This window comes from Schistocerca serialis, chromosome 6 (assembly GCF_023864345.2).
Source record: "Schistocerca serialis cubense isolate TAMUIC-IGC-003099 chromosome 6, iqSchSeri2.2, whole genome shotgun sequence".
NCBI classification, from domain to species: Eukaryota; Metazoa; Arthropoda; class Insecta; order Orthoptera; family Acrididae; genus Schistocerca; species Schistocerca serialis.
The window spans coordinates 129732181-129804269 of NC_064643.1; the positions used below are offsets into that span (position 1 = coordinate 129732181).

Genomic DNA, 72089 nt, shown 5'->3' on the forward strand with positions numbered 1-72089 from the left:
TCCTTCTCCACTTCCATCCGCTCTGGTCACCTCTCAGAGTCAAAGTCCCACACCTGCCCCCTTGATGGTGGGGGGCACTAAACCTCCTGTTGCTCCTGCTCCATCTACTTCAGGAGCAACACCCCCCCAACCATCGGGGACATCAGTCCCCCCTTCCCAGCCGGAGAAGCGTAAGACTTCTTCGGCTCCTCTCGTAAGGAAGGGGTCCCTTGGGGACCTTCCTTCGCACGCTCCAACAGGTTCCAAAACCGACGGCCGCAAGTGGCTCAAACAACCGCCAGTCCCTGGTCGTCGGGACACACGATCATCGTCTGTCCCTGAGACTGACCCAGTGACGCCCTCCAAGCCTGAACCACCAAAGGCACAGCGCGCGAAGCAGCAGAAGAAGAAACTCCCCAAGGCTACCGACGTTGCGGTGGCACCCATTCCACCGCTGCCTACAAGCTCTGCGTCTGAGGACGAGGTGGAGATCCTGGCGTCCGCTGAGGACCTCGATCTCGCCAGTCCCTCTGACGCCATGGAAAGCACTGGCACAGGTGCTCACTTGGAGGCAGCGGGTGACCCAGTGGCGTAATCTGCCTTCCCTGTCCCGTCACGCCTTTCCCAGCAATGGCCAGTACCATCCTCCAGTGGAACTGCAGCGGTTTCTTCCACCATTTAGCTGAGCTCCGCCAACTTATCAGCCGTCATCCTTTCCTTTGCATTGCTCTGCAGGAAACTTGGTTTCCAGCAATGCGAACCCCCGCCCTCCGTGGCTATCGGGGTTATTTTAAGAACCGGGCAACTTACGAAAGGGTGTCTGGTGGCGTCTGCATATATGTCCTGAACTCTCTTCACAGCGAGTTTGTACCTCTACAAACAGCTTTAGAGGCTGTCGCTGTTCGGGTGTGGACGCCACAGGCTATCACCGTCTGCAGTATTTACCTTCCACCTGATGGTACTGTCGCGCAGCATGTCCTGGCTGCTCTGATAGCACAACTGCCGCCACCTTTTTTGCTGCTGGGCGATTTCAATGCCCACAACCCTCTATGGGGTGGGACTGTCTCCGATGATCGTGGTCGGGCCGTGGAGCATGTGTTGGCTCAGCTCGACCTTAGCCTCTTAAACACCGGTGCTCCCACGCATTTCAGTGTGGCCCATGGCTCGTTCTCGGCCATCGATCTCTCTATTTGCAGCCCTGGACTTGTCCCATCCCTCCACTGGAGAGTGCATCCTGACCTGTGTGGTAGTGACCATTTTCCCATCTATTTGTCACTGCCACAGTGTCATTCTTCTGGGCGCTTGCCCCGCTGGGCTTTCCACAGGGCTGACTGGCCAGCTTTTACTTCCGCTGTAACCATTGCGTCTCCCCCACAGGGTGACATTGACGAGGTGGTCCGTGTTTTAACCACGTCCATCGTTTCAGCGGCCGAGGCTACCATCCCCCGTTCCTCTGGCCTCCCTCGGCGGAAGGCTGTCCCCTGGTGGTCGCCGGAGATTGCTGAGGCTATTCGCGACCGTAGGCGGGCTCTCCAGCGTCATAGGCGGCACCCGTCTCTGGAGACCCTCATCGCCTTTAAGAGGCTCCGTGCCTTCGCCCGTCGACTTATTGCACGGCGTAAGCAGGAGTGCTGGGAGAGGTACGTCTCCTCCCTGGGCTCCCGTGTCTCGTCCTCGCACGTGTGGTCCCGTATCCGGCGGATTTATGGCTCCCAGACCCCTGTGGGTGTCCCTGGGCTCTCCTTGGACGGCGCTGTCTGCACGGACGCTGCCGCCATTGCTGAACGGCTAGCCGCGCACTTTGCTCAGAGCTCTGCGACTGCATCCTATCCCCCCGCCTTTCGCTCTCTAAAGGAGCGAGCCGAGCGGACGCCGTTCTCATTCCACACGCGTCATTATGAAACATACAATGCTCCTTTCAGCGAGAGGGAACTCCTCGCTGCCCTCGCCGATTGCCCTGATACAGCACCAGGACCGGACTGCATCCATGCGCAGATGCTGAAGCATCTCTCCAGGGACTGCCAGACACACATCCTCGCCATCTTTAACCGCATTTGGAACGAGGGCGTGTTCCCGTCGCAATGGCGAGAGGGTCTTATTGTCCCCATCGTGAAGCCCGGTGCGGACCCACTGGCGGTGGACAGCTATCGTCCCATTACCCTCACCAACGTTTTGTGCAAATTGCTCGAACGTATGGTGGGGCGGCGTTTGTGTTGGGTCCTTGAGTCGCGCGGTCTCCTCGCTCCATCCCAGGGTGGCTTCCGTCGGGGCCGGTCTGCAGTGGACAATTTGGTGCGGCTGGAATCTGCTGTCCGTACGGCTTTTGCCCGACGTCAGCACCTTGTTGCTGTATTTTTCGATCTGCGGAAGGCGTATGACACCACATGGAGGCATCACATCCTCGCCACGTTGCATGGGTGGGGTCTTCGTGGTCGGCTCCCGGCTTTTCTTCAAAGCTTTTTATTGCGCCGCTCTTTCCGGGTGCAAGTCGGTGCCACCTCTAGTTCCTCTTATATACAGGAAAATGGGGTCCCGCAGGGCTCGGTGTTGAGCGTCTCGTTATTTCTAGTGGCCATTAATGGTCTGGCTGCAGCAGTGGGGTCGTCGGTGTCTCCTTCTTTGTATGCCGACGACTTCTGCATCTCATTTAGCTCCACGACTACGGGAGTCGCCGAACGCAGGTTGCAAGTCGCCGTTCGCAAGGCAGCATCATGGGCTCTGGCTCATGGTTTTCAGTTCTCTGCTGCCAAGACTCGGGTTATGCACTTCTGCAGGCGTCGGACGGTCCACCCTCATCCTGAACTTTACCTCGACGGCCACCTGCTTGACGTGGTGGACACTTGCCGCTTCTTGGGACTCGTGTTTGATGCCCGGCTCACATGGGTTCCTCATGTTACTCAGCTGAAGCAAAAATGCTGGCGGCACCTCAACGCCCTCCGCTGCCTTAGCCACACGTCTTGGGGTGCAGATCGCTGCACGCTACTGCAATTGTACAGAGCCCTTGTGCAGTCCCGGCTTGATTATGGGAGCCTGGCCTATGGGTTTGCGTCACCCTCAGTGTTGAAGTTGTTAGACCCCATACACCACTGTGGGGTCCGGCTTGCAACTGGCGCTTTTCGTACGAGCCCCGTGGATAGTTTACTGGTGGAGGCCGGGGTTCCCCCGCTGCGGTTTCGCCGCCATCGACTGCTCGCCGACTATGCTGTCCACGTGCATTGCTCGCCAGGCCATCCCAATCGTCGCCTGCTTTTCCCTGCCATGGTCCTCCATCTGCCCGAACGGCGACCTAGGTCTGGGCTTTCCGTCGCTGTCCGAGTTCAGTCCCTGCTGTCAGACTTGGGTTCATTCCCTCTTCCGCCTCCCTTCCGGGTCCATGCACCTACGCCTCCCTGGTGTTTGTCCCGGCCGTCCGTCCGTCTGGACTTGGCACAGGGACCCAAGGACTCGGTTCCGCCTGTGGCCCTCCGTCGCCGATTTCTTGCTCTCCTCGCCTCATTTTCGGACTGTGAGACTGTCTACACTGATGGTTCCCTGGTTGATGGTCGCACTGCCTACGCCTTTGCTCACTCTGACCATGTTGAGCAACGCTCCTTGCCGGCTGGCTGCAGTATTTTTACTGCAGAGCTGGTGGCCATCTTGCGCGCTCTTGAGCACATGCGTTTCTGCTCAGGTAGGTCCGTTGTCATCTGCAGTGACTCCCTGAGCAGCCTTCAGGCCATCGACCGCTGCTATCCCTCCTCTCCTCTGGTGTCCTCCATTCAGGAGGCTGTTTCCGCCATTGCCCGTTCTGGTGGTTCAGTGGTCCTGGTTTGGACGCCCGGTCATGTTGGCATCCCAGGGAACGAACGTGTAGACAGGCTGGCCAAAGGGGCGATAGACGCCCCAGCTTTGGATATCGGCCTTACGGCTCGCGACCAGCAGCTGGTGTTGCGCCGTAAGGTACTTGGGATGTGGGCTGCTGAGTGGCGTGGCATGACAGCCCTGAATAAACTACGGGCTGTCAAGGGGACGACCGATGTGTGGCGTTCCTCCCTGCGGGCTTCTCGCAGGGACTCTGTAGTCCTCTGTCGGCTGCGCATCGGCCATACCTACCTGACGCACGGCCATCTGTTGCGTCAGGAGGATCCCCCCTTGTGTCGGTGTGGGTCCCGGCTGACGGTCGGCCACATTTTACTGGAGTGTCCTCGACTGCGCACACTCCGGCAATCTTTTAATCTCCCGGGCACTTTGGCTTTGGTTTTATCCGACGATGCCTCCATGGCTGATACCGTTTTAAATTTTATCCGTGGTAGTCCGTTTTATGGTTCGATTTAGGGAGGTCCTGCGCCTTTCCCTTTCTGTGTCTCTTGTCCTTGTGTCTGTTGCTGTTCTGGTGTGCCGTGAGCTGGTTGACTCTTTCCCATTTTTGATCTCGTGGTCAGTCAACCAGTCTCCGGCCATCTTCCTTTCTTCTGTTTCTTTCTGTTTCTTTCTGTCTGGTGTTCCTATGTCCTGTTCTTGTCTGTAGTGTTTGTTGCTGGATTTGTGTGCTTTTAGCGCCTGGGGGGACGTCTCCTCCCCCTTTGGTTTTTATCTGCTTCGTCGATTTCCGGCTCGCCTGATTTTGGAATGGGGGACTGATGACCTTCGCTGTTTAGTCCCCCTTAAACATCCAACAACCACCACCACCATGTTCTGTGCATCGTGTCGCCCAGTGTTAGTGATGTTTCTCGTCCAGCGTTAACGGCTCCATGTTTTTTCGATTTTTAGTGTCTCCATTTTTTTGCCCCACCGTTTTTACTGTCTACTCTGTGCCACCTTTATGTACTACTTGTTGTAACACTCAAGGCTGAAGAGCGGCGTATTGTGCTGCTGCCAGCCCGCCTTTGTATAAGGTGTTAAAATCACAATAAAGAAAAAAAAAAAAAAGGTTTTTCCTTGATCAGAGGGTTGGATCCCTTCAGTCGACGACGTCAGTTTGCAACGCCTGGGCTACTCTTAGGTTGTAATCTCCGTCTTCGACGGTTGTGTCTGTCTGTCTGTCTGTCTGTCTGTCAGTCTTCTTGCTGTAGCTGTTCGTCTGTCCGCCTGCCTGCTCGCTGTCCGCCGCCGCCGCCGCCACTGGTGCCTGCTGTCTGCCTGTTCGCCGCCGCCGCCGCCGCCTGCTGTCTGTCTGCCCGTCCGTCTGTTCGCCGCCGCCGCCTACTGTCCGCCCGTTCGTCTGTTGCCGCCGTCCGTCTGTTCGTCGCCGCCGCCAGCCGGTGGCCGTCCGGCTGTTCGCCGCCGCCGCCGCCAACCGGTGCCCACCGCCGCCACCGCCGCCGCCGCCGCCAGCCGGTGCCCACCGCCGCCGCCGCCGCCGCCGCCGCCAGCCGGTGCCCACCGCCGCCGCCGCCGCCGCCGCCGCCAGCCGGTGCCCACCGCCGCCGCCGCCGCCAGCCGGTGCCCGCCGCCGTCCTGACCCTGGTCTACGGCCGTCTTTGTTTTTATCCGTCTTCGTCTTCATCCGTCTTCGTCTTTGTCTGTCCCCAGTTTCTGTCCTTTCCTCTTCGTTCTGTTCGTTATTGTTTCTCCCTACCGTCATGTCCGCCCCCACCACCACTGCCACCGCTACCACCACCGCCATAGTTTATTCTTCCCCTTCCGCCGCCTCCACCACTATCACCTGGTGTGCCCAATCCCACCCCCCTCCTTCCATCCCACCTCTTCTCACTCTCCCTTCGCCCTCACTCTTTGTCGCCGCCTCTCCAGCTTCTTCCTCTCGCTCTGATCCTTTCCCCCTACTCCCCCAGCCTGTCACTGCAGCTCCGGCTCGGGTGGTGGCCCGTCGGGCCACTATCCATGCCCAGCTCTCCCCGTCGCCTTCGCCATCGCCGCCGCCACCGCCACCGCCCTCGTCACCGTCACCGTCACCATCTCCGGCGCCGACTCCGGCCCCAGGACCTGCCCCTCCCCACACATTCCAGTTGTTCCCATCCCCCACACCTCCTCCACCGCCGTCAAGCGCCCCAGTGGCACCCCTGCCTCCTCTGCTTCCAAAAAGGCTCCGCCTCGTCCTCCTTCCCCCACCCATGATGCCATGGATGTCTCCCCGCCCGTCCCTACCCCCTCATCCTCCTCCTCTACCCCGTCCTCCTACCACTACCCCCTCTCCCGTCCTGATCCCTCTCTCCTTGAAGCCCGGAACCTCACCCTCTTCCTTCGCCAGCATTGTCCTGGTGCCCCCATCTCCCTCCTCACTCCTCGCCGTGATTCGGTCCTCATCTCCTCCCCCAGCCCAACCCTCCACACATACCTCCTTTCCCGCATCCCTGTCACCCGCTTGGGCCCTCATGCCTCTCTCACCCCTGCTCCTTCGCCACCTCCCTCCCACCAACCCCAACCTCCGCGTCGCCCGCCGACTCTCACCGCCGTGATCACTCGGCTTAGTCCAGTGATCACGGAGGAGGAGGTGTTGGCGGAGCTTCAGGCCCATCCCCATTTGGAGGTGCGTGCGGTTCGCCGAATCCATAACGCTGCCGGCCCCACCCGCCTTATGCAGGTTTTTTCTGAGCACGCTCCCTCCAGCGACCGTCTCCTGAAGGAGTGTGCCCTCCTTTTTAACCAGCGTTATAAGGTAGACCCCTCCCATTCCCCTCCTCAATCCCTGTGCTGCCAGAGGTGTCTGCGCTGTAACGCGCACCCCACAGCTGAGTGCCGCAAGGCCCCCACCTGCCCGCATTGTTGGCAAGCGCACTTCCTCAGGCAGTGCCCAAACCTCCAATACCCTCCTTCCTGCAATACCTGCAATCTCCCCCAACCTACCTACTCCCAAAAGTGTAAAGCCCGACCCCCTCCTACCACTCCTGAACTCACCGTCCCTGTCCGTCTCCTGGACGCCCCCACCCCTCCTGGCAATTCCCTCCGTCCCCCCCCCCCCCACCGCTGAGGACATCATCAGGTTCCTTACCATCGTCCTCCAGAATGTTCATCCCTTTCAGCGCCCCCACACCCTCCAGCAGATCTCCCTTGCCGCCCGTTCCATATTCCAACTTAAGATGTACGCCACCTACTCCAACAAGCAGGCCCATTTCACCTTCTCCCGCCTTGACACCCTCGTCTTAATACCTATCATGGCGCGACAGCAACGTATCCTTTTCAACAACATCCGCTCCCTCCCCGCCAACAGGAACCTCTTCCTGCACACCCTTGCCACCCACCGCGTGGATGCCTTCCTCCTTAATGAAACCTTCCTCCAACCCCACCACACCATCCACACTTCGCCCTATCTCCTCCACCGCTTCGATAATCCCCTCCCAATTGCGCGTGGCAGAGTTGCCATTGGTCACCACCGCCAGATCCCCGTTCAGCTCCAACCACTCCTTCCCGACCCCAACGAACACCTGATCCTTAGTCTCTTCTTCCCCGGCCTTACCGTTACCTGCGCCACCATCTATGTCCGCCCCAACGCTCCTATTCCCTTCGAATTCCTCTCCCACGTCGATCGTACCTTCTCCTCCTACGTGATCGCCGCCGACCTCAACATCCATAGTCGTTCCGCTGCCCAGTTACGGCGGTGGCATCGGTTCCTCTCCACCCTTCAAGGCGACCTCGTCCCCATCCCCCAGCACACCCGTCCCGAATCCAACTCCACTCCCGATGTTATTCTCTCCTCCCCCAACCTCCTTGGTCCCCCCCTGCGGGTTCGGGGGTAAGAATAGGCCCGCGGTATTCCTGCCTGTCGTAAGAGGCGACTAAAAGGAGTCTCAAACGTTTTGGCCTTAATGTGATGGTCCCCATTAGGGTTTGACCTCCATTTTTCCAAATTCCACAGAAGTACGAGCCTTTTGGGGAAGGACACCTTACGTGGTGCACCATCAGTCCTCTGTGCCCTACGACCTTGGCACTCTTGATCGTCTTTGCGTCGTACCTGCACCCTCCATCCCTCATTTTGGGCATAGACACCTGATGTATTGTGTAAGTACCGCCCTTAGTGCGTCACCACCAGCACCTACGATCACTATGGACTACCCATGGCACCCAAAATCCAGCACGGTAGCCAGCCCGTTGTGGTGGGGTCGTCATGTACCCTCTAGGTTGTAGCCCCCTGACAACACAGGGATCGTACTGCCGATGCCTGAGCTGACACCTCCCCACGTAAGCCAAGGAGTAGATGCTCGTCTCTCTGGGGCATCGGGACTCCCGGCAACGGCCATCCTGCCAGGTGGCCTTTGCTGTGGCTGGGTGGCGCCCGTGGGGAGAGCCCCTGGTCGGAGTGGGTGGCATCGGGGCGGATGCCCCGCAATGAAGCGGGTGAAATCTCAATCTGGTGGTCGTCCGACCGCCAATGTCTCTAAGCGTGGTAAGGTGGAATTTAACGCTGTGACATATAACCCGAAGTCGTTCCCTTCCCTAGCCACACCATGGGAGGAACGTAGGGCTGCAGACAGACAGGAGCCGTATTCGCCACGATACCTTGTATGCAGCAGAACTGATGGGGATTCGTTTTTGGGGACTAAGCCTCTTTTCTTCGTGCACAATCTCGAAGATAAGTTTGGGGAAGTGGCATCTCTTTCCAAAATGAGGAGCGGGGCCATTTTGATACAAGCAGCTTCATCTGCGCAGTCCCAGGCATTACTCGCCTGTGAGAAGCTCGGTGACATCCCCGTCACTGTCACTCCCCATAAGTCCTTAAATTTGGTCCAGGGGATTATTTTTCATAAAGATCTTCTGCTACAGTCTGATGACGAGCTACGTGAGAACCTGGCACGACGAGGTGTACACTTTGTCCGTCGTGTCTTTCGGGGGCCGAAGGATAATAGGGTCGCTACCGGTGCTTTCATCCTGGCCTTTGAGGGCGACTGCTTGCCTGAGAAAGTCAAGGTCATGATATACCGGTGCGATGTCAAGCCCTATGTCCCGCCCCCTATGCGATGCTTCCAGTGCTGGAAATTCGGACACATGTCCTCCAGGTGCACTTCCAGCCCCACGTGTCGTGATTGTGGACGACCTCCACATCCTAATGCTCCATGTGCTCCGCCTCCCACCTGCGTTAACTGTGGGGAGCATCATTCTCCCTGCTCACCAGACTGTGCAGTCTATCAACGAGAGCGGAAGATACAAGAAATTAAGACCTTGGACCGTTTAAGTTACCAAGAGGCAAAGAAGAAATTAGAACGGCTCAACCCCACACCTATGTTGAGGAGTTATGCTACTGTCACACTGCCGCCACCAGCTCCTGCACAGACTCCCTTCTCTGTTGGCCCACAGAGAAATCAGGTAACGTCTGCCCCACCGCTGGGACAGGCCGCTCTCTCTTCCACTGCTCCCAAAACACCGAGTTTGGGAGCAGTGCGCCCCAAGCAACCGGGGACGTTGGTCCCCACCTCTCAGCCGGAGCGGCGACAGCCCTCTCCGGCTCCTCAGCCGGGGAAGCGACAGCTCCCTCCGGCTGCTCAGCCGGGGACGCAACAGCCTCCTCCGGCCTCACTTGTTCGGAAGGGATCCCTTGGGGGCGTCCCTTCCAAGGACTTCCCCAGTGTCTCACAAGACACTAGCCAGTGGCTGAAGAAGCCACCAGCTGCTGGTCGAAGGGCTTCACGCTCTTCCTCTGTTCCTGATGATGCGTCAGGAAAGCCCTCCCAGCATGACAACCCTCCTCCCAAAGACAAGAGAGAGAAAAGGAAGCTCTCCAAGAAGAATAAGGACCCAGTGGTTCCCGCACCAACGCTCCCTGTCAGCTCAGCCTCTGAGGACGAGGTCGAGCTCTTTGCGTCCCCTGATGACCTGGATCTCGCCGTCTCCTCAGAAACGATGGCCGTAGTGACGTCCGTCGCTCAGTCGGTGGCAGCATGTGACCCTGCCAAGTAATTTGCCCAGGACATAACCGTCTGCAGTGTCTATCTCCCTCCAGGTGGTACAGTCTCCCTGACCGAAATGGCTGCGCTTGTCGCCCAACTCCCCACGCCTTTTCTTCTCCTGGGGGATTTTAACGCCCACAATCCCCTGTGGGGTGGAACGAAGGTTACTGGCCGAGGCAGGGAGGTCGAGAATCTCATCTCCCAACTCGACCTCTGCCTCTTAAACTCTGGCGCCGCCACACATTTCAGTGTGGCGCATGGCACGTTCTCGGCCATCGATCTGTCGTTGTGCAGCCCAGGGCTTGTACCATCGGTCCACTGGAGAGTCCATGAGGACTTGTGTGGTAGTGACCATTTTCCGATCTTCCTTTCACTACCACAGCGTCACTCCTTTGCGCGCTCGCCTAGATGGGCATTTAGCAAGGCGAACTGGGACACGTTCTGCTCTGCTGCCACTGTTGACTCTCTCCCCCATGGTACCATCGATGTGGCGGTTGAGACACTGACTGCAGCGATTGTTTCCGCTGCGGAACGTACCATTCCTCGTTCGTTCGGGTGCCCCCGGCGAAAGTCGGTGCCTTGGTGGTCTCCAGAGGTCGCTGCCGCCATTAAAGAACGTCGGCGGGCTCTTCAGCGACATAAGCGGCACCCGTCTTTGGAGAACCTCATTTTATTCAAACGTCTCCGTGCTCAGGTACGGAGGCTTATCAAACGGCGGAAACAGGAGTGTTGGGAGAGGTACGTTTCCAAGATTGGTTCCCGTACTTCCCCCTCCCAGGTGTGGCTGAAGATTCGGCGCATCTTTGGATTTCAGTACTCTACAGGTGTCCCAGGGCTTACCATCAACGGGGCAGTATCCACCGATGCCGATGCAATCGCCGAGCATTTCGCTCAGCACTATGTCCGGGCCTCTGCGTCGGGGAATTACCCGCCTGCGTTTCGCGCGCTCAAACGCCGGGAGGAAGGCAAACGGCTTTCTTTCGCTTCTCGCCACCCTGAGGCGTATAACGCCCCATTTAGTTTGTGGGAACTCCAGAGCGCCCTGGCACAGTGCCCCGATACAGCCTCTGGGCCAGATGGCGTCCACAATCAGATGCTAACACACCTGTCCCCGGACTGTCAGCGATGTGTTCTTGCCATCTTCAACCGCCTATGGGGTGATGGTGTCTTTCCGTCGCAATGGCGAGAAAGTACCATCATTCCAGTGCTGAAGCCTGGTAAGGACCCGCTTACTGTGGATAGTTATCGGCCCATTAGCTTAACCAATACTCTGTGCAAGCTGCTGGAACGCATGGTGAGTCGACGGCTGTGTTGGCTGCTCGAGTCTCGGGGTCTCCTGGCTCCATGCCAGAGCGGCTTCCGTCAGGGCCGTTCCACCGCCGATACTTTGGTCCTCCTTGAGTCTGCAATCCGCACTGCTTTTTCCAGGCGCCAACACCTAGTCTCCGTCTTTTTTGACCTCTCCAGAGCATATGACACGACGTGGCGCCACCATATTCTCGCCACGTTGCACGGGTGGGGTCTCCGGGGCTCTCTCCCCATTTTTATTCAGAATTTTTTATCTGTTCGGACATTCCGCGTTTTAATTGGCACATCCCATAGTTCCCTTCATATCCAGGAGAACGGCGTTCCACAGGGCTCTGTATTGAGCGTTCCCCTTTTCCTTGTGGCCATTAATGGCCTTGCAGCAGCAGTAGGGTCCTCTGTCTCGCCCACGTTATATGCTGACGATTTCTGCATCTTTTTCAGCTCCTCCACCATTGGCGTTGCAGAACGTCGGTTGCAGGGAGCCATACGCAAGGCACAGGCGTGGGCCCTAGCCCATGGGTTTCAGTTTTCTCCTGCGAAGACTTGTGTTATGCACTTTTGTCGGCGTCGCACTGTCCATCCCCACCCTGAGCTTTATCTTCAGGATGCTAAGCTCAGGGTTGTTGACACTTACCGTTTTCTGGGATTGCTGTTCGATGCCCGGCTTACTTGGCTTCCACATATTCGTGAGCTCAAGCGTCAGTGCTGGCAGCATCTGAATGCCCTCCGCTGCCTCAGCAACACAACTTGGGGTGCCGACCGTAACACGCTGCTGCAGCTCTACAAAGCCCTTGTGCTGTCCCGACTGGATTATGGGAGTGTGGCGTATGGCTCAGCGTCGCACTCAGCGTTGCACCTGCTGGACCCCATTCACCACTGTGGGGTTCGACAGGCGACAGGAGCATTCCGCACCAGTCCTGTTAATAGCCTACTTGCTGAGGCTGGGGTTCCTCCGCTCTACATTCGGCGTCAACAACTCTTAGCCACCTATGCTGCCCACGTCCGTTGTTCTCCCCGTCACCCTAACTACCGTCTCCTTTTCACCGATGCGGCAGTCCATCTTCCACGCCGGCGGCCGCGATCAGGCCATGCAATTGGGATCCGTGTTCAGTCCCTGCTTAGTGAACTCGAGTCTTTGCCTCTTCCATCTGCTTTTCAGGTCCGCCCACATACACCACCTTGGTGTATCCGTCGGCCGCAGCTTCAGCTGGACCTCTCCCAATGGCAAAAGGATTCAGTTCCTCCTGCAGTCTTGCGCCGCCAATTTCTTGCTCTCCTCGACGAATCCCGTGACTCGGAGGTTATCTATACCGATGGCTCGATGGTTGATGGCCGTGTGGGGTACGCTTATGTTCATGCGGACTATGTCGACCAACGCTCCTTGCCGGACGGCTGCAGTGTTTACACTGCAGAGCTAACAGCTATTTTTCGTGCCCTTGAGCGTGTTCGTACCAGCACTGGCGAGTCTTTTGTCATTTGCAGTGACTCTCTCAGTAGTCTCCAGGCTCTTGACCAGTGCTACCCACGCCATCCCATTGTTGTTGCCATCCAGGAGTCCGTTCATGCTCTTGCACAACGTGGCCGTTCAGTGGTGTTCATATGGACCCCGGGACACGTTGGGATAGCGGGCAACGAACACGCCGACAAGTTAGCTAACGAAGCCACCCGCAAACTGCCGTTGGAGATCGGCCTCCCGGCCACTGATCTCCGATCGGTGTTACGCCGTCGGGTCTTTGGGATGTGGGCCGACGAATGGCGCACCCTGTCTGTGCCCAACAAGCTGCGGCGTGTAAAGGAGACAACGACTGTGTGGGGTTCCTCCATGCGGGCCTCTCGGAGGGACTCTGTGGTTCTCTGTAGGCTCCGCATTGGTCACTCTTGGCTGACGCATGGTCATCTGCTGCGTCGAGAGGACCCCCCTCATTGTCGCTGTGGTGTGCTTATGACGGTGGCCCATATATTGTTGGACTGTCCTCTTTTAACCGCCCTCAGGCGAACTTTTAATCTCCAGGGTGCTTTATCATCTCTCTTAGGTGACAATGTCTCTATGGCAGATCGGGTTTTAAGTTTTATTCGCGCAAGCGGCTTTTATAGGTCCATTTAAATTTTTTTTTAACATCACCCTCTTTTGAGCTCTCTCTTTTACTTAGTTTTGTGTTGTGATTCGACTCCGCCCTAAACGTTTAGGCTGGAGGTTTTAACGTGTTGCAGAGTGGCTGGCTCATCCTATTATTTTCGTGATCAGCCAGCCACAGTTCTCTGCTGTGCAGTTTTAATTCCATCTGCCTTTGTTCTCTATGTTGTTTTTGTTGCTGTGCTCTGTTTTCCATGTTGTCTTACAATGGACCATGGGGCTTTTCTTCCCCTGGAGTTTTTCTTTTAGTGCTTCGCTTGACTGGTGGATAGTTCCCCTGTGCTCTGTGTTTTTATGAAATAAGGGACCGATGACCTTTGTAGTTTGGTCCCTTTAATCTTTAACCCAACCAACCAACCAACCTCCTTGGTCGCATAACGGTGGATGTCCTGCAGCCTATTGGTAGTGACCATCTCCCTGTCCTCATCAACGTTTCAGACGGACGTCGCCCCTGACCCGACCCTCGTACTGACCCTCCCCCTAAGTATGTCCATGACTATTCCCGTGCCGACTGGAATGCCTACCGGGATACCCTTTCCACCCAGGTCGATAGCCACCCCTTCACCTACCGCCACCCTGACGATGTCACCCATGCCGCCTCCTTTCTCCAGCAGACCTTGTCTGAGGCCGTGGAGGCCCACGTCCCTACTGTCGCCATCCACCCCCACCGTCCTACCTTACCCCCACAGGCCTTCTTCTCCTCCGTGAATCCCGTTGTCTCTACCGTGCCTTCCTCCGCACGCATGACCCGGACACACTACGACGACACCGGGAACTCCAGCGACACATTCGTAATTTGCTCGCGGCTAAGAAACGCCGGGACTGGCGACAGACATGCACCCGTTTAAATGCTACCCTACCAATCAACTCGTCCAAGTTCTGGTCAGCCTTCCGTCGCCTTACCGGAACTAAGCCCTCCCCCTATTATCCTCTTCTCCATGATGATCACCCTTTCCCTGACACCCTTAGTAAGGCCAATCACTTTGCCTCCTACCTCTCCGATGTATTTTCCATCCTCGATGATCCCCAGTTCGATCACTCCCTCTTCCCAGATATCCGCGATCGAACTGACACCTCTGTCCCTACCCTCGCTCCTGGTTTCCAGTACTTGGACAACATTGCACACATGGAACTCAGTGCCCCTATCACTACACAGGATCTCATTGATACACTCCGCACAAAACGCAACACCGCTCCTGGTCATGATCGTGTCACCTACCATCACCTTCGTGAAGCTCCTGTCTCTGTCCTCTCCACCCTGGCCAGGCTCTAAGATGTAGTCCTGTCCACCGGTTACTACCCTGACCTGTGGAAAACCTCCCGTATCCTCATGTTCCTTAAACCTGGCAAACCGCCGTCTGCTGTCTCCTCCTACCGTCCCATCAGCCTTACCTCGGTCTTCAGCAAGGTCCTGGAATCTATCCTCACCCGCCGCATCCACCAGCATCTCCGCCAGCACCGCCTCCTTCCCGTTACCCAGTGTGGCTTTCGGCCGTCCTTCTCTTCCGACGACCTTCTCCTTCACCTCACTCATCTCCTTTCCGAACAGCTTAATTCCCGTCGCTCCGCAATCTTCCTCTCCCTGGACCTCGAACGTGCATATGACCGCGTATGGCATTCCGGTCTCCTCTGAAAGCTCCAAACCTTCGCTCTTCCCATTAACTTCGTCCGTCTGATTGGCTCCTTTCTCTCCCGCCGTCCTTCCTATGTCACCATCCATAACACAGATTCCTACACCTTTTTCCCCTCCGCCGGTGTGCCCCAAGGCTCCGTCCTCTCCCCCCTTCTGTACCTGTTGTACACGGAGGACATGCCGCCGCCGTCACCCCCCGTCCACCTTCTCCAGTTTGCCGATGACACCGCCTTCCTTGCCCTTGCCCCCACCCTGCAACGCTCCCAACGCCTTCTCCAATCCCATCTTGACCGGTTCACCGCTTGGTGCAACCAGTGGTTGCTCAATGTCAATCCTTCCAAAACCCAGGCGATCATTGTAGGCAAAACCACCCCTTCCTTCCGCCTCCTTGATTTCTATCTCACCGTCTATGGCCGTCCCATCGCCCTCACTCCCACCCTTAAGTACCTTGGCGTCACCCTCGACCGTCGCCTCTCCTGGACTCCCCATCTCCAGACAATCCAAGGCACGTTCCCGCCTCCGTCTCCTCAAGCTCCTTTCCGGCCGTACGTGGGGTCTGGACCCCTCCACCATCCTCAACACCTATAAATCCCTCATCCGCCCTATCCTTTGTTATGCCCATCCGGCTTGGATCTCCGCCCCCCCTCCCTTTTATAAATCCCTCCAAATCCTTGAACGTCATGCTCTCCGCCTCGCCTATCGCATCCGTCTCCCCTCCCCCACGTGGATCCTGTACGATCTCATCCCCTTCCCCCACCTCCTTCTTTTCCTTGAAAGGATACGGATCCTGTACACCTCCCGCAAACTCGATTCTCCCCACCCGCTCGTCTCCCCAATCCTATTCCACCCCCGCCCGCTGCCGCGCCTGTATCCCCATGTCCCGCCCGGTCTCCATCTCTCCACCCTCCTTACCCTCTCCCAAGGTGGCTTCCGCCAGCTCCCCCTCCCTGATGATGTCCTCCTCCCCTCCGTCTACCCCTCCTACCAACTTTAATCCTCCCTCCCTCTTCCTGTCATTGTTCCTTTGGGTACCCTTCATCCCTTCCCCCTTCTCCCCACTTCTCCCCAGGGCCTCCCCTCCCCTGTCCTTCTACTCCTCCTCCCCTCTCCTCAGCCATTGGCATCTCTGTTCTCCCCTCTCCACCCTTTCCACCTTTCTTCCCCTCTTGGCAGGTCCCCGGACTCGCACACACTACGTAGACTTTCGCGCGCCGGAGATCGTCGCCATTTGTGTCTCGTGTGTGTGACGTCGTTTAGTGTTTTAAGTGTCCGCCGTCACGCTCCTCCGTTCACTTGTGCCATCGGATTCATCAGTGTTATGTACGTCGTGTCAACGTGTTTTCAGTGTCTTTCTCGTCGAGTGTGAACGGCTCCGTGTTTTTTGTGTGTCTTTGACCACTATTTTTTGCCCGACACTACGTTCATTTTCATTCTCCATTCTTGTACTGTGATTGTCAACTCTATGGCTGAAGTGCGGCGTAGCATGCCGCTGCCAGCCTACCTGATTGTTCAGGTGTTAAAATAACAATAAAGTAAAAAAAAAAGGTTTTTCCTTATCGCTTCTCGGGCTTTTGGCTAAGAAACACCCCGCGGTCGGAGCGGTCCGTTGTGCTCTGTAGCGGGTCGCGGGTCGCGGGTCGCGGGTCGCGGGTCGTGGTCGTGGTCGTGGTCGCGGGTCGCGGTCGTGGTCGTGGTCGTTTGTTCTTGGTTTTTCCAGCGTTGATATTTTTGCGGTGAATATGTCGAACCGGTCGAACAGTATTCAATGCGTATTCGACAGAGCAGCGAGTCGGCCAATGGCCTTTGAAATACAGGAATGGATATTTGGTGATCTGAAAGTACCGGAAAATGACGTCGACACCTTTCAACTGGATTTTGTACTATTCTCGTTATTCGTGAAATTTCTCGACCAAGAGAAATACGAAAAGTATGCCTGGCACTCGCGGGCGAACATCCGTTCCGCTACTTCGATGGAACAGTCGGAACAGTGCATATAGTGCCATCTGGCTTTGGGATAAGGACTGTGCGGGTATTTAACGTACCCCCTGAGTGTCCCAATGAAGTAATCGGCCGTGTCCTGTCGCGGTATGGCAAGGTGCTTAGCATCACGAATGAAAAATGGGGCAGTGCCTACTGTTTCCAGGGCAGCAGCGGAGTCCGTAGTGTTCGTATGGACCTCCGCCAGGACATACCGTCATATTTAAATATTGCGAGTACAAGGGCACAGGTTACCTATATAGGGCAACCACAGACATGCTCCCTCTGTCAATCTACGGAGCATCTACGCGTGGAATGCCCGTGCAGGCGCCCTTTGCAACTGCCGCGGGAACGCACGGAAGGTGACAACCTTGTGCCTCTTCTCAGCGAGATAGTGGCGGGTGCTGCCCACCGAACCGCTGAGAGAACTGATGACTCGACTCCGGGTCCGTCAGGAGAGGTGAAAACGGTGCCTAGTGCAACTATTGACAGCCCTATTGAGATTGTATCGGACCAGACGCCCGTAGTGGCAGTACCGCCGGCGGCGCCTAGTGCGCCTGCTGTGGCCAGTGATGTTGTCACTGTAGAACAGATGGAGGTAGTTCTTCCTACCCCACCCCCACCGGCAGATGACGCTAAGTCCCCACGGCGTCGTCATAGGCGCAAGAAGGCGAGCCAGGAACAGCAGGCGGAGGAGGAGGGCGTCATGCGTCCCCCTCCTGAGAGCAGCAGTGAGGCTGAATCTCAGGCCGCATCAGTTACGCCCTCTGTTTCCGCTCACCGCACGGACGGTATGCGGAAAACTGCTCGCCAATTAGAAGCACTCATTAGTTCGTCACGAGATCGGGGAGCAGTCCCCGCAAAACGTAAAAATGAACAGGGTAGCGAACAGCCGCTGCAGCGCTCTCGCACCCTCTCACATACCGCTGCGACTGAGCCGTCTGCGCCGCCTGGTTCGGACTATCCCGCCGATGGGGGACGACTGAACTGGGCTGACGACGAAGACGACGAAATGCGAGATTGAGTGGGCTCGTTGCCACATGAGCTGTCTGGTATTGGTGTTTAACATCCGGGATGAAGTAGCAGGGTTACAGTTTCGATCTTTACGCACCTGCTTACATACAACCATGACCTCATCTGACGTTACATTCTCTGTGTTGTTTTCTCATGCCTGCAATTGACCGTCAGCCGGGAGCCCTCTCCCTTTTAACAGTAAATATCAACTCCAACTCCAACCCAGTAAAACTACGCTCTCTGAAGGACATTCTGCGCCTTGGTGCATTTGATGTGGTTTTTCTCTAGGAGGTTTGTGCCCCCTTTCTCTCTGACCTGGTTGGTTATGAGCCACTATATAACATCGATCCTGACGCCAGGCGGGGCACTGCTTTGCTATACAGATCAGAGTTAATTCCATCCGATGTTACAAAACTACCCAATGGTCGCGTTCTTGCGTGTATCATTCGGGATGTACTTTTTATTAACGTCTATGCTCCTTCAGGAGTCAATCACAGGCATGACAGAAGAACACTTTTTACGTCAGATATCACCCCTTTCTTGACAGCTCGTCCTCTTATCGTGTTTGGCGGAGATTTTAACTGTGTGGTAGCCGATGCTGATCAGGTCCCAACGCCTGTGAGATGTGAAACGCTCGCTTCACTCCTTCGGGCGGCTGACCTTAATGATACGTGGCGCCACTTTCATCCCGCCTACACACAATTTACTCACATGTACCCCACTGGAGCAGCCGTATTGACCGTGTTTATGTCTCTGCTGACTTGCTTCCTGCCCTTTGTGCCGTCCAAGTCATTCCTGTGGCCTTTAGTGACCACTGTGCGTACTCTTGCTCCCTGCATATCACGGGCCCAACCCCGGTTCCTCGGGGCACCTATTGGAAGATGAATACACTACATCTCCCAACGCCCGAACTACGCACTCTTGTCACGGAAACATGGCGGTATTGCATCGCTACTGCATCAATGTACCCTACCACTATAGTTTGATGGCTCCGCTGTGCGAAGCCGCGGCTGCGACGTGTTATCCAGCAACATAGTCGCGAAGTCACACACTGGAAGCGTAGCACATTAGACTTCTATCAACAATGTCTAAATGACGCACTAACCCTTCCTGCTGACAGGTATGATCAGCTACGCATGCGCCTCAACAAAATTAAAGCGACAATCCTTCGCTTCTCTCGGGAGATGGCCGAGGGGATGGTGGTGAGGTGCCGCTCCACATCCCTGATTGAGGGCGGGAGGCCATCCATCTATCACCTTGCCTCTGAAAAGAATCATGCAAAGAAGAACACCATCCTACGCCTTAAAACAGACATTGGTACGCGCCTCACAGACCACAGTGAAGTCCTCCAACACCTAACAGACCATTATACGCACCTCTTCCAGGATGTTGGGGTAGACGTCGCCGCCCAACGAGCACTTATCGGTGGGGTCCCAACTTCATTGGATCGTTGAGACCGCGACTGTTTAACCGAGCCACTCAGACTCGCTGACCTCACATATGTCCTCCGTGCCTGTCCGGGACAAAAATCACCTGGCCCCGACGGTCTCCCTTATGAATTCTACCAACAATTTTGGGACCTGTTAGGAGACCGATTCTGCAAAATGTGCGAGGAGATTTTTGCTGGTTGCGAACTACCCGCCGAGTTTCTAGCCGGACGTATTGCCCTTATTTCAAAGGTCACAGGTCACTGTCGAGCTAAAGACCTGCGTCCCATCACTGTTCTTAACACTGATTATAAGTTGGTGGCACGAAGCGTGGCCTCTCGTCTAAAACAGGTAATGAAGAAGGTACTTTGCCCCACTCAGTCATGTGGCGTTTCGAATCGAACCATCTTCACCGCCGCTTCTATATACCGTGATGCTGTCTTACTCACCGCTGACACTCTAACCCCGGCTGCAATTATTTCCCTAGATTTCGCCGGTGCCTTTGACAGGGTCTTCCACCCTTACCTGCTGGCCGTTATGTCGCGGATGGGTTTTGGCGAGCGCTTCATAAGAATCATCCGGCACTTCTTGGACGGAGCAAATTCCATAATCGTTGTGAACGGCTGCCGATCACGACCAATTCCCATCAGACGATCAGTTCGACAAGGGTGTCCCTTGTCAATGTATTTGTTCACTTTAGCGCTGGACCCCATGCTGCGTGACATCGGACGGATGGTCGATGGTGTCGCTCTCCCAGGCGGCACCTTCCGCAGTGCGGCATACGCGGATGATGTCGGTGTGTTTGTCGCAAACGCTAGGGACATCGATTCAGTTCGCCGAGTTCTCAACGTTTATGAACGAGCATCCGGTGCCATGTTAAATTCCAACAAAACGGTGCTGATCCCGCTAGGACCACGATCATTGACTATCGAACGCCCCTGGTACCGAGTTGTGGGGGAACAGCGTATGTTGGGCCTTGAGGTGACTGCCTGTCCGCAGCGCATGTTAACACTCACGTGGAGGCGGCTTCTCACGCGCATCAGAGGACTTTGCGTGAGTCACGCTGATCGACGACTCGACCTCCATCAACGAATCCAACAGATTAATACTTACATCCTATCACGGGCATGATATGTAGCACAACTGCTTACGCTACCGAAACAAACTGGCAGAGCCATCTCAAAAACCGTATATTGGCTTTTATGGCGGCATGCACTGTTCAAAGTTGATGCACAGACTTGTACACTGCCAAAGGTCGATGGTGGCCTTGGACTCATTGACTTTCCCCGCAAATGTGCGGCCCTCCTGATTCTTCGTATCGCCACTTTGCGTGAAACTGACCCAGGTGGGACAACAGCGGTTCTTTTCGACCGTTATTGCCCACAATCGGCGCGTGCACCAGTATGTTTGACACATATTCCGTTCCGGATGACGACAGTCAAGGATTATTACCTCAATCAAAGTTACGTCCTAAAAGTGGCCACTGACAAGGTACGCTCTTCGAAGCGCCTTTACCAGGCACTTCGAGGCCAGCCCACGCCACATAAGTTAGAGGACAGACGACCGTCGGTCATCTGGCACCAAGCTTGGGCTAATATCAACAACCCAGTCCTTCCCACGGAAGTTTCAGCGCTATGGTATCGTGTCGTAAACAATTTAATACTCACTATTCATCGCCTGGCGGCCATCCGCCTACGGCCCTCGGCTGTTTGCGGCCGATGTGGTGACGTAGACACCAGAGAGCACCTATAAAGGCACATTTGCATGCCGTGCGTGAGTTTCCTTGGAAACGCGAAATCTTAATTAAATAATTAATCTCTGACAAATAAATAAAGCCTATGGCACAGAACTGCAGCGCTATTTCGCTGATAAAACAAAATACTGTTAGGACACTCTTATGTTGGATTAAGAAGGGGGAGGTCTTGCAGAACAACTGGTGCGGGAATCACGTATATTTTATTAACTGGCACACCGCCATATTTGAAGTTATATAAGAACACTGCGAGTTGCAATCTTACCAGGCACTCGATTCTGTAAAGAATTTATATTTATGAAAGTAAGTAGAATTATTTAACTGTAGGTTTATTCGTTGAATATATCTGATTTAACTAACTGTGTAAACTTTTTATGTTTAGTAGACAGTCACCTCTGTAAGACGTATTGACATGGCTGGCAAATTATTCTAATATTGAGATTTAGACTTGAGTCCGCACCTACCGCAGCAGTGTTTGGAAATGATTTAAATACGAAGTCCGATTATTTGAGTCTTATTTCACGGTCAACTACGAATAACATTGCATTTACGAAAAAGCCATTGTCAAGCGTCTGATACTAAATAATTAAACGTCCGCGTTCCAGATAAGCAAATATTAATTACACCCAATCACTATCATACATATACAAATAATTAATATTTATATTTTATTTTATTTATTTTATATTGGCGACCGTGACAGGACTTTTTATTTTGTCATTTGTTACATTGTCCTCTTTGTTTCACGTGAAAAATCAACTTTCTGGACCTGGACTTGAATATGTGAGAAATAACAAAAATCTGAAGATATTTGCCAATTCTAAAATTTTGCGGGAAGACGCAACGAAGCTTCCAGCAAAATAAGGTAAGACGCAGCATCTTTGCATTGGCAGGCTTGACCAGACGCACAATTCAGTGTAATTAGCTCTTCAGTAGATTCTGTAGTATTTCTTTCGCGCGTAGCAGTTTTCAGTGATACATTTCATTCTCAGTGCTTTTCCTTAAACAATAACTTCTGCAACAATACCAATACACGAGTGTACAATATGGCAGACTTCTGTACGATACGTTGTAACATAGCCAGCAGCCATTAAGAATAATCCGTTATTCAGTTTACATTTTTAAATTAACAAACAGCCATTGTTGCTACGAGCGATTCATGTTCAACTGCATTTTATTTTAAAACCAGTGTCAAACTTTATTTTCTTGAAGCATATCTTACGTGTGGCATGGTCATAACTAGAAAACAATACGCAAAGATGGAACAGCAAAGACATACTATTCAGACGCAATCCGACTCGGACGAGAGACAAATGTTAGAAAATGACTTTACGACAGCAACCGGTAGTGACGATTCATCAAATATTGACGCAAGTGTTAACGGAAATTTTGACAATAGGCCGTCCACCACATAAATTTCAAAGTCTCAGTCAGAGCCCATGTTAATAATTGACGTCACGTCTAATGACGCGGCGGGGGCAGAGACCTTGCAAACAGTAAACATTGCCGACATGTTACAAATGCTAAAGAAACAAAACGCAGAAAATATGGCAACCTTAAGGATGCAGAACGCGGAAAACCTGACAACCTTAAAGACACAAAATGAACAGTTAAAGACACAAAATGACGAAATTCAATCTGACCTCATAGCAATCAAGGCATGTAATGACACTTTATGTAAACGTGTGGAACTTATAGACGCCACACTGACCAAACAGATGATTGAACTCAGTACGAAATTTTCCAAGCTTAATACGAGACAAGAAAAGACTACAAATGACGTGGCACTTTTACAGACACAAGCAAAAAACCTTAACGTCACGTGTGAAGCTCTTACTGAACAAATTCAAACATATCCTTCAGTACATGACAACCTTGAAAAACGAATTACTGACGTACAGAATAAATTTGGCGATGTTGAACAACAACTGACTGACAGATTACAATCTGATGCCACAGCTCATTTTCAAAATATTAATAAAGAATTTCATGATTGGGTAGAGAGCAAAGACAAACATTTTGATAGATGCATACGTGAAAATTTACCAACAATTGTGCACGACTCCGTAGCGGAATACATCACTAATAACAAACAGCTGATTAGTGACGCAGTACGCCGGCCGAAGTGGCCGTGCGGTTAAAGGCGCTGCAGTCTGGAACCGCAAGACCGCTACGGTCGCAGGTTCGAATCCTGCCTCGGGCGTGGATGTTTGTGATTTCCTTCGGATAGTTAGGTTTAAATAGTTCTAAGTTCTAGGGGACTAATGACCTCAGCAGTTGAGTCCCATAGTGCTCAGAGCCATTTGAACCATTTTTTTTTAGTGACGCAGTACAATCCGTCACTGCACCCATGAGACAATTCACCGATCAACCACAGTCTGAATGCAACGAAAATATCAGTCAAAATGTACAGTTCAGAAGCCAATATACATTCGAGTATGACGCACACATACCGCACACGACAAAAACACAAGAACAAAACACACCACGACTACTACACATACCACGACGTGCAAACACAAACACAAGCTATTATCATGGTAAACCACAGCATCATTATCGTAATTACTCGCCATCTGAACATTACAGTAATTACAGTGGAACAAATCCATATCATAATGCAAAGGAAGAAGAAAGCTTAATAAAACACAGGCAATTTCAGACTTTTATCCCAGAAAAACGAACCATTCATCCGGTGATTTTTCTTAAATCTTTTAGTAACTCATTTCCACGCACTTCGAGTGACCGGAAAAAGATTTCATATATTGTCGGTTACATCCAAGGCGATGCAGCTGTCTGGGCATACAGTCAAGCTGACGTATGTACCTCGTACAGTGAGTTTGAGCGTGCCTTTCTGAACAAATTCTGGTCGCAATCCGTCCAGGAGCGACTCAGAAGACAAATTTTAGAACCTGAAACTTTTAACAGTAAAAATGGTAACTTACGCAGATATTTTGAAAAATACTTGAACATGGGACATTTTTTGGACGAACCAGTCGCAACACGTGATATACTCCGTGTGTTGAAGGCCAAATTGCCTTTCAGCATTAAAGAAAAACTCTTACATATTCCGGATGACGATCCAGATTATTTTTTAACGGCTTTAAATTCGGTTGACATGTTACTAGAAGATCAGCGCTTCGCGCGGCAAAACAGCAGCCACAATGTTTATACTAGTGGTATGCAAAACATGTAGGCTTGCCAACTCAATTCTGGCGCGCCCAGAGTTGGATACGCGGTACAGCAAAAACAGCAAACTCACATGCCGTCTCAAAACGGAAATCAAAATTAACATGCGTATTCCAATACAAACAACAGTTACAACACTTCATGCGGCAATCCATACAAAAGGCACCGCGGTAATAACAACAACGGTAACAACGGATACAAATGTAACAACAAAAACATAAACAGTAGTAGAAATAATAATAACTACGAGCCAAGACAGCATCAAGGCTGGACTCGTAGCGATCAATACTTTCACTCAAACACTGCTATACCACAGCAGCCACCAGGACAAAATTGGAGCATACCTTACGACCGACAGGTAAATCATAATGCGCGACAGCAACAACAACTGCAAAGGTTTGGAGATCACAACAGGCAATATCCGAATGTGAATATAATAGAAGTGACACCTGATACACAACCTCAATCTTTGTCAGTACCTAATACAAATGCTAACCCAACAAACTAGAAACAGTCACTTCTATGCCCCGGGTCGTGGCTGAAGAATTCTTGGGGGGCGACTTCAATGTTAATCAGTTATTTGACACCACCATTGAACAACAAAATACTGATTTGCCTAATAATTCTAAACAAAAACTACCCGTTTTATTTATAAGATACAACCACAATGAGAATATATCAGATGAACTTTTGCAAGACTGTACACAATGTCGTTCAAACACAAATGAAATTGTTTTAGCCTCTACTACTGGTGTAGTAGGTGGGATTCCAACTACTATTATCTTAGATACAGATGCAGCTGTGAGCGTTTTGTCTTTTAATTCCTATAAAAAGATGTGTGAATTGGAGCCTGTGCCTGAGTTTCCCGCCCAAAACTGTAAAATAACTACTGCTCTAAGTAATAAGTCATGTAGGTTTAAGAAGCAAGTTTTTGTAAACATTAAAATAGGTAATGGAACCGTACAACAGCCATTCCTGGTTGTACAAAACCTTGTGACAAATTGCATATTAGGATTAGATATTATGAGCGAGAAGGACTGCATTATAGACTTCTCCAAAGGTAAATGTATTTTAAATGATGAAGGCAGTGTAATTATTATTGATTTGGACAGGAAAACTCTAAAGCATGACAAACACTGTACAGGGTACAAAGTTCAGATAGTACTTGACAATGACATTCAAGATACGCAAACACACTCATCTGACACAGAGCTAATGGACTTGAAAACATTGCTTGATCATAAGATAAATGAAGCTACAGCTCTCAGTGTACATGAACGTATAAAACTACAGGAAGTGTTATCCAAATATTTACAAGTTTTTACCAAACGATTAGGTGTTATCAACACGTATGTGTACAAGATTGAAGTTAAGCCTCACAAGATCTTCTACCACAACACATATAACGTACCGTTATCTCAACGACCTGCTGTGTGGCAAGAACTAAAACAAATTACAACATAAATAATAAGTAGTATAGAAATTTCAATTTCAGCTGTACCAGTGACGCAGTTGAGGACAGAAGAACTTTTCTTTCAACGCCGCGGCACTACCAAGAAGACTGAATATTAAGGTAAAATTTATGACTACGTAGCAGTGAATGATATATTAATTATTCACGGAACATATGTGACTGTAGGTATCACTGACTTCGTATGACACCTGACGAACCGACAGACGTCATCTGTGAAGCGATCTTTTACTTCGAGAAATAGATTAGACGCACATCTCTCAGCAAGAAAAGCATCTACCAGTAGCCAAGGCCACACAGACACTATAAACACACTCACAAAACGCGAGGAATCTAACAGTTTTCCTTCTCTTATTATTTTGAATATTTATTGAGTAGTGAAAACGCCTGGTCTTGCCTACTGATGTAATTAATTTTGTGTCCAACCTATCTAAATTTCAGATGACATCACAAAAAAACATCGATAAAATTCCAGCAAAACCGTTAAAGAGAACGTAAATATCTGCAATTCATGTAACCAAATGTGACATAATGTAATAATTTATAGCTATGTAATGATGATGTAAACATGTTTATATGTAACTGTATTATGTTTATGCTAAGAAAATATGTGACGTGTATACACTCCTGGAAATGGAAAAAAGAACACATTGACACCGGTGTGTCAGACCCACCATACTTGCTCCGGACACTGCGAGAGGGCTGTACAAGCAATGATCACACGCACGGCACAGCGGACACACCAGGAACCGCGGTGTTGGCCGTCGAATGGCGCTAGCTGCGCAGCATTTGTGCACCGCCGCTGTCAGTGTCAGCCAGTTTGCCGTGGCATACGGAGCTCCATCGCAGCCTTTAACACTGGTAGCATGCCGCGACAGCGTGGACGTGAACCGTATGTGCAGTTGACGGACTTTGAGCGAGGGCGTATAGTGGGCATGCGGGAGGCCGGGTGGACGTACCGCCGAATTGCTCAACACGTGGGGCGTGAGGTCTCCACAGTACATCGATGTTGTCGCCAGTGGTCGGCGGAAGGTGCACGTGCCCGTCGACCTGAGACCGGACCGCAGCGACGCACGGATGCACGCCAAGACCGTAGGATCCTACGCAGTGCCGTAGGGGACCGCACCGCCAATTCCCAGCAAATTAGGGACACTGTTGCTCCTGGGGTATCGGCGAGGACCATTCGCAACCGTCTCCATGAAGCTGGGCTACGGTCCCGCACACCGTTAGGCCGTCTTCCGCTCACGCCCCAACATCGTGCAGCCCGCCTCCAGTGGTGTCGCGACAGGCGTGAATGGAGGGACGAATGGAGACGTGTCGTCTTCAGCGATGAGAGTCGCTTCTGCCTTGGTGCCAATGATGGTCGTATGCGTGTTTGGCGCCGTGCAGGTGAGCGCCACAATCAGGACTGCATACGACCGAGGCACACAGGGCCAACACCCGGCATCATGGTGTGGGGAGCGATCTCCTACACTGGCCGTACACCACTGGTGATCGTCGAGGGGACACTGAATAGTGCACGGTACATCCAAACCGTCATCGAACCCATCGTTCTACCATTCCTAGACCGGCAAGGGAACTTGCTGTTCCAACAGGACAATGCACGTCCGCATGTATCCCGTGCCACCCAACGTGCTCTAGAAGGTGTAAGTCAACTACCCTGGCCAGCAAGATCTCCGGATCTGTCCCCCATTGAGCATGTTTGGGACTGGATGAAGCGTCGTCTCACGCGGTCTGCACGTCCAGCACGAACGCTGGTCCAACTGAGGCGCCAGGTGGAAATGGCATGGCAAGCCGTTCCACAGGACTACATCCAGCATCTCTACGATCGTCTCCATGGGAGAATAGCAGCCTGCATTGCTGCGAAAGGTGGATATACACTGTACTAGTGCCGACATTGTGCATGCTCTGTTGCCTGTGCCTATGTGCCTGTGGTTCTGTCAGTGTGATCATGTGATGTATCTGACCCCAGGAATGTGTCAATAAAGTTTCCCCTTCCTGGGACAATGAATTCACGGTGTTCTTATTTCAATTTCCAGGAGTGTATGTATGATTACTTATGTTTTTTTTAAAAAAAATATGCATAATGTAACTGTTACTATGTGAAAATTTGAACGATAACGAATGCCAGAATGTGAAAAACTTAAAAAAAAAATTGCATAGCGAACCACTGTTCACGGACATTAACGTACATAACTAAGTCTGCAACTACGCAGAAACCTATGTGAAAGAAACTGTTAATGCCATTCATCATGCATCGTACTTTTGTTAACGCGATGAACGATTTCTTTGATAAGTAACTACGAACATTTAGGTGAGCTATATTCAGCAAAAAACTGAAAATGTGAAGTGCGTAATTGGTGCATCGTCTAGTGACATTACTACAGTACCTAACTTCAAGATATTAACTGAATTAAATGGTCACAACGTGCCTGTCCAGAAAACAACAAGACGAGTGGAAGAATATTGGCTGGAACTTCAGGGAATGGAATGTTCTCGAAATGTGACGGACACACTTACCTGAACTGTCCAAGGATCGACGCCAGATATGTGCCGTCCGAGGTTCTGCAACCAAGCTTCTACGGAATATCGAAAACGAACTGCATATGGACCAATTACTCTACGGGTCACGTCTGATCTGTAATAAACAATGCTTTTTGTCACAACGAACTGCATCACGACTATAATGGAAATAGGAAATGGACATGTTTATGTATTAATTACGTTGTTATACAGCGATGTTACTGTGATCAAAAAACTTTACCACGACGACACTAACCTGTGAAAAATTATTGTACAGCAGATGAATATGAACTGTAATAACGACACGATGTGTATAGGTCAACGCACCTGAAACATAAGGACATTTTTCTTTGAAGCATTTCAATGCAATACTATGTAACTAAGAACATTCAACAATCTAAAGTTGTATTGTATTATAACAAATATTGTAATTTTAAAACTAAGTTACCTGTCATAGAATGTACTCTTCATATGTAATCTTGGTGGAATATTTCCTTTATGCAACGACTAAGAAACGCGCGTGCACACGAACAATATGAACTGCAATACTGTGCCGCGTGATCTAAATTTACGATATAACGGCAGTGCCGGAGTCACACAGGCGCTTCTGCGCATGCGCGCACTCTATTTTGCAAACATAAGAACTTTTACGGCGCACGCGCGTCATTCAAATTTTGTATATAATATACTGTATAACGTATGTCATGTAAATAGTTGTAGACAACTTAGATTTTCTTGTGCCTTTAGGTGAATTGCTCGCCTGCAGGTGTGTCCTTTCGCCTCGCAATTCAGGGTGCAATATAAAGGCACATTTGCATGCCGTGCGTGAGTTTCCTTGGAAACGCGAAATCTTAATTAAATAATTAATCTCTGACAAATAAATAAAGCCTATGGCACAGAACTGCAGCGCTATGTCGCTGATAAAACAAAATACTGTTAGGACACTCTTATGTTGGATGAAGAAGGGGGAGGTCTTGCAGAACAACCGGTGCGGGAAGCACGTATATTTTATTAACTGGCACACCGCCATATTTGAAGTTATATAAGAACACTGCGAGTTGCAATCTTACTAGGCACTCGATTCTGTAAAGAATTTATATTTATGAAAGTAAGTAGAATTATTTAACTGTAGGCTTATTCGTTGAATATATCTGATTTAACTAACTGTGTAAACTTTTTATGTTTAGTAGACAGTCACCTCTGTAAGACGTATTGACATGGCTGGGTCCGAGCGCCAGGCCGGCGCGAGCTACACCTAGAGGCGCCCGGCCGGCGCGGGCTACACCGGCAACCTCTACGACCACTGCGCCATCTGGTAGCGATCAGCGTAACAGCGGCCCGGGGCGAACCGGCGGGTCCGGTCTGCCGGCGCGAGCTACACCTCGTGTTTCTTGCGCCGGCGGCGGGCCGCTGGCGACCGCCGGGCCATCTTTTGGCGGCGCGGCGAACAACAGCCGCGGTGCGCCCGGCCCGAGCGCCAGGCCGGCGCAAGCTACACCGGTCCCTGCTGCTCCCGCTGCGCCACCTGTCACCGGCGCGGCGATCGAAAGCAGCAAAGCACGGCCCACGCCAGATGGCAGCACGGCACCACCACCGACGCAGACGACGGAGCGGCGCGACGTGAACGGAGGGACTGCAGCTGCATCTCCGAGAACTGGCAGCAAGAAGAGGAGATGCCGACGCCGTAACATCCGTCCCAGCCCCAACTTTCCGCCGCAAAACTCCCACGGAGAGGCAGCGGCGCTGGCTGGAGGCCCTGGAGAGCGTCCACAACCAACCGTGGGACGCATTCGTCGCGGTCGTCGAGGACTTCATCTCCGAGATCGCCGAGACGAAGCCACAGCCCCAGGCAGCCGGAGATCGACAGGACGGGCCACCAGCAACACCGCACCGCGGCCGGGGTCGCGCCGACGCTGCTGCCAATCCCCCTCCCCCTGCCCCTACACGCGGCCCCGGTGGGAAGCGCGGTGGACGTGGCGCACGGCGTGCGGCGGCCGCCGAGCGTCGGTACGACGCGAATGCAGCGTCTGAGATTCAGAAGCTGTACCGCGCGGACCGGCGCAAGGCGATGCAGCGCGTCCTTGGCGAGACGTCACCGCACTGCCAAATCGATGGCAACGTGCTCACGGAGCACTTTAAGAAGATCTATGCTAAATCTGACTTCTCTGTTTCAGGTGCACCAGCTGCTGTCCCGGACTTTGCCGCCACCACGCCTCCTGATGTCAGCGAGGAGGTCCTGCCCCTCAGAGGTGCAACAGCGGCTCCAGAAGGCGAGCAATACTGCTCCTGGGGCTGACGGAGTCACCTACTCGGACTTGCGACGTGAGGATCCTGGCTGCCATGTGCTAGTTAAGATCTTCTCGCGCTGCTGGAATGAGCGGAAGACTCCGGTGCAGTGGAAAATATCCACTACCGTCCTCATCCACAAGAAAGGGGACGTCTCGGACGTGACAAACTGGCGGCCTTTAGCATTGAGCTCTACCATCTCTAAGCTCTTTGGTGCAATCGTTGCGGACCGCACTTCTCTCTGGGCGGAGCGGTTGAACCTGCTCTCCCCAGAACAGAAGGGCTTCCGCACGTTTGAAGGCTGCTACGAGCACAACTTCATTGTGCAGACGGCAATTGATGATGCAAGGCGCAGGGGAGGCCAAGCATGCTTTGCTTGGCTTGATCTGGCGAATGCTTTTGGTTCAGTGCCTCACGCTCACCTCCTTGGAGTACTGAGCAGGATGGGACTGCCAGAGCAATTGCATCAGCTAATTGCCGATATGGACAATGGTTGCTCCACCCGCGTCCGTACATCTGACGGACTAACGGAGGAGATAGAGATCCAGGCGGGGATCAAGCAGGGCTGTCCACTGTCGCCCATCGTCTTTAACCTCGCGCTCGAGCCGGTACTTCGCGCCGCAACCTCACTCAGAAATGAGTGTGGTATTCCGCTTAGCGGCGTCAGTGTGAGCGCACTGGCGTATGCGGACGATATCGTGCTTCTAGCGCGGGATTCAGAGGCGATGCAGACGCTCCTCAATGTTGTGGGTGAGGCGGCGACGTGGGCCGGGCTTACCTTCAAGCCGTCGAAGTGTGCCACGCTTCACATCCGCCGTCGGCAGACACTAGGCTCGGTATTCGCCCTGCAAGGGGGAGAACCAGCCGTGCTCGGTGCGGGTGACGCCTACCTCCATCTTGGCGTTCCCACCGGGTACAAAGTCACGCAGACGCCAACGGATGCGATCGCGGCAATTCGACGCGACTTGCAGCACCTGAACGCTTCCCTGCTGGCTCCCTGGCAGAAGATTGACGCTGTGCGTGTCTTCCTCCTCCCTAAATTTGACTTTGTCATGCGGGGCGGAGCGGTACGCAAGGGGCCGCTATCTGCACTCGACAAGGCAGTGAAAGCGGCTGTCAAATCATGGCTGTTGCTTCCACAGCGTGCGTCCATTGAACAGCTGTACCTCGCGCTGGGAGAGGGGGGATGCTGCCTGACGCCGCTCGCGGACGCTGCGGACATCTCGACGATCGTCCACGGCTTCCGCATGCTGCACTGCGACGACGCCACCGTCCGAGACACCGCCTGGGCCACTCTAACTACGGCCGCGCGCCGCCGACTGGGGAGGGAGCCGAGTCGTTCCGACTTAGCCACCTACCTTAGCGGCAGCACTGAGGGTGACCTCGCACGCGACGGAGGTGACATCCAGTCACTGTGGACGCGCGTGGAGTGAACTGCTCTCTGAGTTGCAGGTGGAGGTCGGCGGCCGACCCGCCATCGCTGACGACGGGGAACACGGCGGCATCGGAGGGGTGACGCAGCCGGCCACGGAGGGGGCGGCGCCTGGGACTACACGACACCTCGAAGATGGCGGCGATGGACCGCAGCACGATGATGACAGCGTGGGACGCACCGCCAACACTGGCGTCGAGCATGTCCGGGTGGGAGGGGGCGCCAAACGTCTTCTCTCGCGGACGCTCCGCGAGTGTCTGAGGCAGCGCCTGCGCCACATCCTACTCAGGAAACCGGACCAGGGGAAGGTGTTCGAGTGCACCAGGGAGTCCACAGCGTCCAACCACTTCATGGCGGGAGGAAAATACACGCGCTTCGCAGACTGGCGCTTCATTCACCGCGCCAGGCTCGGAGTCGTGCCTCTCAACGGCTGTCGCCGCTTCGATGGGCGGGCAAACAACAACAAAGCCTGCCGACGCTGTGGCCACAACAACGAGACGCTCCCGCACGTGATTAACGCGTGCATGGTGCACTCAGCAGCCCTGCAGTATCGCCACAACGCGGTCCTCAACCGCCTCGCGACAGCAGTCGCTGGGCGGCCAAGGAGAGGAAACGCTGCTGTTCCTGACATCAGGATTAACCAAGCCGTCATAGGGGACAGCAGTGGGCTGCGTCCGGACCTCGTAATAACTGACGAGGCCGCTAAGACTGTGACCATCGTCGATGTGACAATCCCCTTCGAGAATAGGCGGATTGCGCTCGACAACGCTCGGCAACTGAAGAGGATAAAGTACGCCGACGTTGCGCGCGGATTAGCCGCTCGCGGCTACTCCGTCACTGTCGACGCCCTGGTTGTTGGCAGTCTGGGGGCGTGGGACCGCCAGAACGATGCAGTGCTTCGGCACCTAGGCATCGCTAGCCGCTACTGCCAACTGATGCGACGGCTGATGGTGTCTGACACCATCAAGTGGTCCCGCGACATTTACGTGGAACACATTACTGGCTACCGCCAGTATGCGTCCCCCTAGACTGTGGCATGCTCTGACGTCAGGCTGCGAGACCCTCGAGACTGCAGTCGTCGGAGAACTTCGAGGTCGGTGCCTTCGTGACGTCGGCGTCGAGATTCTCCTCCACGACGCGGGACCGCGGCGCTACACCATCTCCGCGCCGCACTGCAGCAGTGCCGAGTCAGTAGCGGTGCGTGCGGTGCTGCCTGGTGCCCCTCCCTCCGTGGTGTCCGCCGAATATGGCCCCCACCTCGGTTGGCGCGGTGCTAGGCGGCGCCAAACGTGTGCCTACTGCCCGGCAGTCTCCAGCCAGCGTGGGAAGCAACACCCTCCTGCCACGACACCCCGGTGACGTCTGCCGCAAGGCGGACAGAGGGGAGAAGTCCGGCTGCGTGTGACCCGCCTGCGTGCGTGGCACACCAGCCGCTGGCAGCCGTGCATGTGCAGTGTGCTGTCAGGGCATGGAGATGAATCGAATAAAATAAAATAGCTCCTAATTTAGGTCCAACATACCCCTGGTTTGACATAAGTAAGGCCGCGCCCATCGCGGAATTAATCTTAAGGTGACATACTTAAGCATCCGCGCCTAACACGGCCTTCCAATATTTAAGTAGTGGGCTTAACCCACGAGTTAGAATAAGATTCAATTACTTAAGTACGGTTAGAACCGTTTTTCTAAATTTTATTTTATCTAAACTTAATAAATTTGTAAAACTCGCATTGTATAGAGTCATGAATATTCTTTTCTTAAATTTATACTTCGTAAAAATGTAACTAAGAATTATCTCGATAGATAAAAATCTGTTCTTATCAGCTTTATGCTGGCAAGGTCGGATACAAACCACACTGATATGCGATGTATTTTCTTTAGTCATTGGTCTCCCAATGCCCGATTATGACGAAGCTGCAGCGGCGGCTCCGGAACGTGGCCAGCCTTGTTGTGAGGGCAGCAACTACTGGTGCTACTGCCGGACTCGCCCTGCGTTGAATTCTTCTCCCTCGTTTTCTCCCGGTTTTGACTGAGGGTTGCGAGATGCTCAGGCCCCATCTGCTGCTTGCTCGGTCGAGGAGGCAGGTTTTGAGCGTGGCAGCTGCAGACCGGTCTCGTGTGCGTCCAGCCATTGCTGTTGACACCGGCGGCAGAGTGGAGTGGCATATGAGCCTTCCCATATGATCCTTCGCTCTGCTCGCTTTCCTTTCTTTTTCCCCCGGCCAGCGACGTCTGGACTTCCACCGGGATTGAACGCAAGCTTATAACACTCTCCATTTTGGCCAGAACAATTCTCTGGGTCACACCAAGATCTTATATTCCTGAGGTAATTCTTAGTTACGTCCGCCCGAAGTGTGACGCTCCGGTGAACGGCAGGCACCGTTGAGCAACACCTTCGTGGCTGTTTCCAATTTTACCGAATGTGAACCTTTCCTAAGTTCCTTTCCAAGTATTACCTCAATGACTAAAAAATCTGTTCTTATCAGCTTAATATCTGATCTGCACACACACGTATACCGTAGCCGGTGGACGATGTAAGCTCACGGCTATGAGTAGCTCGCGCCGGCCTGGAGCTGCTGTGGGGCGGCCTCACGGCTTCTCTACTGCCCTGGCAGCTAGTGGCGTTCAAATGGGAGTCGCAGTTTACTCTTGGACATGGAGGGTAGTACTGGGATGTTGACGAGTGCTCTCGTGTATTGTCGTTCCTTCCGGCACTTGCTTTTGCGATGCTTTCGACGGTCGCCTGTTGCCATATCGGCCCGTACCACCGTGTGTCACTCCCACAAGTGGAGCGCACACGCTGCAAGCATTTAGGTCCTTCCACTGCGGTTCTTCTTGGATTTCCGGCGGTACTCCGCAAGGTTACCGCCCTTCGATTGTTCTATTCCAGCACTAATCGAAGTGCTAGTTTTTTTTCAGGTGCCAACCGGCCGGCCAGCCAGCCAACCGAGCAGCAGCGGTCCGGCCACCGCCACCGCCACCGCCCAGTTTGTGTCCTTTCTTTTTCGTCCTGTGCGTTTTTGTTTCTCCCTGTTGTCATGTCCGCCCCCATCACCACCACCACCACCACCACCACCACCGCCACCACTACCACCACAGCCATAGTTTATACTTCCCCTTCCGCCACCACCACCACCAATATAACATGGTGTGCCCAGTCACACCCACCTCCTTCCATCCCACCTCTTCTCACTCTCCCTTCGCCCTCGATCTTTTTCGCCCCCTCTCCAGCTTCTTCCTCCCCCTCCTCACGATCTGATCCTTTCCCCCACTCACCCAGCCTGTCACTGCAGCTCCAGCTAGGGTGGTGGTCCGTTGGGCCACTGCCCATGCCCAGCTCTCCCCATCGCCTTCGCCATCACCGCCGCCACCGTCGCCATCGCCGTCGCCGTCGCATTCACCGTCACCATCTCCGACGCCAACTGCTGCGTCCATGCCGGGACCTGTCCCTTCCCACCACCTCCCTATAGCTCCTGTCCCTCATATCACCACCCGCCCTTCTGCCGCCATTAAACGCACTAGTGGCACCACCACCACCACCTCCGCTGCCAAAAAGGCCCCGCCCTGTCCCCCCCCCCCCGGGTGCCATGGATGCCTCCCCACCTTGCCCTGCTCCTCCTCCTCCTCCTCCTCCTCCTCCTCCTCCCCCTCCTCCCCCCTCTTTATACAAATATCTCCTCTCCCGTCCCGATCCTTCCATCTCGAGGCCTGGAATCTCTCCCTCCTCCTCCGCCAAAACTTCCCTGGTGCCCCCATCTCTCTCCTCACTCCCAGACGGGATTCTGTTCTCTTCTCCTGCCCCAGCCCAACCCTCCATACTGACATCCTCTCCCGCCTCCCCATCAACTGTTTTGGCCCCAATGCCTCCCTCACCCCTGCTCCTTCACCATCTCCTACCTGCCAACCCCAACCCCCGCATCGCCCGCCGACCCTCACCGCCGTGATCACTCGGCTCAGTCTGTCGATCACAGAGGAGGAGGTGTAGGCGGAGCTCAAGGCGCATCCCACGCTGGAGGTGCGGGCGGTCCACCGCATTTTCAATTTGGCTGGCCCCACCCTCCTTATGTGGGTTTTCTCCGAGGACGCCCCCTCCATTGACCGTCTCCTGAAGCAGGGTGCCCTCTCTTCAACCAGTGCTACAAGGTCGACCCCTCCCATTCCCCTCCTCAATCCCTGCGCTGCCAGAGGTGTCTGCGCTATAACGCACACCCAACAGCTGAGTGCTGCGAGGCCCCCACCTGCCCGCATTGTAGGCAAGCGCACTTCCTCCGGCAGTGCCCTAACCTTCAATCCCCTCCCTCCTGCAATATCTGCAATCTCCCCCATCCCACCTACTCCCAAAAGTGTAAAGCCCGACCCCCTCCGACCACTCCTGAACTCACCGTCCCTGTCCGTCCTCAGGACGCCCCCACCCCTCCTGGCAATTCCCTTCATCCTCCCCATCCCCAACCGCTGAGGACATCATCAGGTTCCTCACCATCGTCCATCAGAATGTTCATCCCTTTCAGCGCCCCCACACCCTCCAACAGATCTCCCTCGTGGCCCGTTCCATTTTCCAACTCAAAATGTATGTCACCTACTCCAACAACCAGGCGCATTTCACCTTCTCCCGTCTTGACACCCTCGTCTAAATCCCTGTCATGGCGCGACAGCAACATATCCTTTTCAACAATATCTGCTCCCTTCCCACCAACAAGCACCTCTTCCTGCACACCCTTGCCACCCACCGCATGGATGCCTTCCTCCTCAATGAAACCTTCCTCCAACCCCACCACTCCATCCACACCTCGCCCTATCTCCTCCACCACTCTGTTAATCCCCTCCCAATTGCGCGTGGCGGAGTTGCCATTGGTCACCACCACCAGATCCCCGTTCGACTCCAACCTCTCCTTCCCAACCCCACCGAACACCTGATCCTTAGTCTCTTCTTCCCTGGCCTTACTGTTACCTGTGCCACCATCTACGTCCGCCCCAATGCCCCTATTCCCTTCGACTTCCTCTCCCACATCGACCGTACCTTCTCCTCCTACGTGATCGCCGCCAACCTAAACGTCCTTAGTCGTTCCGCTGCCCAGTCACGGCGGTGGCATCTGTTCCTCTCCTCCCTTCAAGGCGACCTCATCCTCATCCCCTAGCACACCCGTCCTGAATCCAACTCCAATCCTGATGTTATTCTCTCCTCCCCCAACCTCCTTGGCCGCATAACGATGGCAGTCCTGGAGCCTATTAGTAGCGACCATCTCCCTGTCCTCCTCACTGTTTCAGATGGTCGTCGCCCCCGCCCCGACCCTCGTAATGACCCTCCCCCTAAGTACATCCATGACTATTCCTGTGCCAACTGGAATGCCTACCGGGATACCCTTTCCACCCAGGTCGCTAGCCACCCCTTCACCTACCACCACCCAGACGATGTAACCCATGCCACCTCCTTTCTCCAGCAGACCTTGTCTGAGGCCGTGGAGGCCCACGTCCCTACTGTCGCCGTCCACCCCCACCGTCCTTCCTTACCCCCACAGGCCGTCCTCCTCTTCCGTGAATCCCGTCGTCTCTATTGTGTCTTCCTCCGCACGTGTGACCCGGACACACTACGACGACACCGGGAACTCCAGCGACACATTCGTAATTTGCTGGCCTCTAAGAAACGCCGGGACTGGCGACAGACATGCACCCATTTAACTGCTACCCTACCAATCAACTCGTCCAAGTTTTGGTCGGCCTTCCGTCGCTTTACCGGAACTAAACCCTCCCCCTATTATCCTCTTCACCATGATGATCACCCTTTCCCTGACACCCTTAGTAAGGCCAATCACTTTGCCTCCTACCTCTCCGATGTATTTTCCATCCTCGATGATCCCCAGTTCGATCACTCCCTCTTCCCAGATATCCGCGATCGAACTGACACCTCTGTCCCTACCCTCGCTCCTGGTTTCCAGTACTTGGACAACATTGCACACATGGAACTCAGTGCCCCTATCACTACACAGGATCTCATTGATACACTCCGCACAAAACGCAACACCGCTCCTGGTCATGATCGTGTCACCTACCATCACCTTCGTGAAGCTCCTGTCTCTGTCCTCTCCACCCTGGCCAGGCTCTAAGATGTAGTCCTGTCCACCGGTTACTACCCTGACCTGTGGAAAACCTCCCGTATCCTCATGTTCCTTAAACCTGGCAAACCGCCGTCTGCTGTCTCCTCCTACCGTCCCATCAGCCTTACCTCGGTCTTCAGCAAGGTCCTGGAATCTATCCTCACCCGACGAATCCACCAGCATCTCCGCCAGCACCGCCTCCTTCCCGTTACCCAGTGTGGCTTTCGACCGTCCTTCTCTTCCGACGACCTTGTCCTTCACCGCACTCATCTCCTTTCCGAACAGCTTAATTCCCGCCACTTCACAATCTTCCTCTCCCTGGACCTCGAACGTGCTTATGACTGCATATGGCATTCCGGTCTCCTTTTCAAGCTCCAAACCTTCTCCCTTCCCATTAACTACGTCCGTCTGATCAGCTCCTTTCTCTCCCACCGTCCTTCCTATGTCACCATCCATAACTCAGATTCCTACACGTTTCTCCCCTCCGCCGGTGTGCCCCAAGGCTCCGTCCTCTCCCCCCTTCTGTACCTTTTGTACACGACGGACATGCCGCCGCCGTCACCCCCCGTCCACCTTCTCCAGTTTGTCGATGACACCGCCTTCCTTGCCATTGCCCCCACCCTGCAGCGCTCCCAACACCTTCTCCAATCCCATCTTGACCGGTTCACACCTTCGCCCTCACTCTCACCCTTAAGTACCTTGGCGTCAGCCTCGACCGTCGCCTCTCCTGGACTCCCCATCTCCGGACAATCCAAGCCAAGGCACGCTCCTGACTCCGTCTCCTCAAGCTCCTTTCCAGCCGTACGTGGTGTCTGGACCCCTCCACCATCCTCCACACTTATAAATCCCTCATCCGCCCTATCCTTTGTTACGCCCATCTCGCCTGGACCTCCGCCCCCCCTACCTTTTATAAATCCCTCCAAATCCTTGAACGCCATGCTCTCCGCATCGCCTATCGCATCTGCCTCCCCTCCCCCACGCGGATCCTGTATGATCTCATCCCCTTCCCCCACCTCCTCCTCTTTCTTGAAAGGATACGGATCCTGTACACCTCCCACAAACTCGATCCTCCTCATCCACTTGTCTCACCCATCCTCTCCCACTCCCACCCACTGCCGTGCCTGTATTCGCTCGTCCCACCCGGTCTCCATCTCTCCACCCTCCTCACCCTCTCCCAAGGTGGCTTCCGCCAGCTCCCCCTCCGTGATGATGTCCTCCTCCCCTCCATCTACCCCTCCTATCAACTTTGACCCTACCCCCCCGCTTCCGGTGTCCTTTCCTTTAGGCACCCTCCCTCCCTTCTCTTTCCCTTTCCCCCGTCCCCTCCCTCCATCCCTCTTCCCCCAAGCTTCGCCTCCCCCTTCCTCCCTCCCCCTATCTCCCATGCCCCTGGCGTCTCTGCTCTCCCCTCTCCCTCTCCCACTCCCCTTCCTCCTCCTCCTCTCTTGGCAGGTCCCCAGACTCGCACATGCTCAGTGAGCATTCGCGCGCCGGAAATCATCGCCATCAGTGTCTCGTGTGTGTGCCTTCGTCTGCGTTTAGTGTTCTTTCGTCGTCACGCCTCCACTGTTCACGTGTGTCGTCGCCGTCGTCCGTCTTCTGTGCGCCATGTCAACATGTGTCAAGTGTTTTTTTTTTTTTTTCGTACAGCGTGAACGGCTTCCTGTTTCTTGTTTTTGTGTCTACATTTTTTGCCTGCCATTTTTATTGTATTGCCTGTGTCACCTATATGTCATATTATTGTACCCCTTAAGGCCAAAGAGCAGTGTAATATGCTGCTGCCAGCCCACCTTGTATGAGGTGCTTAAAATTACAATAAAGGAAAAAAAATCTGTATTTCCTTCTTTCCTTCCTTCCTTCCTTCCTGAGCGGCTTTCCCCTCCTACTCCCACTCCATCTCTTGCGCCTCCTTTCAGTGTCTCAGCACTCCCTCCTGCCCTGTCTTCCCTTTTCCTCTCCCGCCCCACGTGTCTCCTGCCTCTTCGTGAACCCATGGCTGGACCTCCTCTCTTCATCCCGCCGCTTCCTCAGCTGCACCATGCTCTCCCCTCCGTTTCCATCTTGTCTGACCTTTCCCTCAGCAGGTCCCACCTGGTAGTTTTACTCTTCGTCGTGTGTGCTCCAAGTGGGTTTTAAGTGTGTTGTTTTGGAGTGTTTTTAATACTGTGGCCAACTTTTAACCTGTGCATTCGCAGTCAGTGTCTTCTCTGTGTTTCAAGAATCGTCAACTGTGTTTTTTAACTTTCTAGTGACTTTTTTTAACTGTCCCCCATCAACGTCTACATGTCCATGTCTTTTTACCTCCATTTTCTCCCCTTACTCTGTTTTATGTTCCCCTTTTTTATCACCTTATGTATGTATCATTTTATTCTTGTTTTAGTTGTCGTGTCTCTCGGCTGAAGAGTGGCGGATTGTGCCCCTGACAGCCCTCCACTGCCCATATGGGGCAGGGGAATGAAATCACAATAAAGAAAAAAGAAAAATAGGTTTTTCCTTATCGCTTCTCGGCCTTTTGGCTAAGAAGCACCCCGTGGTTGGAGCGGTCCGTTGTGCTCTGTAGCGGGTCGTGGATCGTGGTCGTGGTCATTTTCGTTTGTTCTTGGTTTTTCCAGTGTTGATATTTTTGCGGTGAATATGTCGAACCGGTCGAACAGTATTCAATGCGTATTCGACAGAGCAGCGAGACGGCCAACGGCCTTTGAAATACAGGAATGGATATTTGGTGAGCTGAAAGTACCGGAAAATGACGTCGACACCTTTCAACTCCCCCCTGCGGGTTCGGGGGTAAGAATAGGCCCGCGGTATTCCTGCCTGTCGTAAGAGGCGACTAAAAGGAGTCTCCAACGTTTCGGCCTTATGTGATGGTCCCCTCTCGGGTTTGACCTCCATCTCTCTAAATTATTCCGAAGAGCGAGCCAATTGGGGAAGGGCACCTTACATGGTGCACTGTATCCTTCGTGCAATTAGACCTATAGCCGTCTTTCTCGTCGTTGCAATGGTGTCCCGCTCGTTTTCGATCTCTTGGGCGATTACCACGCTGCACTCTGCAGTGTTTCTTTTAACTGTGACGACGACGTTGGCCATTTTTGCACCTAAGATCCAGCACGGTAGCCAGTCCGTTGTGGTGGGGTCGCCATGTACCCTCTTGGTTGTAGCCCCCTGACAACACAGGGATCGCTCTACTGATGCCTGCGCCGTTCACTCCCCACGTATGCCAAGGAGTCGATGCCCATCTCCCTGGGGCATCAGGACTCCCGGCAATGGCCATCCTGCCAGGTGGCCTTTGCTGTGGCTGGGTGGCGCCCGTGGGGAGGGCCCTTGGTCGGAGTAGGTGGCATCAGGGCGGATGACCCGCAATGAAGCGTGGTACATCATCTGTCGCTGGCGGCCAGCCGTCAGCAGTCTCTAAGCGTTCGAGAGCCCATTTTGAAGGTAACGTTTATGACCCCAAATCGTTCCCCTCCCTCGCCACACCATGGGAGGAACGACAGGCATTGCGTGACACTGAGACGTATTCGCCCAGATATCTTGTCTGTACCAGAGCTGATGGGGAATCCTTTATATCCGTGAAGCCTCAGTTCTTTGTAGAGCATTTAGAGGACAAGTTTGGGGAGGTGGAGGGCTTGTCCAAGATGCGGTCCAGATCGGTGTTGATAAAAACGGCATCCTCCGCCCAGTCGCGGGCCTTGCTCGCTTGTACTAAGCTGGGGGATGTCTCCGTCACTATCACGCCCCATAAAAGTCTGAACATGGTCCAGGGCATTATGTTTCACAGGGATCTGCTTTTACAGTCCGACGACGAGCTGCGCGCCAACTTGGATCGCCGAGGTGTCCATTTCGTCCGCCGCGTCCACCGGGGTCCGAGGGATCGTCAAGTTGCCACCGGTGCCTTCATCTTGGCCTTCGAGGGTGACACGTTACCTGAGAAGGTCAAGGTGATGGTGTACCGTTGTGATGTCAAGCCATATATCCCTCCCCCGATGCAGTGCTTCAAGTGTTGGAAGTTCGGCCACATGTCTTCACGCTGTGCTTCCGACCTCGTCTGTCGTGATTGCGGTCGACCTTCCCATCCTGATCATCCCTGTGCGCCGCCTCCAATCTGTGTGAACTGTGGTGCGTACCATCCGCCTTGCTCGCCGGACTGTCCGATACTGCAGAAGGAGCGGAAGATCATGGAAATAAAGACTATCGACCGCCTGACGTACACTGAGGCGAAGCGGAAATATGATCGGCTTCATCCGGTGCGCATGCCAGTTTCTTATGCCGCCACTGTCACTCCTTCTCCACTTCCATCCGCTCTGGTCAGCTCTCAGAGTCGAAGTCCCACACCTGCCCCCTTGATGGTGGGGGCACTAAACCTCCTGTTGCTCCTGCTCCATCTACTTCAGGAGCAACACCCCCCCAACCATCGGGGACATCAGTCCCCCCTTCCCAGCCGGAGAAGCGTAAGACTTCTTCGGCTACTCTCGTAAGGAAGGGGTCCCTTGGGGACCTCCCTTCCCAAGTTCCATCCGGTACAAAGGCCGACAGCCGCAAGTGGCTTAAACAACCGCCAGTCCCTGGTCGTAGGGACACACGGTCGTCGTCTGTCCCTGAGACCGACCCAGTTGCGCCCTCCCAGCCTGCGCCACCAAAGGCACAGCGTGAGAAGCAGCAGAAGAAGAAACTCCCCAAGGCTACCGACATTGTGGTGGCACCCATTCCACCGCTTCCTACAAGCTCTGCGTCTGAGGATGAGGTGGAGATTCTGGCGTCCGCTGAGGACATGGATCTCGCCAGTCCCTCGGATGCAGTAGATGGCTGTTGTCCTGGTGGTGACTCAGTAGCAGCAGGGGCCCCGGAGGCGTAATCTGCCTCCCCAGTCCCTTCACGCCTTTCCCATCCATGGCTAATAACATCCTGCAGTGGAACTGCAGCGGTTTCTTCCACCATCTCGCTGAGCTCCGCCACCTTATCAGCCGTCATCCTTTCCTTTGCATTGCTCTGCAGGAAACTTGGTTTCCAGCAATGCGAACCCCCGCCCTCCGTGGCTATCGGGGTTATTTTAAGAACCGGGCAGCTTATGCAAGGGTGTCTGGTGGCGTCTGCATATATGTCCTGAACTCTCTTCACAGCGAGTTTGTGCCTCTACAAACAGCTTTAGAGGCTGTCGCTGTTCGGGTGTGGACGCCCCGGGCCATTACCGTCTGCCGTATTTACCTTCCACCTGATGGTACTGTCGCGCAGCATGTCCTGGCTGCTCTGATAGCACAACTGCCGCCACCTTTTTTGCTGCTGGGCGATTTCAATGCCCACAACCCTCTATGGGGTGGGACTGTCTCCGATGATCGTGGTCGGGCCGTGGAGCATGTGTTGGCTCAGCTCAACCTTAGCCTCTTAAACACCGGTGCTCCCATGCATTTCAGTGTGGCCCATGGCTCGTTCTCGGCCATCGATCTCTCTATTTGCAGCCCTGGACTTGTCCCATCCCTCCACTGGAGGGTGCATCCTGACCTATGTGGTAGTGACCATTTTCCCATCTATTTGTCACTGCCACAGTGTCATTCTTCTGGGCGCTTGCCCCGCTGGGCTTTCCACAGGGCTGACTGGCCAGCTTTTACTTCCGCCGTAACCATAGCGTCTCCCCCACAGGGTGACATTGACGAGGTGGTCTGTGTTTTAACCACGTCCATCATTTCAGCGGCCGAGGCTACCATCCCCCGTTCCTCTGGCCTCCCTCGGCGGAAGGCTGTCCCCTGGTGGTCGCCGGAGATTGCTGAGGCTATTCGCGACCGTAGGCGGGCTCTCCAGCGTCATAGGCGGCACCCGTCTCTGGAGACCCTCATCGCCTTTAAGAGGCTCCGTGCCTTCGCCCGTCGACTTATTGCACGGCGTAAGCAGGAGTGCTGGGAGAGGTACGTCTCCTCCCTGGGCTCCCGTGTCTCGTCCTCGCACGTGTGGTCCCGGATCCGGCGGATTTATGGCTCCCAGACCCCTGTGGGTGTCCCTGGGCTCTCCTTGGACGGCGCTGTCTGCACGGACGCTGCCGCCATTGCTGAACGGCTAGCCGCGCACTTTGCTCAGAGCTCTGCGACTGCATCCTATCCCCCCGCCTTTCGCTCTCTAAAGGAGCGAGCCGAGCGGACGCCGTTCTCATTCCACACGCGTCATTATGAAACATACAATGCTCCTTTCAGCGAGAGGGAACTCCTCGCTGCCCTCGCCGATTGCCCTGATACAGCACCAGGACCGGACTGCATCCACGCGCAGATGCTGAAGCATCTCTCCAGGGCCTGCCAGAGACACATCCTCACCATCTTTAACCGCATTTGGAGCGAGGGCGTGTTCCCGTCGCAATGGCGGGAGGGTCTTATTGTCCCCATCGTGAAGCCCGGTGCGGACCCACTGGCGGTGGACAGCTATCGTCCCATTACCCTCACCAACGTTTTGTGCAAATTGCTCGAACGTATGGTGGGGCGGCGTTTGTGTTGGGTCCTTGAGTCGCGCGGTCTCCTCGCTCCATCCCAGGGTGGCTTCCGTCGGGGCCGGTCTGCAGTGGACAATTTGGTGCGGCTGGAATCTGCTGTCCGTACGGCTTTTGCCCGACGTCAGCACCTTGTTGCTGTATTTTTCGATCTGCGGAAGGCGTATGACACCACATGGAGGCATCACATCCTCGCCACGTTGCATGGGTGGGGTCTTCGTGGTCGGCTCCCGGCTTTTCTTCAAAGCTTTTTATTGCGCCGCTCTTTCCGGGTGCAAGTCGGTGCCACCTCTAGTTCCTCTTATATACAGGAAAATGGGGTCCCGCAGGGCTCGGTGTTGAGCGTCTCGTTATTTCTAGTGGCCATTAATGGTCTGGCTGCAGCAGTGGGGTCGTCGGTGTCTCCTTCTTTGTATGCCGACGACTTCTGCATCTCATTTAGCTCCACGACTACGGGAGTCGCCGAACGCAGGTTGCAAGTCGCCGTTCGCAAGGCAGCATCATGGGCTCTGGCTCATGGTTTTCAGTTCTCTGCTGCCAAGACTCGGGTTATGCACTTCTGCAGGCGTCGGACGGTCCACCCTCATCCTGACCTTTACATCGACGGCCACCTGCTTGAAGTGGTGGACACTTGCCGCTTCTTGGGACTCGTGTTTGATGCCCGGCTCACATGGGTTCCTCATGTTACTCAGCTGAAGCAAAAATGCTGGCGGCACCTCAACGCCCTCCGCTGCCTTAGCCACACGTCTTGGGGTGCAGATCGCAGCACGCTACTGCAATTGTACAGAGCCCTTGTGCAGTCCCGGCTTGATTATGGGAGCCTGGCCTATGGGTCTGCGTCACCCTCAGTGTTGAAGTTGTTAGACCCCATACATCACTGTGGGGTTCGGCTTGCTACTGGCGCTTTTCGCACCAGCCCCGTAGATAGTCTACTGGTGGAGGCCGGGGTTCCCCCGCTACGGATTCGCCGCCATCGTCTGCTCGCCGACTATGCTGTCCACGTACATTGCTCGCCAGGCCATCCCAATCGTCGCCTGCTTTTCCCTGCCATGGTCCACCACCTGCCCGAACGGCGACCTCGGTCTGGGCTTTCCGTAGCTGTCCGTGTCCAGTCCCTGCTGTCAGACCTGGGGTCATTCCCTCTTCCGCCTCCCTTCCGGGTCCGTACACCTACGCCTCCCTGGTGTTTGTCCCGGCCGTCCGTCCATCTGGATTTGGCACAGGGACCTAAGGACTCGGTTCCGCCTGTGGCCCTCCGTCGCCGTTTTCTTGCGCTCCTCGACTCATTTCCGGGCTGTGTGCCTGTCTACACTGATGGTTCCCTGGTTGATGGTCGCACTGCCTACGCTTTTGCTCACGCTGCCCATGTTGAGCAACGCTCCTTGCCGGCTGGCTGCAGTATTTTGCTGCAGAGCTGGTGGCCATCTTGCGAGCTCTTGAGCATATGCGTTCCTGCTCAGATGCGTCCGTCGTCATCTGCAGTGACTCCCTGAGCAGCCTCCAGGCCATCGACCGCTGCTATCCCTCTTCTCCTCTGGTGTCTTCTATTCGGGAGTCTGTTTCCACCATTACCCACTCTGGTCGTTCGGTGGTTTTTGTTTGGACGCCAGGTCACGTTGGCATCCCGGGGAACGAATGTGTTGACAGGCTGGCCAAAGGGTCGATAGACGCCCCAGCTTTGGAGATCGGCCTTACGGCTCGCGACCAGCAGCTGGTGTTGCGCCGTAAGGTACTTCGGATGTGGGCTGCTGAGTGGCGTGGCATGACAGCCCCGAATAAACTACGGGCTGTCAAGGGGACGACCGATGTGTGGCATTCCTCCCTGCGGGCTTCTCGCAGGGACTCGGTAGTCCTGTGTCGGCTGCGCATCGGCCATACCTACCTGACGCACGGCCATCTGTTACGTCAGGAGGATCCCCCCTTGTGTCAGTGTGGGTCCCGGCTGATGGTCGGTCACATTTTGCTGGAGTGTCCTCGACTGCCCACACTCCGGCAATCTTTTAATCGCCCGGGCACTTTGGCTTTGGTTTTATCCGACGATGCCTCCATGGCTGATACCGTTTTAAATTTTGTCCGTGGTAGTCCGTTTTATGGTTCGATTTAGGGAGGTCCTGCGCCTTTCCCTTTCTGTGTCTATTGTCCTTGTGTCTGTTGCTGTTCTGGTGTGCCGTGAGCTGGTTGACTCTTTCCCATTTTTGATCTCGTGGTCAGTCAACCAGTCTCCGGCCATCTTCCTTTCTTCTGTTTCTTTCTGTCTGGTGTTCCTCTGTCCTGTTCTTGTCTGTAGTGTTTGTTGCTGCATTTGTGTGCTTTTAGCGCCTGGGGGGACGTCTCCTCCCCCTTTGGTTTTTATCTGCTTCGTAGATTTTCGGCTCGCCTGATTTTGGAATGGGGGACTGATGACCTTCGCTGTTTAGTCCCCCCTTAAACATCCAACAACCACCACCACCACCTTTCAACTGGATTTTGTCTTATTCTCGTTATTCGTGAAATTTCTCGACCAAGAGAAATACGAAAAGTATGGCCTGGCACTCGTGGGCGAACATCCGTTCCGCTACTTCGATGGAACAGTCGGAACAGTGCATATAGTGCCATCTGGGTTTGGGATAAGGACTGTGCGGGTATTTAACGTACCCCCTGAGTGTCCCAATGAAGTAATCGGCCGTGTCCTGTCGCGGTATGGCAAGGTGCTTAGCATCACGAATGAAAAATGGGGCAGTGCCTTCCATTTCCAAGGCAACAGCGGAGTCCGTAGTGTTCGTATGGACCTCCGCCAGCACATACCGTCATATTTAAATATTGCGAGTACAAGAGCACAGGTTACCTATGTAGGGCAACCACAGACATGCTCCCTCTGTCAATCTACGGAGCATCTACGCGTGGAATGCCCGCGCAGGCGCCCTGTGCAACTGCCGCGGGAACGCACTGAAGGTGACAACCTTGTGCCTCTTCTCAGCGAGATAGTGGCAGGTGCTGCACACCGAACCGCTGAGGGAACTCACGAATCGACTCCGGGTCCGTCAGGAGAGGTGAACCTGGTACCTAGTGCATCTGTTGACAGCCCTATTGAGATTGTCTCGGACCAGACGCCCGTAGTGGCAGTACCGCCGGTGGCGACTAGTGCGTCTGCTGTGGACAGTGATGTCACTGTAGAACAGATGGAGGTAGTTCTTCCTACCACACCCCCACCGGCAGATGACGCTAAGTCCCCCCGGCGTCGTCATAGGCGCAAGAAGGCGAGCCAAGAACAGCAGGCAGAGGAGGAGGGCGTCATACATCCCCCTCCTGAGCAGCAGTGAGGCTGAATCTCAGGCCTCATCAGTTACACGATCTGTTTCCGCAGACCGCTCGGACGGTATGCGTAAAACTGCTCGCCAATTAGAGGCGCTTATTAGTTCATCACGAGATCGGGGAGCAATCCCCGCAAAACGTAAAAATGAACAGCGTAGCGAACAGCCGCTGCAGCGCACTCGCACCCTCTCACATACCGCTGCGACTGAGCAGTCTGCGCCGCCTGGTTCGGACTATCCCGCCGATGGGGGAGGACTGAACTGGGCTGACGACGAAGACGATGAAATGCGTGATTGAGTGGGCTCGTTCCCACATGAGCTGCCTGGTATTTGCCTTTAACATCCGGGGTGATGTAGCAGGGTTACAGTTTCGATATTTACACAGCTGCTTACATACGACCATGACTTTATCTAACGTTACTTTCTCTGTGTTGCTTTCTCATGCCTGCAATTGACCGTCAGCTGGGAGCCTTTTAACAGTAAATATCAACTCCATCTCCAACCCAGTAAAACTACGCTCTCTGAAGGATTTTCTGCGCCTTGGTGCATTTGATGTGGTCTTTCTCCAGGAGGTTTGTGCCCCCTTTCTCTCTGACCTGGTTGGTTATGAGGCACTATATAACATCGACCCTGACGCCAGGCGGGGCACTGCTTTGCTATACAGATCAGAGTTAACTCCATCCGATGTTACAAAACTACCCAATGGTCGTGTTCTTGCATGTATCATTCGAAGTGTACTTTTTATTAAAGTCTATGCTCCTACAGGAACTAATCACAGGCATGACAGAACCACACTTTTTATGTCAGATATCACCCCTTTCTTGACAGCTCGTCGTCCTATCGTAATTGGCGGAGATTTCAACTGTGTGGTAGCCGATGCTGATCTGGTCCCAACGCCTATGCGGTGTGTAGCGCTCGCTTCACTCCTTCGGGCGGCTGACCTTAATGATACGTGGCGCCACTTTCATCCCGCCTACACACAATTTACTCACATATATCCCACTGGGGAAAGCCGTATTGACCGTGTTTACGTCTCTGCTGATTTCCTTCCTGCCCTGTGTGCCGTCCAAGTCATTCCCGTGGCCTTTAGTGACCACTGTGCGTACTCTTGCTCCCTGCATATCACAGGTCCAACCCCGGTTCCTCGGGGCACCTATTGGAAGATGAATACACTTCATCTCCCAACGCCCGAACTTCGCACTCTTGTCACGAAAACATGGCGGGATTGCATCGCTACTGCTTCGAACTACCCTACCACTGTGGTTTGGTGGCTCTGCTGTGTGAAGCCACGGCTGCAACATGTTGTCCAGCGACATAGTCGCGAAGTCACACACTGGAAGCGTAGCACATTAGACTTCTATCAACAATGTCTAAATGACGCACTAACCCTTCCTGCTGACAGGTATGATCCGCTACGCATGCACCTCAACAAAATTAAAGCGACAATCCTTCGCTTCTCTCGGGAGAAGTCCGAGGGGATGGTGGTGAGGTGCCGCTCCGCATCCCTGATTGAGGGCGAGAGGCCATCCATCTATCACCTTGCCTCTGAAAAGAATCATGCAAAGAAGAACACCATCCTACGCCTTAAAACAGGGGATGTTACGCACCTCACAGACCACAGTGAATTCCTCCAACACCTAACAGACCATTATACGCACCTCTTCCAGGATGTTGCGGTGGACGTCGCCGCCCAACGAGCACTTATCGGTGGGGTCCCAACTTCATTGGATCGTCGAGACCGCGACTGTTTAACCGAGCCACTCACACTCGCTGACCTCACATCTGCCCTCCGTGCCTGCCCGGGACAAGAATCACCTGGCTTCGACGGTCTCCCTTATGAATTCTACCAACAATTTTGGGACCTGTTAGGATACCGCTTCTGCAAAATGTGCGAGGAGATTTTTGCTGGTTGCGAACTACCCGCCGAGTTTCTAGCTGGACGTATTGCCCTTATCCCAAAGGTCACAGGTCACTGTCGAGCTAAAGACCTGCGTCCTATCACTGTTCTTAACACTGATTATAAGTTGGTGGCACGAAGCGTGGCCTCTCGTCTTAAACAGGTCATGAATAAGGTACTTTGTCCCACTCAGTCATGTGGCGTTTCGAATCGAACCATCTTCACCGCCGCTTCTATATACCGTGATGCTGTCTTACTCACCGCCGACACTCGAACCCCGGCTGCAATTATTTCCCTAGATTTCGCCGGTGCCTTTGACAGGGTCTTCCACCCTCACCCGCTGGCCGTTATGTCACGGATGGGTTTTGGCGAGCGCTTCATAAGAATCATCCGGCACTTCTTGGACGGAGCAAATTCCACAATCGTTGTGAACGGCTGCCGATCACGACCAATTCCCATCAGACGATCAGTTCGACAAGGGTGTCCCTTGTCAATGTATTTGTTCGCTTTAGCGCTGGACCCCATGCTGCGTGACATCGGACGGATGGTCGATGGTGTCGCTCTCCCAGGCGGCACCTTCCGCAGTGCGGCATACGCGGATGATGTCGGTGTGTTTGTCGCAAACGCTAGGGACATCGATTCAGTTCGCCGAGTTCTCAACGTTTATGAACGAGCATCCGGTGCCATGTTAAATTCCAACAAAACGGTGCTGATCCCGCTAGGACCACGATCATTGACTATCGAACGCCCATGGTACCGAGTTGTGGGGGAACAATGTGTCTTGGGCCTTGAGGTGACTGCCTGTCCGCAGCGCATGTTAACACTCACGTGGAGGCGGCTTCTCACGCGCATCACAGGACTTTGCGTGAGTCACGCTGATCGACGACTCGACCTCCATCAACGAATCCAACAGATTAATACTTACATCCTATCACGGGCATGGTATGTAGCACAACTCCTTACGCTACCGAAACAAACTGGCAGAGCAATCTCACAAACAGTATACTGGCTCTTGTGGCGGCATACACTGTTCAAAGTGGATGCCCAGACTTGTACACTGCCAAAGGTCGATGGTGGCCTTGGACTCATTGACTTTCTCCGCAAATGTGCGGCCCTCTTGATTCACCGTATTGCCATTTTGCGTGAAACTGACCCAGGTGGGACAACAGCGGTTCTTTTCGACCGTTATCGTCCACAATCGGCGCGTGCACCAGTATGTTTGATACATATTCCGTTCCGGATGACGACAGTCAAGGACTATTACCTCAATCAAAGTTACGTCCTAAAAGTGGCCACTGACAAGGTACGAACGTCGAAGCGCCTTTACCAGGCACTTCGAGGCCAGCCCACACCACATAAATTAGAGGACAGACGACCGTCGGTCATCTGGCACCAAGCTTGGGCTAATATCAACAACCCAGTCCTTCCCACGGAAGTTTAAGCGCTATGGTATCGTGTCGTAAACAATTTAATACCCACTAATCATCGCCTGGCGGCCATCCGCCTACGGCCCTCGGCTGTTTGCGGCCGATGTGGTGACGTAGACACCAGAGAGCATCGTCTCTTATGCCCTCACGTCACAGAAGTGTGGGACCTTGCACGTTTGCTATTAGCGCTGATCGGTGGGACGACACCAGACAATGTGTCAATCGACTGGTTCCTTACCCCTGATATTCAGACCAACCCCCGAACACGACGTAACGCAATGGTGTGGCTCTTGGGCCACACCATTTTCTCGATCTATGACCTTTCCCTCACCGATGCTGTCTCTTTCATGAACTACCTGTGGAGCCAGCATCGCCTGGCGGAATCTGACCGGAACTATACCATTACTTTTGCAAGATTTCTGAAAGTTGCAATGGTTCATGGTTATCAAAAGGTGTTCCGGGTTAACTAAGGCCCCTCGTCCAGGAATTGCCTGAGTTTACCCCTGGAACTTTGTCACTCGGACTTTCAAACTACCCTTGACTTGCCTATGCCCAAGATTTGACTTTGGCCTTCTGGGCATGACAACAGTAGACTGTTCTATGATACTGATAATATGGCAATTGGTAACATGGGAATTGTGTGAACCTTGTATGAAAAATTATGGGAAAATTAGAAAACACGTAATCTATCTTAGAAGATTATTACTTCGTTAATTCTATGGGCGATGGGATTATCTCGCCAGTTTCGTTTTCATTTGTCTGTGCTGCCATCCCTGTTTTTAATTTGCCTTCATTTCTGTCTTTGTTTCTTTCTTCCTTTTTAGTTTCTAAACTCATCACTTGCTTCACACCTGCAGAGAGAGGTGTATTTTTGAGTAGTGTGTCGTCGCCCCCTGAGGCATAGCAGGGTATGCCTCCGCTTTTATTTTCGGTTCTGGCAATGAGTCTGGCTATTAACAGCACCCTGCTTTACGTGCTGCGTCGACACTAAAGGATGGCGGCATTTTTGGAGAGGACAAGGTAGGGCTATTGAGGTGGAAGGAGAATTTTTTTTTTAAAAAAAGATAAGTGTAGTATCTGTTCTTATCAGCTTAATATGAGCTGAATGGACTGATTTCTGCACCGGGAAGCGGTCGCGCTTATTTTCCTGTTTCAGGTCCGCGACCTGAACAATGGAGCTCGTGGTGACGCTGCCTGCGGAGGTCTACCGCTGCCGGATCTGCTTTGTCACCAAGGCTGCAGGAAGGCCAACTTTTGGCGAGTACAAGGACCACTCGGCCCTTCTCCGCCACTACAGGAGGCTGCACGACCCGAAAAAGGTCCCCGTTTTCGAGTGTCAATTTAGCGGCCGACGCGACCCGCGGCTGAAGACGCTGCGTGCACATCTGCGGTTCTGCAGTGCAGCATCCGCCACCACCGGCGCTGCCAACCGGGGGAGAGTGAGTATGGGACACGATGCCGTGTTTGGCACTGTGGGGCACCCAGAGAGGTCGGCCGGCGGGAGGTCACAGGCGAGGGCCCCCGAAGCTAGTAGGACAGGCCCTTCGTCCTTAGTTAGTGCTGGGCGAAAGCCACAGGCGAAAGCGGCCCGGGAAACTAGTACCACAGGCCGCCTAGCCTTAGATAATAGAGAGGGGCTATGGCCACAGCCCAGTCCGGTCCCCGAAGCTAGTAGGACAGACCGGGTGGACTTAGGATTAACTTACGTGGCGGTCCTGACCCGCAGCGGCGTGGTGGGCTCACAGGCTGCCTTGCCCTCACCCTGTGTGAGTGTGCAGGCGTCGGTGACACCCAGGACGGCGGTGGTTGCTGCCCCCGCGTCGTGCGTACTGTGTGTGCGCACGCCGAGGAGGTCTGGCATCCCCCTGCCGATACGCTCCGCGACGTCAACCGCGTCGCCACGAGTGCCGAGCGCAAGTTCGGGAGGTGAAGGCAGCACGCTGCCGACGCCTGCCGCCGAACGCGTCGCTCCGGCCAGAGGCGCAGTGTCTGATAAAGGCCGCGGCTCGCCGCTGCCCGCGCCGGCCTCTGTACCCAGTGGCGTACGCTGGCCACGTCGTGCGGCTGCCGCAGGCGCCTCCCGCCCGCCATCTGTCGGGAGCGTGGGTACCGGCCTGGGACTGCCGCCCGCATTCGCTACGCCGCCAACAGGTGGCTCTGCGATGCGGGTGAACAGTGGCAGGCAGGCTGCCTCGCTCGCCGCGACCGTTGGTGTTGTCATTCGCGGAGCAGCCGCGCCGCTGGTTGACGCATCAAAGCCTGCGCGCTCGGCGGATGCACCGGACGGTGTGGTGCTTGTGCGGTCGCAGACGTACACGCGTCGCGTTTCCTCTGCCTTGCCGGCGGCTACGTCGTGTGACGCTAGTCACTCCGTCTCCGCTGAGGCAGGGAATGCTATTAACCAAAAAGTTTTTGCTACAGACAATGAGTGGCACATAGTCACCCACGGAGGGACAGACGCCGTGCTGCAGGACGCAGACCGCCGCCTCCGGACCGACGGCGCATTATACCGCCCAGTCCGCGTAGCAGCGGTCCGGCGCGAGCCAACGCGCCGGAGCGGCCGGCGCGAGCTACACCTCGTGTTTTTCGCGCCGGCGACAGGGCGCGGGCGACTGCTGGGCCATCTGTTGGCGGAGCGGCGAACAACAGCCGCGGTGCGTCGAGCCCGAGAGCCAGGCCGGCGCGAGCTACACCCGAAGGTGCCAGGCCGGCGCGGGCTACGTCGACCACCTCTGCGACCACTGCGGCGTCTGGTAGCGACCGTCGTGCACCCAGTCCGCGGAACGGCGGCTCGGGGCGAGCCAGTGCGTCCGGTCTGCCGGCGCGAGCTACACTTCGTGTTTCTCGCGCCGGCGGCAGGGCGCGGGCGACCGCCGGGCCATCTGTTTGCGGTGCGGCCAACAACAGCCGCGGTGCGCCCGACCCGCGCCAGGCCGGCGCAAGCTACACCGACCCCCGCTGCTACCGCTGCGCCACCTGTCAGCGGCGCGGCAACCGAAAGCAGCACTCGCGGCCCACGCCAGATGGCAGCACGGCACCACCACTGACGCAGACGACGGAGCGGCGCGACGTGAACGGAGGGACTGCAGCTGCATCTCCGAGACCTGGCAGCAAGAAGAGGAGATGCCGACGTCGTAACAACCGCCCCAGTCCCGACCTTCCGCCGCAAAACTCCCGTCCTGCACCAAACTTGACAGACCCTCCTGTTCCCTCCCAACAGGGCGCAACCGAGGCAGCTCCGCCCCCCCCACTCCTGGAGGACGCTCGGCTAATGGAGAGGCAGCGGCGCTGGCTGGCGGCCCTGGAGAGCGTCCACGACCAGCTGTGGGACGCATTCGTCGCGGTCGTCGAGGACTTCATCTCCGAGATCGCCGAGACGAAGCCACAACGCCAGGCAGCCGGATGGAGATGAAGTGAGAGCATAATCTTACTCCTTCATAGTAAAGGTGGCATTTTTGAGAAGATAATGTTATCACTCGAGCCTCCTCCGCAGTTTATATTGAATGCAGTTTGCCATCATTGGATGACAGTTAAAAATGCGAAGAGGACGCCTCCACGCACGAATTGCGCCGTGGCATGCCTCATTCTACCAATGGACCAGGGCACGGCGTGGTAAAGAAGAAGTGCGGGGAATGAAACGTTCTGCAGCAGTATGGATAACATTTTTAAGATAGTCCACCAGGTCATCACAACTGGGGAAATCGTATTTGTCGAAGGTCGCCAGAGAGGAGTAAAGTCAACCAGTCAGCTTTAGTAAACTGGGTGTGCACACAGGTGGGGTAGGAGTCAGCAAACGGGTAGACATGGGAAATGCTCGCTAGAGTATGTGTACGAAAGAACAGACCACTCAAGACGATGGGCAAGTTGGGCAGTGCAGAGGGATAGATCCAAATGGGAATAGGTGTGTGAGGAGTCTGAAAGGAATGTGGGTGCTCCTGTGTAAAGGTAGAAGAGGTTCAGTTGATTAAGAAGGTCAGCCAAGAGAACATCCGTCTGACAGGTTCTAGGAGAACCCCAAAGGGGATGGTGCGCATTGAAGTCACCAAGCTGCAGAAATTGGTGAGGTAGTTGCCCAATAAACTGGAGGAAGCCTGCCCTGGTAACATCGAATGATGGACAGATGTAAATGGTACAAAGGGAAAACGTTAGGTGAGGAACGAAAAGGTGAACTGCAACAGCTAACAGCTTGAAGACGGTTAGTCAGGGATGTGGGTTGACTATGAACATCATCCTGTATGAGCAGCATGACTCCCCCACAAGATGGAATGCTGACCTCAGGGGGAATGTCAAAATGGACTGGGAAGAAATGCAAAAGCTCAAAGCGGTCATGAGGTCGCAGTTTTGTTTCCTGAAGGCAGAGTACAAGTGGATGCTACAATTCTAAAAGCATCTGTAAATCCTCTTTGTTGGATCGAAGGCCACAAACGTTTCATTGGAGGAGAGTCATGATGAGGAATAAAGGGGTGTTACCTCAGTGGCTGCCGAGTGCCAGCTTTCGAAAAATTGCTGCTGCAGGGCATAGTGACAGGAGGATCCTGCTCCATGAGGTCTTTCTTGTGCTATCTGTGTGCAGAGTCCAACGCAGGAAAACGGTTGGTGGTATGCACTGGCGACATGGAGGCCAGCCCGGCGTAGGTATCGCGTGGCGACATCGTCGAAGAGTATCTTCGAGTTGCTGAAGGAGAAGACCGTTTGCCTTTGTTGGACTTCTTCAAGCCTTTCCAGTAAGCAGATCACTCAGATGTTGGTTGGCTGGAGAGACATAGGAAGTCTCCAAGGGCGTACTCTTTTTGTTCCCTTCCACCTGCCAGTTGTGTAGTTGGTGACTTCGCCCCTTGAGGCGAGATTTTGATGGTTTGTTACACAGCTGGACAAGGTGACGGCGATGTTACCTTGACACTGGGCGATTTCACAATCTCAGAGCTGAATTTGAGGTCGCATGTCGGCGTGGGCATGTCCTTCATGGAGCGAGACATCGCAAGAACAGTATTATAAGTGCCAGATGGTAGAACGCACGGTTTGCGACTAGCCAACAACTTGCGAGCGACCATGTAAGGAACTTTTTCTTTTACCAGATCTCCTGGACAGCTCAGTCATCAAGATATATGGGACAATCTCGAGAGGAGGCGGCATGGTCGCCTTTGCAGTTGATACAGTGGGGAGGAGGCGGCAGACAATCGTCCTCATGCACATACCTTCGACAGATTACGTATTAGGCCGGGTTTATACAAGATATTAGAGTGTGGTTAAAACAGTGTCACTGGTAGCAGCACATCGGGGTCAGAATCTGTGGTGGGTTTATGATAACTTCATAGTCTGCTTTGATCATGGACAGAAGCACCACTCTATCAAAACTGAGAAGAAGAATGTGTGTGGGTGCTAAGGAGGACTGGCTGGTTTGGGGGAGGAGACCAGGCAACGAGGTCATCTGTCTCATCGGATTAGGGAAGGATGGGGAAGGAAGTCGGCCGTGCCCTTTGAAAGGAACCATCCCAGAATTTGCCTGGAGCGATTTAGGGAAATCACGGAATACCTAAATCAGGATGGCCAGACGCAGGATTGAACTGTCGTCCTCCCGAATGCTGCTAAGGAGGAATCTACCTTTTTAATCACCTGATGGACAACAGTGACACCCTGATCAAAGAGGTACGTTTGGATTTCGGCCTCAGTTAGACAGTCGAGCAGACTAGTGTAAATAACACCATGGGGAGAATTCGGAGGTCAATGGGCCTTGACACGAACAACATAGCTGTGGAGAAGTGAAGTGGCAAGCAGTTGTGCTTGAGAATCAGAAACAGTCTTCAAAAGCAAAGTGCCATTCCGTAAATGAGAACAAGATTTCAGAAGACCAGCAATAAACGGATTTACCATTGCAAAGGAATGACGACTGTCTTCAGTACCTGAAACCATGAAGAACCATGGTGAAGCTGGAAGTGTCTTTGGATTGCAAAGGAATGACGACTGTCTTCAGTACCTGAAACCATGAGGAACCATGGTGAAGCTGGAAGTGTCTTTGGATCATTAGCGTCATTCCGTTTACGTTTTGTAGTCATATATTGTGAAGGTGATAGGCTCACTGCGAGAAAATCCCAGCGTCTCTGATGGCATGCTTCTTCCAACTGGGGGCAACTGTCACAAGGGGGCGCACCCGCCTTAGGTCACTGTTCACATCTCAGGTCACACCTCCTGAACACCTGATTGAGGGACCAATTGGCAGTTTGGTAAGGTAGCGGCTCAAGCAGTCACCCCTCCCTGGGGCTGGCCTGTACCAGGGCGTACATGTGAATACTGCCTGTTGATGTGAGACTGGGAATTACCCCCAGTCACCTGTTACCTGACGCATGGGCCAGCCTTCAGGAACAGACAGGGAGGAAGAAGAAACAGTGGAACCTCGAACTCCAAAGCGGAGGAAGGATAGGAAAAGGTAAACAAAAAAAGGAGAAGGGAATGAAAAACAATGTTGCGATTATTCTTATGTCAGTGACGGACAATGTGGAACATTCCAAATAACACCCCAGACATATTACCCAAGGGAGGGGAAAAAGAATAGCTGGAGAACTACGTGCCTAGTAAGTGGACGGAAAGGACTTTCCATGGTTTAACAATGAGATTCAGAAACCGCTGTGGAAGCAGACGCTGTTGCACTCTCGGTTCGAAAGAGAATGCGCAAATGACGACAAGCAAAGGCTAGTAGAGATTCGTGCGTCTGTGAAAGATCTACGTGCAAAGCATAGAACTACTATCAATGTCATACCTTAGCAGAAGATCTTGTAGAGGAGCCAAGAAAATTCTAGTCCTCTGCAGCATCATAAGTGCATCTAAGGCTTCCATCGAGGCACTCGTTGAGAGCAGTCTGGTGAGAGAGTTGATAACAAAACGAAGCCGAAGTTTTAAATTTGACATTCAAGGAATCATTAACGCAGAAGCAATCGTACAAACATACCATCATTTGACCATCGAACAGACTCCCGTACGAACGACGTAGCAATAAGCATCCGTGGCGTAGAGAAACAACTGGAGTGGTTGAAGAAAGCAAGTGAGTCACGAGGTCTGGATGGAATCCCAGTTAGGGTTTTCAAACATCCTACGGCACTGTCCCCTTACTTAGCTTGCATTTATCGCGAATCTCTCCCCAAGCAGAAAGTCCCACGCAACTAGAAAAAAATGCAGGTGACTCTGGTGTGTAAGAGGGACAAAAGACTGAACCTGAAAAATTACAGACCAATATCCCTAACTTTGGTTTGCTGCGGAATCCTCAACCTATTCTGAGTTCGAATATAATAAATTTTCTTGGGACGGAGAATTTTATGTCAGCGAATCAGCATGTTTTTAGAAAGAATCACTCGTGTAGAACTCAGCTTGCCCTTTTCTCACATAATATACTGCGAACTATGGATGAAGGGCAGCATGCAGATTTCGTATTTCTAGATTTTCTGGAAAGCGTTTGAACGGCGCACCATTGCAGGCTGGTAAAGACGATAGAAGCATATGAAATATGTCCCCTTATAGAGCCGTAGCAGTGCCTTCGGATTTTGAAAATATACTCCTGGAAATGGAAAAAAGAACACATTGACACCGATGTGTCAGACCCACCATACTTGCTCCGGACACTGCGAGAGGACTGTACAAGCAATGATCACACGCACGGCACAGCGGACACACCAGGAACCGCGGTGTTGGCCGTCGAATGGCGCTAGCTGCGCAGCATTTGTGCACCGCCGCCGTCAGTGTCAGCCAGTTTGCCGTGGCATACGGAGCTCCATCGCAGTCTTTAACACTGGTAGCATGCCGCGACAGCGTGGACGTGAACCGTATGTGCAATTGACGGACTTTGAGCGAGGGCGTATAGTGGGCATGCGGGAGGCCGGGTGGACGTACCGCCGAATTGCTCAACACGTGGGGCGTGAGGTCTTCACAGTACATCGATGTTGTCGCCAGTGGTCGGCGGAAGGTGCACGTGCCCGTCGACCTGGGACCGGACCGCAGCGACGCACGGATGCACGCCAAGACCGTAGGATCCTACGCAGTGCCGTAGGGGACCGCACCGCCACTTCCCAGCAAATTAGGGACACTGTTGCTCCTGGGGTATCGGCAAGGACCATTCGCAACCGTCTCCATGAAGCTGGGCTACGGTCCCGCACACCGTTAGGCCGTCTTCCGCTCACGCCCCAACATCGTGCAGCCCGCCTCCAGTGGTGTCGCGACAGGCGTGAATGGAGGGACGAATGGAGACGTGTCGTCTTCAGCGATGAGAGTCGCTTCTGCCTTGGTGCCAATGATGGTCGTATGCGTGTTTGGCGCCGTGCAGGTGAGCGCCACAATCAGGACTCTATACGACCGAGGCACACAGGGCCAACACCCGGCATCATGGTGTGGGGAGCGATCTCCTACACTGGCCGTACACCACTGGTGATCGTCGAGGGGACACTGAATAGTGCACGGTACATCCAAACCGTCATCGAACCCATCGTTCTACCATTCCTAGACCGGCAAGGGAACTTGCTGTTCCAACAGGACAATGCACGTCCGCAAGTATCCCGTGCCACCCAACGTGCTCTAGAAGGTGTAAGTCAACTACCCTGGCCAGCAAGATCTCCGGATCTGTCCCCCATTGAGCATGTTTGGGACTGGATGAAGCGTCGCCTCACGCGGTCTGCACGTCCAGCACGAACGCTGGTCCAACTGAGGCGCCAGGTGGAAATGGCATGGCAAGCCGTTCCACAGGACTACATCCAGCATCTCTACGATCGTCTCCATGGGAGAATAGCAGCCTGCATTGCTGCGAAAGGTGGATATACACTGTACTAGTGCCGACATTGTGCATGCTCTGTTGCCTGTGTCTATGTGCCTGTGGTTCTGTCAGTGTGATCATGTGATGTATCTGACCCCAGGAATGTGTCAATAAAGTTTCCCCTTCCTGGGACAATGAATTCACGGTGTTCTTATTTCAATTTCCAGGAGTGTACAATGGTACTGTCTATGTTTTACGTGATGAAGTGGGAAGAAGTTTTTTGTGCAAATAATTTTTACACGGGATGCCATTATGGTGCGTTTATTTAAGAAACGCTGTAAAATAAACTTTTGGACATTGGTTATAAAGGTGCGTCCACAGCGCTCGTGCTCCCCAGACTTGTGCTCGTCACACTCGTCTGTCAGGAGACTTGTCAGACTTGTCAGACTTGTCCGACTTGCCCTCGAGCTGCTTCTGTCTTCGTCCACACTACTCCAGTTGCTTGCCAGGCTTTGGCTCATGAGGATCCGTACCGTACTCGCAGTCGTGATCAGTGCCAGTTTCCTAATTTAAAAATGGACTAAGTGGTTATGGCCAGAGCCAGCTTCCTTGTGATGTGCCTTTTAGCTGAGGAGGAAGGTAGAAGAAGAGGCTACAAAGACCCAAGAAACGCAGGTGGTGGATGACCAGTTTTCAGAAGCAGAAAAAGATATAGTGGGAGTGATTCGATGGATGACTTGGGTGTTGAATACATTCATTTCAAGACATGTTCCGTATGTCCGAATCAGATTTTCAATATCCGATAAATCTGGCTGGATCGAAAATATCAAACGCTGACAGCAAATTTCGGAAAGCTGTACCAGTTACTGAGCGGTTGGCACTTACGCTCAGGTACCCAGCAACTGGCGATACCTACACCAGCCTCAGATTTTTATTTAATGTCTCGAAGCAAGAGATATCAAACATTGTCCACGAAGTATGTGCAGCTCTTACTGGTAGCTTGAAGGAGTTTGTAAAGGTAAGTTAATAAATTATGCAAAATTTGTTATTAATGCTCTTTCATTCATCAGTTAATAAGCAAAAGAAATAAATACATTTATATTTAAAGAATGAGAAACAATTAAATACAAAGATTATTACTTTTAATTATTATAAATCAAGCAGATGCAGAAAATGTGGAGAGCCTTGTTCGATGTTGTCAGAAGTAGAAGTAGATGTCAGGTGGAATTTGCTTTGCATCTGTTCATGGGCATGAACATGTTGAGTTGAAGGAATCGGTAAATGCGACGAGCAACTGTAGTTGCTGTTGGTTGAACTTGGTCCACAATGTTCGAAACAGCCGCTTTATGCTCTGAAAATCGTGTCGGAAAATTCTTTTTTAGCAAAAGCGCGTGTTCTTTTGTCCATGGACCGTAGAACGTTCGCTATGTACTTTCCATAGGCGTCAAACTCGTCTCTAGTTTTAGATAAAGCAGTTTGTAGTGCATTACATGCCTCTCCTGTACGAGAATCTTCGGCCCTTCTCTGATTTTTTCTAGGTGAGGCAAATACCTACGTGCGTTTGTTTGGTGTGGGTGGTAGTTTGTTGCCTTGCGTTGTTTGATGTCCGACATCTTGACTATTAATTTCTTCGCAAGTGCTCGCTGCACCTTCGTTTGTATCTATGCCTGCAACCCTCTGTTCTTCCAAATCCTCCTTAAATTCCTCCTAAAACAAAGCGACGACAGTAGATTGCTATAAACAATAACAAATCAAGTAAAATAAAAGAATGGATGTAGGGATAGGGGGATATACGATAACAATCGTAAAAAATTGGGAACAATGTCAAGTTGATAAGTGAAATGCAGAATATTCGTTATAATGATTACCAACCTGTTATTACGCAATATTATTGATTTTAATTATTTTTAATGTTCATAATTATTAGAATGTCCATTATTGTCAATGGTATTAATAATTATTTATATTATTAGCAGTTATTAGTTTCTATTTACTTTTTGCAGATACCACAGACTCCGCTTGTAGCAGAGGAATATGAGAGAAAATGGAACTTTCCTCATTGCCTCAGTGCATTGGGTGGCAAACATTGTGCAGTCCAAAGCCCAGTTAATTCAGTGGAAGCGATTTTTTCAATTATAAGATGTTTTTCAGTATTGTTCTTTTTGGTCTAATGGATGCTGACTATTGTTTTTTTCTATGCTGATGTCGGCTGCCGATGTTGTATTTCAGACGGTGGTGTTTTTCGAAATACATGTTATTTAAGAACATGAGGCAATGGTACCATCGTTTTTCCGGACGATCGTACCCTCCCAGGTAGACAGAAAAAGGTACCCTATGTTATTGTCGCAGACGACGCATTTCCCCCTCAACAGTCATATCGTGAAGCCGTATTGTGGACAACCACCTCGGAGGTCATTGAAAAGAATTTTTAACTACAGACTTTCAGGAGCACGGCGGACTGTGAAAATGCGTTCGGAATGCTTTCTTCCGTATCCTGGATAATAAGAAAGCCTATGTCACTACAGACTGAGAAAGCCCAAAGTGTTGTTATGCGTTGTATATACCTCCATAATTTCTTGCAGGAAAGTTCTGCTTCCAGACAAATTTATACCCCCGTAGGAGCACTGGATCATGAGGAGAACGGGCATTTAAAGCCAGGAACTTGGAGAAATGAGATCACTCCTGCTGCAACGTTTACACGATTAGCAAACATTCCACGACATTCAATGCACACTGCCCAAGACATTAGAGATGAATTCGCTGCTTATTTCATTTACGAAGAGGGAAGATTGTCATGGCAAGATGATTACCCATAACTTATTAAAGAATTTTTTTCAGCTGCTAGCTACATACGTACATAGTGACTACCTGACTGCACACATTTCAACTACATATATATGTGAGGTTTTACCTTCATTAATTGCTATTTTATTATTTTTATTTCCTCAAATAACATAATATACAAATAAAATACGTATAAATATACATGTGTCATGTATATTGTGTCAGAAAAATAAATTTTATTCATTATTATTTATTTATTGCTAGCTGAGTACCCAGCATTGCCCCAGTACGTATTCCAGTCCTGTTAGTCCATTTCCCTCTGCGACGTTCAGAACTCATTTTGCCATAAACCCTATAATTTTATCGCAATTAGAACTTTTTTTAAATTTGAGAACTATAAGCAGTTACTAAGTATATTCCTACAGAAATAGTAGTAGGCTAAAATAAATATGAAAAAAATATCTTAGTTGATGTGATATGACTGGTAGTATTTAAGGGAATAACACCAAAAAATTTAAAAATAACAAATGCACAGGGACCGAAATGTGAACTGAGAAAGACAAAAAGTTAAGCAGCCGTGGAGACAGAACCCAAAAGGGATCGAACCCCCATTAAGTTTGTTAATAGGTTTTTTTATACATTTCCAAAAATAAATATTTTTTACTTACATCTGTGTGGATTGTCTTCTCCGGCTGATATTTGCAGTGCAGAAATTGAAAGGCTTTGAAAGCGACCCAGTTTGGAGCATTCACTTCCTCAACCCCGGTACCCGGCTTCTCAGGCTCACTTTTCTTCTGGTGGACTTTCCTCTAAGTGGCTAATAAGCTGGACATTATATATATATATATATTTTTTTTTTTTCAGCCACATCCACGTGGAGTTCTGTCGTAATCGAATCCCATGCTTCGCTTTTCTTTTTATTCTTTTTTAATTTTACTTTATATTGGGAGTTTGTTGCATCGCACTGCACAGGATATTGTTCATAAGTATTTATGAATGTAATGGCAAAATCGTCAATCCACTCCATTTTAAAAGAAAAACTGACGTCCACTACAGAGAAAAAGAATAATACGAAGACGAAGCTGTATGAGTGCAGCGAGCCAACTGGTCAGTGCTTGTTGCCGCCCACACCACTCGTGCAGCTCGCCGCGCATCCCTTTGATGTACCGACAACAGCCGCAGCCAGACAAACCATATGCTCGGGCGGCTCGCAAGCCTGTTTCGCGGCGAGCCCTCGGAGCCTACCTCCGTCCACATTACTCGTAAGTCTCGCTAGTCTCACAAGTACAGGAGTTTACTATTAATGGTACGAGAACATGGACAGCCGCACTATTAAATCGAAAGGCATCTCAATCGACGACTGCCGACTATGGCGCACAGTCAGTAACTTGAGCGTACGATCGGTATAGTTCGGATACGATCGTATATCTTCGGTTATGCCGAAGCTATTGATTTATTTATTAATATCAACGATTCCTGGCATTGTAAAATTACCGAGAGATAGTATTTATGACCTGTAGACTCCTGCTAATGTCCGAGTGACAGAAGGCTGAAGTAACGCGCGGCACCTCATGCTGTTCTGAAAGCGCCGGATGGCCAGCCGTCTTCGCTGGCCAGCGTGGCAACCTGCCTCCCGCTCCTTCTCCTTAACTCCGTAGGAAGTGCAGCGCCGATACATTCACTTCGTTTGCGTGAAGTAGCAAACCTGGAAATAAAGTAAAATGCGCCCTTATCTGCAGATAACGGCAATTTTTTTTTTTCAAAATTGTGATTTTTTCCTTCAGATAAAATCGGAATTTTGGGAATTTTAGAAATGTGGTATAGTCATTTTATTTTATGCCAGTTACTTTAAACAGCCTTTTTCTCTTCAAATACAATTTTATCAGTTTGACAGAAATTTGCAAAATGCAAAATTTACTGGCTTATGAAATCTTACTACGTTTGTACTTATTCAAACAGCTCTCCTCGCTTCCAGTTTTTAGTATTTACATAGTCTCAGTGTTTTGACTACCATGCTTATCAAATTTTTACTACCAAAATTTTTCAAAATATCGCATTAATATGTATGCACAAAACATATAATAGAAAACACTTCAAGTATACTCACAAACATTAGCTTTTGAAACATTTATCTAGCACCTAAAATTTGTTTCGCGAAAATCATAGTAGTACAAATTGTTTAACTGAAGTCTAGAAAAATTTTATAAACGTTTAGCCCACGTTTTCAGGCAGCTAGTTAGCTGTCCTGCAGCATAATTTACCAGAATTTTCCTAAATACACAAGATATATAAAGTACACAACACATTTCATAAAACCACATAAGAAATTTTTTCTTTCTACATCGCAACGGTGTTTGACTGATCATTGAAATTTACGAAGCACTTACGGCTCAGGGTCGTTCTTTGACAAATTACTGCACTGACACACTTATTTGGGAAGAAGCACTATTATTCACGGGCCGAAATTATTCGTCGTAGGTGACCTGTTTGCATTGCTGGATGACTGCAGTCATAGTTTGCACGTATGCCAATAGCGTCTCTGGTTCCTGACTGGTCATCAGGCTTGGTTATCAGTGCACTTAATCTGAGTGAGTATGCTCGAATTCCCCATGTTTCCATCATCAAGACATATCAAGTATGGATACACGAAACAAAGACATATTTTAGAAACAGCGTAATGAATTACATTTCCCAGAGACTGGATTGTTGCTTCTGACTAACTCTACTGGTTATGCCTAAGTTGCCCAAATTCAAAAATTGTAATTTACTACTACCTTCGTGAATTAGTGAATTCTTTCAAATAATTAATATGTAATAAACAGTTCTAAAGTTACAATGCAGTCTATTAATTTAATTAATTCTCGAAAATTATCATTTTCAATAACTTTATTCTGTAATTGATTCTTTAATGAGAACTACTGACAGCTGGTATTAAATTTTTTAGGTTTTTGTTGTTGGTTTATCTATACTTCATAAAGGGTCGCTATGTTTACCAGTTGTTGCAGTCGTGACGTGTCTCTGCTTACGTCACACCTGCCCCGTCACATTTATCATGTGGCTTGTCTGTTTCAGCCGCCAGCATAGTATGCTGATGCAATGGCTTCACACTTAATCGTATACAACCGCGTGCTCGATGAAAGATCTGCGAGTATACCCAAAAACTGGAAAGTTGCACAGGTCACACCAATACACAAGAAACGCAGTAGGAGTAATCCACTAAATTGCAGGCCCATATAATTAACGTCGATATGCAGCAGAATTTTGGAACATATATTGCTTTCGAATATTATGAATAACCTTGAAGAGAACGGTCTGTTGACACATAGCCAACACGGATTTTGAAAGACTTCTTGTGAAACACAGCTAGCTCTTTACTCACACCAAGTACTGAGTGCTATCGACAATGGATTTCGAATTGATGCTCTATTTCTAGATTTCCAGGAGGCTTTTGATACTGTAACAAATTAGCGGTTTGTTATCAAATTGCATGGTTATGGAATATCTTCTCATTTCTATGACTGGATTCGTGGTTTCCTGTCAGAGAGGTCACAGTTCGTAGTAATTGATGGAAAGTCATCGAGAAAAACAGAAGAGATTTCTGACGTTCCCCAAGGTAGTGTTATAGGCCCTCTGTTGTTCCTTATCTACATAAACAATTTTAGGAGACAATCTGAGCAGTAAGTCTTAAGTTGTTTGCAAATGACTCTGTAGTTTACCGCCGAGCAAAGTCATCAGAAGATCAATGCAAATTGCAAAACGATTTAGATAAGATATCGGCATAGTGCGAAAATTGGCAGTTGGCCCTAAATAATGAAAATTGTGAGGTCATTATCATGAGTGCTAAAAGGAATCCGTTAAACTTCGGTTCCACGATGAATCAGTCTAATCTAAAGGCCGTAAGTTGCACTAAATTCCTACGAACAACTTAAATTGGAACGAACGCGTAGGAAATGTTGTGGAGAGGGTAAACCAAAGACTCAATTTTATTGGGTAGACACATAGAAAAATGTAACAGATCTGCTAAAGAGACTGCCTACACTACGCTTGTCTGTCCTTTTTGGAGTATGCGGGATCGTTACCAGGTAGGATTAACGGAATGCGTCGAGAAAGATCAAAGAAGAACAGCACGTTTTTTACTATCGAGAAATAGGGGAGAGAGTGTCACGGACATATACAGGATGTGGAATGGACATCATTAAAATAAAGGCGTTTTTCGTTGCGATGGGATCTTTTCATGGAATTTCAATCACCAAATTTCTCCTCCGAATGCGAAGATATTTTTTGGCGCCGACGTACAAAGGGAGAAACGATCGTCATTATAAAATAAGGGAAACCAAGGCTCGGACGGAAAGATATAGCAGTTCCTTTTTTCCGCGCGCTGTTCGAGAGTAGAATAACAGAGAACTAGTGTGAAGGTGGTTCAATGAATCTTCTGGCAGACACTTAAATGTTATTTTCAGAGCAGGCACGTAGATGAAGATGATCCTTTGTTATGGAAACATGTTAGATATTTAAAAAAAATTGCTACTGAGAGTGAACAATAAATGAGAATTACCTTAATTAACAATACAGTTGCTGATTCTCACGACACGAATATGTCTGCGGTATTAATAACTACGTTTACTATTGTAATATTAATGTGTTATCATATTATAACGAATTTAGAAATACAATCTGAGTTTAACGTATCTTAATATACATTACCTGGCAGAGAAAGTAAAGCACCAAAAGACATTAAGTCTGTACATGTACACGCCATCGATGGTCACGCAAATGATTAGCTTTGCAATTCTCTGTGTCAGGCAGCGCGTTTAGCGTTCTGACCAGGCCTAATAAAGTGCGCTAGGGGCGTAAATACCATGAAGACACAGAGATGCCGCCCAGTTGTGGCAGGCAGCGTTATCAGCAACTGACAGATTTTAAAAACGGTCTCCTGGTGGGTCTTTATTTGGCCAGCTAGCAGAATCGTACAACTTTAAGATTTGTGGTCCGTTTAGATGTGACAGTGGCCTGATTTTGGACTCGTGACACATGAGGGCAGGACTAAGCGTCGTCAGTGCTCTGGCTGACCAAGTCTAACCATGACAAGTGAGGAACGCCGTGCTGTGGACCAGCCACATCGTGACCCTTTCACACCAGTGCCTGTCATCCGAGAACGAGTAATGGGCTCCCTGCAAAGTTCTCCATCATCCCACACTACTGGTCGGAGACTGTCACCAGCCGGACTACCCAATTACCATCTCATGCGTAGGCTGACGTTAAGACAACAGAGACGACGGGTTCACTGGGAGTGTTGCTGTGACTGGGAAGCATGGACTGCTCATAAATAGCGACGCATCTTTCTCAGCAATTCATCACGTTCTGCACTGCCTTGAATGACCATTGTCAATGAGTATTGTGGCGACACAGGAAGAGGTCTCATTGGTTCAAATGGCTCTGAGCACTATGGGACTTAACTTCTGAGGCCATCAGTCCCCTAGAACTTAGAGCTACTTAAACCTAACTAACCTAAGGACGTCACATACATCCATGCCCGAGACAGGATTCGAACCTGCGACCGTAGCGGTCGTGCGGTTCCAGACTGTAGCGCCTAGAACCGCTCGGCCACTCCGGCCGGCTGTCGTCGGTATCTCTGCAATAAATTATAAACGGCTTCACTATTCACTTGGCAGCAGCTAAACGAACTAACTGACTACAGAGCGATAACTATGTGATGGCCATTATATTACTGTAAGCCCTACACTGTTATTATTATTGTTATTACTAAGCATTGTGAGCCTGAAGGCTTCTAATCGTTTCCATTTCGGAAGTAAAGAGTCCGGTAATGAAGTGATTTACCAACTATGTATAGTACACATACATAGTTGATTTTAAATGGGGATGCAGTATGTGGATGAAGCCATGTGCTGCTAGAGAGAGGACTGGTGCAGGGAAAACATGTCTGGTAACAAGTAACTGCCCTCAATGCGAACAGTGAGCTTTCTTTTCTGAGGACTTAAGGTAGCACTCGTGACACTCCTGACAGTTGCTTCACGATTCTATTAAAATGTTCTATCAATTACCTGATTGACTCATTACTTTGTGGTTTATTAGAAAACCTACAAAATCTTAATAATGTTTGTCCATTATCATCTTAAAAATAAACTGTTCAACGAAACTTCTATTTCATCCTAAATACGTATGATTTTTTGGATGGGGTCCGCCTCAGAGCCAACTACCGACGACTCAGGTTGTTGCTGTTGTTGTTGCAGCATGGTGTAAGGCATCCCAGATGTGCTCAATAACGTTCATCTCTGGGGAGTTTGGTGGCCAGCAGAAGTGTTTAAACTCAGAAGAGTGACCCTGGAACCACTCTGTAGCAATTCTGAACGTATGGAGTGTCACATTGTCCTTCCGGAATTCCTCAAGTCAGTCGGAATGCACAATGGACATGAATGGACTCAGGTGATCAGACAAAATGCTTACGTGTGTGTCACCTGTCAGTCATATCTAGAGCTATCACTCCAAAAGCACACGCCCCGCACCATTGCAGAGCTTCCACCAGCTTGAACAGTCCCCTGCTGACATGCAGGGTGCATGGATTCATGTGGCTGTCTCCATACCCGTACACCTCCATCTGGTCGATACAATTTGAAACGTGACTCGTCCGACCAGGCAACCTGTTTCCAGTCATCAACAGTCCAACGTCAGTGTTGATGGGCCCAGACGAGGGGTAAAGCTTGTGTCGTGCATTCATCAAGGGTACACGAGTGGGCTTTCGGCTCCGAAAGCCCATATCGATGATATTTCGTTGAATGGCTCAGCACTGAAATGTGCAGCAATTTAATTCTGAAATTGCTGATAAAGACTGTTGCGCTTTCGGTACGAAACAGAACTCGCAAATAACGACAGGCATTGAAATGGTGCATCTGTAAGAACACCGATGCGCGAGACATACAGCTACCACCATCAGATCTTGCTGAGAATCCGAGAAAATTCTGGTCCTATGTAACATCTCGCACAGGGGCTATGACTTCTATCCAGGAACTTAGTGACCAGTCTAGTTTGGCAACATAAGTCAACAAAGAGAAAGCCGAAGTTTTAAACCTAGCTTTTAAGAAATCATTCACGCAGGAGGATCGTACAAACATATCGTCGTCTGTCCGCTGCACATGTTCCCGTATAGGGGACAGGGTAATAGGTTTCACTGGAGTACAGAAGCAACTGAAAGGGTTGAAAATAGAGAAGTCGCAAGGTCTGAATGGAATTCCATTCTACGGCATTTGCCCGTTACTTAACTTGCACTCGAATTTCTCGCCCAGTACAAAGTGCAAAGCGATTGGAAAGAAACCGTGGTCACTCCTTTATATATGAAGGGTAAGAGAACGGACCAATAAAATTACAGACCAAAATCCTTAATATCGGTTTTCTGCAGAATTGCTGAACGTATCCTGAGGCGAATATGATAAATTTACTTGAAACGGAGCGTCTTCTGTTCACAAATCTGCTCGAATTTAGAAAGCATCGCAAGTGCAAAGCTCACTTTGAACTTTTCTCACGTGATATACTGCAAACCATGGATGAGGGGCGACAGACAGATTCCATAATCCTAGATTTCTGGAGACTGTTTGACGCAGTGTCCCAAAGTAAACCGTTAACGAAGGTGCGAAGACACGGAGAATGCGAGAATGGCGCGAAGACTTCTTAGATAACAGAACTCAGTACGTTGTCCTTGACGGCGACAGCTCATCACAGACAAGGGCACCGTTTGGAGTGCTCGAGGGAAGCGTGACAGGACCGCTGTTGTTATCTATATACATAAATGATTTGGCGGACAGGGTGGGCAGCATTCTTTGGTTGTTTGCTGACGATGCTGTGGTGTACGGTAAGCTGTCGTCGTTTAGTGACTGTATGAAGATACAAGACGACTTAGACAAAATTTCAAGTTGGTACCATGAATGGCAGCTTGCTCTAAATATAGAAAAATGTAAGGAAATCCAGACGACTAGGAAAACAATCCCGTAATGTTCGAATATAACATTAGTAGTGGACTGCCTCACATAGTCGCGTCGATTAAATATCTAGAAGTAACATTGGAAACCTGAAATGGAACGAGAACGGAAGGACAATAACAGGGAAGGCTAGGGATCGAAATAGGTTTGTTGGGAGGATTTTAGGAAAGAGTAGTTCATTTGTAAAGGGGACCACGTACAGAACACTAGTACTACCCATTCTTCAATACTGCTCAAGTGTTTGGAATTTGCAACAGGTCGGATTAGAGGAATACATCGAAGCATTTTCGAGGCGAGCCGCCAGATTTACTACTGGTAAGTTCGATTAACTGAAGTGCATCTTGAACTCAAATGGGAACGCGACTGAGAAAATTTAGGGAAACGGATTTTCTAACTGACTGCAGACCGATTCTACTGCCGCCAACGTACATTTCCCGTAAAGTCTATAAAGACAAGATGAAGGAGGGCTTGTACACACGCATATGACAGAGTGCCTTTTATCCTTCGCACTATTTGCGAGTTGAATGGGAAAGGAAATGGCAAGTAGAGGTATACAAGGTACCCTCCGCCACTCACGATATCGCTACTTGTAAAGAATATACTGCGTGTAGGTGTTCGTAGTAGGCCTAACAGAGACCCAGGGCTGTACGTGAGAACAGTTCGGTGCAACTAGAGCCGAACCTCAACATCCAAGGTAAAAGTCTCCCTCCAGCTCCAAATTGTTCCAATCAGTGCACACATTGTTTGGAAAAAAGTTACACCATTTTAAGCGTCAGGTTTGGTGGGAGGAGTGAAGTTGGTAAAGAAGTACCATATACATAAATAATCTACATCAAAATGCGAACAAAAATGGTCCCATGCATAATCTTGCTAAAGTGAACAGTTTTAGAGTTATGGGGGGGGGGGGGGGGGTGTAAAAGTAGAAATTTTTGCGTATTTTTTAGATTTTGTGGGATAAATATGTCATTACCACTAAGGAAACTAAATTTTCTATACAGGATAGTGTTTTATAAAAGCAAATTGCGATTTTAGTGGCCGGTGGTATGTTAGTGATAAGCCCTTGAAGGAACGACAACCTCACCACCTCCTCAAGGGGCGCTGCTTTTTAAGGGAAAAGAGGCTTCCACAGGCCTAGGCCATATAAACCTGTGGTACGGAGAAACCCACTCTGAAATTTCACTGGACAATGCCGCATCAAGTATGAGTATCTTTACAACATTTTTAATGTTTAATTTTAAATTATAAAAATATTATCTGTATAATAATTATGATATATTATTATATCATTTTTAATCATATTATCATTAAATCTGCAGATTTTGGAGGTTTTTCTTTAGAAAATAGCCATATTTGGCTGTATATTGCAACTATATTTTATTAAAATTTTTGAACTGCATAAACTGAGTTCAGTAGCAATATTTAATAAAAATGTGGAGACTACCTTCAGTGCCCTCCTAACATTGGGAATGATTC

General features: G+C 51.6%; 1 protein-coding gene across 1 annotated transcript; it reads left to right on the forward strand.

The window, feature by feature from the left end:
* Positions 1–17441: 17441 nt before the first annotated feature.
* Positions 17442–32972, forward strand: LOC126484687 (uncharacterized). The gene is made up of 3 exons (XM_050108282.1): positions 17442–17597; positions 30401–31816; positions 31965–32972. The coding sequence occupies exons 1-3, from the start codon at positions 17442–17444 to the stop codon at positions 32970–32972; spliced, it is 2580 nt and encodes an 859-aa protein (XP_049964239.1).
* Positions 32973–72089: the final 39117 nt, after the last annotated feature.

What these genes read in the sequence shown, in the direction of transcription:
- LOC126484687 (XM_050108282.1), top strand. Translation starts at nt 17,442, where the DNA reads ATGGAGGTAGTTCTTCCTACCCCACCCCCACCGGCAGATGACGCTAAG. An exon ending in GCAGTGAGGCTGAATCTCAG is followed by an intron (nt 17,598 to 30,400) that starts GCCGCATCAGTT and finishes TCTCTGTTTCAG; the next exon opens with GTGCACCAGCTGCTGTCCCG. An exon ending in CCTGGGCCACTCTAACTACG is followed by an intron (nt 31,817 to 31,964) that starts GCCGCGCGCCGC and finishes TCTGAGTTGCAG; the next exon opens with GTGGAGGTCGGCGGCCGACC.